General features: G+C 36.1%; 2 protein-coding genes and 2 long non-coding RNA genes across 14 annotated transcripts; all 4 read right to left on the reverse strand.

Moving 5' to 3' along the window:
* Window positions 1-3073: 3073 nt before the first annotated feature.
* On the reverse strand, window positions 3074-5619 carry LOC147836054 (uncharacterized). The gene is made up of 2 exons (XR_015495967.1): window positions 4244-5619; window positions 3074-4187 (listed from the first exon to the last, which is right to left on the reverse strand). It is a non-coding gene; the product is annotated as an uncharacterized LOC147836054 (long non-coding RNA).
* A 978-nt stretch (window positions 5620-6597) lies between these two features.
* cyld (cylindromatosis (turban tumor syndrome)) lies at window positions 6598-45449 on the reverse strand. 10 transcript variants are annotated; one of them, XR_015495963.1, is made up of 18 exons: window positions 45101-45449; window positions 37473-38103; window positions 33908-34213; window positions 31494-31599; window positions 29961-30053; window positions 28138-28254; window positions 22881-23269; window positions 20846-21011; window positions 18279-18420; window positions 17836-17958; window positions 17576-17667; window positions 12734-12800; window positions 12514-12646; window positions 12170-12218; window positions 10617-10725; window positions 10363-10481; window positions 8381-8597; window positions 6598-8107 (listed from the first exon to the last, which is right to left on the reverse strand). XR_015495963.1 is itself a non-coding variant. In XM_087261538.1 (17 exons), exons 2-17 carry the CDS (start codon window positions 37962-37964, stop codon window positions 7923-7925), a joined length of 2856 nt encoding a protein of 951 aa, XP_087117664.1. In that variant the 5' UTR covers window positions 37965-38103; window positions 45101-45449; the 3' UTR covers window positions 6598-7922. The 10 variants fall into 10 exon arrangements, 8 of the variants coding, with proteins under 8 accessions (XP_087117664.1, XP_087117665.1, XP_087117666.1 ...); XR_015495964.1 differs by lacking the exon at window positions 28138-28254; XM_087261538.1 differs by lacking the exon at window positions 12170-12218.
* Window positions 45450-45777: 328 nt separating this feature from the next.
* On the reverse strand, window positions 45778-54208 carry nod2 (nucleotide-binding oligomerization domain containing 2). 2 transcript variants are annotated; one of them, NM_001441638.1, is made up of 11 exons: window positions 53861-54208; window positions 53010-53534; window positions 50918-51044; window positions 49059-50817; window positions 47689-47772; window positions 47499-47582; window positions 47275-47358; window positions 47108-47191; window positions 46835-46918; window positions 46674-46757; window positions 45778-46406 (listed from the first exon to the last, which is right to left on the reverse strand). In NM_001441638.1, exons 2-11 carry the CDS (start codon window positions 53487-53489, stop codon window positions 46334-46336), a joined length of 2943 nt encoding a protein of 980 aa, NP_001428567.1. In that variant the 5' UTR covers window positions 53490-53534; window positions 53861-54208; the 3' UTR covers window positions 45778-46333. The 2 variants fall into 2 exon arrangements, with proteins under 2 accessions (NP_001428567.1, NP_001428568.1); NM_001441639.1 differs by lacking the exon at window positions 53010-53534.
* An 862-nt stretch (window positions 54209-55070) lies between these two features.
* Window positions 55071-58805, reverse strand: LOC148679676 (uncharacterized). Its single transcript, XR_015944708.1, has 4 exons — window positions 58506-58805; window positions 57034-57461; window positions 55307-55985; window positions 55071-55247 (listed from the first exon to the last, which is right to left on the reverse strand). It is a non-coding gene; the product is annotated as an uncharacterized LOC148679676 (long non-coding RNA).
* Window positions 58806-72089: the final 13284 nt, after the last annotated feature.

Consider the following 72089-nt stretch of genomic DNA (forward strand, 5'->3'; position numbering starts at 1 on the left):
CTCCACCGTGTCTATCATGGATCAGCTGTGATCGCCGCTGCCGTTTATCAGTGTCACTCATCTGTGAAAAGTGCAAGCGTGCAAGAGCCAATCGCAACCCTTTCTGTTGAGCGCGTGACCAATCAAAGAGGTGTAAGAACTTGGTAGACAAGGCTCAGAAAGCGAGCGGGATATTTATATTTGTTTATTTGCTATAAATGCTCGTGTTGTTTAAAGGTACACTTAATATATCTGACTGTTTGCACTAAAGGAAAAAATTATTACAAATAGTATATACATATATTTATACATTTTAATACATGAATTGCTGTGCTGTGAAGAAAATATATAATTGTGTATAGAAAGCATCGTCAATGCACCGTAATGCACAGAGATATCGAATTGAACCGAATCGTTGTCATGTAAATCGTAAATGAACCGAAACGTGAGACCAGTGTAAATTCACAGCTCTAATATATAGGGCTACATTTTCAGAATGAGCCAGTGTTGGTTTACCCAACAATGATGCACATAAAAATTTTAAAAAGTTAGTTATTAAATAGTTACTAAATAGTCCTCCACTGTTGTCAAGTCGTACATTACCACTAAACATGCACATTTATGCATCATCGTAAATCATCTCAATTTGTAAGTTTATACAAACAATACCAAAATTGTTTTTAAGTCTTAACGCCCCAATGCACAGTGGTCAAGTAAATGAATGACAAAATGCATAAAAAAGATTTCCATAATAAAGATTAGATTAAAATAACGTTTTTTAGACATTAGTCTTAATGATATCGATAAGTTAGTGTGCTACAAAACAGTGACATAATGCACATTTAGAAGGTATTAACATCCAAAGCTAGCAGTTTGCCACTTCCGACTAGAAGTATCAAGGATTATTTTGACCTCCCCACACTTCAGTTTCTCATCAAGTCTTCTGACCAATCAAATGCTCTATGACAGGCGTTCTTAAACTTTTCAGCTTGCAACCCCTAAAATAACAACTCCAGAGACTCGCGACCCCCACAATGCTCGGAGGTGGTTATAAACATACAAATGGTACACAAACAATACAATGGTGCACACACAGCAATAGGAACTATATAAATGAGCACATTGCATCAGTCAATCATATTATTTTTTTATAGTCATTATTCATTTGTGTATTTAAATATTAACCTCAATGGGCACAATGTTTACAGCACAAGACAACTCTTGGTATAATGGTATAATTTTGGAGACCATTCAAAATCTTGGAGATCATCTTGCATGTTCAGTCATAGGCTTTATTTTTTATGTATGTGAGTGCCATAAAGGTGTCAAAGTTCTGCAACTAACACTATTGATGTGATGTAAATCTAGCATAATAACCCCAGGGGTTGCAATCCAATAGAAAAAAAAAATCAAAAGCTGATTTTTTTTTATGTAACAAATAAATATTAAGTATATATTAAACATATTATAAGTTAAAAAATATTTTTATCTTATGTAGGTTATGGATAAAATATGATATTTCTTATAATTTATTAACATATGTGAGATTTTTGGAAATCACCAGGCGACCCCGGACCCTGCCACCTTGGGTCCAGATTTTCACTTTGGTAACCCCTGCTCTATGGTACCTGTCCCGTCCCCATCAAGATACTTTTTATTTGATAAACTTGAGCTCAACCACTCACACTGGCAGAGCTGTGCTGGAAACCAAATGATATAGGCTGTTCTGTTTTGTTTTTTAAAAAAGAGAGAAGCTAATATATGCCCCAGCCTGTTTTGATGTTTCATTTGAGATTAACTCAGACATCACATAAAAATGCACATTTCTAAGCACTTCACAGGTCCTTTAAACTAAACTTGTTGCTATGTAAATGCCCCCATTGCTGTTCATTTTGTTGTGATAAATCTGTGAAAAATGTTTCCAGGACGATAATTACTTTTTCATTTTTAATTTTAGTCTTTGTAAAGAAAGTTGTAGTTCAGTACCTTTTTAAATATTTTTTTAAAAAGAAAAAGAAAAAAAATACATATTTTTTGTTAAAAGTGATCAGTAAAGAAATAGGTTAATTCATCCCTTTCAAAATGTTAAGAGAAGAGTGTTTTAAGAACAAAAAGTCATCAAACATCTTGAAATAAAACACGAATTAAGCCAATTAAAATGTATATTTAATTATAGTGCCTTAGTGTCCCACCAATAATGATATGCAGCCATTTCGCACTACTACGAGTGTGATATTGCGTTTATGCAACAGTTTGACGGTATAATCATGTATATTAAAAAGAAAATCAAACATGGAGAGTCTAAAAATCCTTTTGTATGAGGAACTACTTTCTTCTGCCATTCCTTCACATCTGCAACTGATGTCAGAAAAGCAAAAACCATTGCTACTTCACCAACGTCACTTCACTTTAGAGCTAGTATTTAAATGATTCTCTTGCGTAATGTCTAAAGTGATGACAAAACAGGTAATCTTGCTGACATTTTTAGATTATAAGGCTGAACGGCATGAAATGTCATCAGTCTAGAGACATTCCATTTCTTTGTTGCAATCGGGAAACCACAATAATTAACCTCCGAAAAGGCCAAAGCAAAGCAAACACTACCAGAAACAGTACCAAACATGGTGGCCTATAAATACAGCACTACAACAAACAAAAAAAGAGAGATCAACAGAAAGTCACTTACCTTTTTTATCAGCTCTAGTTTGAAATTACGCTGAGTTTTTCTCCTCTAGGGGCTTATTATGCAGTCTCTGTCACCATTTTGTGGCGGAACGTCAACCGTCTTTGCTCTGCTCAGTATGACAAGCTGATGATGGATGCCGACATGCTGTATCTCAGAAATTATAAATATTTAAATTGGCAATATCTTTATGAATAAACTGCATAGTTACATCTAAACAACTGCATTCTCACCTAAAAAAAGCCTTAAAAGTACATTTTGTTGTCCAACAGCTGCAATATTTGTCAAATTGTAGTGAGTTTATTGGTCTGCTTTCACTCTATGTGGGCAGAGACAAGGGTGAGGAGGCTGTACGAGTGTTGTCATTGCAGAATTTTACACGGTTATTAGCCAGATCAGTCAGAATCGAAAAACAGACATATTATTGATTTTATTATTATTTAGAGGTAGGAATGCAGCAACAATATATTAACATATCAGAAGCTTATACCTTTAACATAAAGGCTGGTCATCTTGCTTTGTCTAGTTGTTTGTCACAGTTTCTATAGCTTTACACTACACTGAAAGTGTGATGGCCACTGAAGCTAAAGGAAGCTAGAAGGTGAAAACCCATTGACCAAAAGTAACAAAGTACTCAATACAACAGTGTCAACCTTTCTCATCTTGTTCAAAAAATGAAATAGCACTTCACTTCAACATGAACTATTTTAATCATCATGCTGGGAGCTAAAAATCCTTTTTTTATTCATTAATTCATTGTTTGTTGAATAAGTTTCCATGTAGTCCTGACACAAGCGGATTGAATAAATTTCCCTTATACAATTTTGTGGACTGCACACAACAAGATTAAGTTGATAAAATGGTCACGATCTATGTTCCATTAGCTAAGGTACAGTACATTGAACAAGCAGCAAAAATCCTTTTTTAAGAGTTGTCTGTCCACATAGCGAAAGCCCATACAAACCCAATCGTTACATTCCTGAAGTCTCATCGGGAGGCTCTGAGGTAAACCTCTGACAACAGCACATCGTCTGTTTATCAGAATCAAAGTCGACAGAGAAGGAATCCATATGCTTTGATTTTATTTGACATTCACCCCCTGAGGCTACAGTCTAATGGTGAGAATGGCAATACTGTTCTCCATCTGGTCAGGTAGCGCCAACGTAGGCTAAATTAGCACGTGGCACACAGCAGGCATATGCCACTGCATAAAGCTACAAGAGAGCATTGTGTGCCAGCTGTTGTGATGGTTAATACTAGCATGACGACTGTGCAGTTTGCTGCCTTAAAATGAAAAAAAATTACAGGACTAACAGAAGAGAGGCGTTACTTTGGGGGATGACTTTGTTATTTCTGTAAAAACATGATATTATTAAAGAGACTATATTATGAGTCTGTAAATACACTAAGTGTAAATTAAAAGGTTTATAAGTTATAGCTACAATCATTAAATCCAAATTCTAAAACCTAGATTAGAATGTTTGTTGTTGATTCATAATACTCAGTACATGTTTCTGTAATTACGCTACAAAAAACACAACAGAAATCAAAAAACACAACAGAAATTAAATTAAGTCCAACTTTGGACCTATTAGTAGTAAGTTGCATCAAAAATGCCATTGTTTGGTACACCATATAAATGGCACTTATTTTATGCAGCAAAATATTTGCTGGTATTGAGATTGCATACAGGTAAAGTTTGGGACAGGAGAATTAGATTTTTTTTTTTTTTTTGGAGTTTTTAATATGTCTGATTTTAAAATGCCTACATTGTTTAATTTTTTTATTTCTTTGTACTTTACATTTTGGTCCCACTTTGTATTATGTGGCATTAACTATTGTACTTATTTTTTACGTAATTAAGTACCATATACTTGTTGCACAACACGTACTGTATGGTGCTAGTTAAGTGGTAAATGAATATGGTTAGGGACAGATTGGGTGCTATGGGCAGGTTTAAGTGTGGTTAAGGTCTGAGGGATCAGCCTGATCTCACCAGAAAACTTACCTAGTTTACGTTTTGTGTGATATGATACAAACTAATATAAACAAAATTGTACAAGTTCAGTCATACAAAAATGTAGGATTTTAAAAAGGAGGCGAGACATCCAAACCTGCCTCTAAACCCAACTGTCATTGGGGGATGAGTAAATCGCACTAAAATTGAATGAATAAGATTGTATAAATTCAAACAAATTCAACAATTTACGAATTGCTGTGACATTGTGTTGGAGGGATCGGTCAACAATGTAGTTATACATGTTAGAAAAGTCAGTTCTGTGGGTGCAAATGTCTTGTTGATACCAGAGGTGAGAGACGAACGGCCAGACTGGTTCGAGCTGATAGAAAGGCAACAGTTACTCAAATTACCACTCATTACAACAGAGGTATTCAGAAGAGCATTTCTGAACACACAACACGTCCAACCTTGAGGCAGATGGGCTGCAGCAGCAGAAGACCACACCAGATGCCACTCCTGTAAGCTAAGAACAGGAAACTGAGGCTACAATTCGTACAGGCTCACCAAAATTGAACAATAGAAGATTGGAAAAATGTTGCCTGGTCTCGATTCTCGAGTCTCGATTTCTGCTGCAACATTCGGATGGTAGGGTCAGAATTTGGCATCAACAACATAAAAGCATGGATCCATCCCACCTTGTATCAATGGTTCAGGTGGTGGTGGTGTAAAACTGTTATTTTTTTTGGCACACCGTGTGAACGACACAGCCTACCTAAGTATTGTTGCTGACCATGTAAATCCCTTTATGACCAGAGTACCCATCTTCTGATGGCTACTTCCAGCAGGATAACGTTTCATGTCATACAGCGTAAATCATCTCAGACTGGTTTCTTGAACATGACAATGAGTTCACTGTACTCATATGGCCTTCACAGTCCCCAGACTCAATCCAATAGAGCACCTTTGGGATGTGGTGGAACAGGAGATTTGCATTATGAATGTGCAGCCGGCAAATCTGCAGCAACTGCGTGATGCTATCATGTCAATATGGACCAAAATCTCTGTGGAATATTTCCAGTATTTTGTTGAATCTATGCCAAGGATTTGAGCAGTTCTGAAGGCAAAAGGGGGTTCAACCCCGTACTAGTAAGAAGTACCTAATAAAGTGGCTGGTGGGCGTAAGTTTAGAAAACTACAATGGCAGTAGTTTAGTTAACTAATTGACATAGGTAGTTTTAAGGTTGGTAAAAGGGTAGTAACTTCTAAAATGTATCATAAAAAGTAATTGTGTAATTACATTTAAGTACGAGTATGACATAAAAACATGCATGTATTAAATAACCTTTTATCTAATATAATTATTTTAAAGGGTTAGTACATAGTAGGTAAAGTCACTTGATATGAAGTGGGAGCAAATGAAGTGTGGCTGGAAATGAATATCTCAACATCTTCTAGTATAACTCAACATGTAATAGCTTTGAGGTCAACAGGGGCTGAGACGCGTTGTGGCACATGCATGTGTGTGTGTCTCCAGCTGCTAAGCCTTCACCACAGATCAGCCCCATCTGTCCAGCGCTGGTGTGTTTGCCCCGGCCGTGACACCATGTTAATGAGACCCACACAGGTGACAGGTGAAAACAGGACAAATCCCAACACAAACACTCACACACTTATGACAACACTGAAGGCAATGCACATCCAAACAATACTAAAGACTGTCTACAAACACACATACACGGCAGACGAAAACACTGCTGGCATCAAAGCACAAACACCACACACATCTCGGTGACGTGACAAGACAGAGATTCTCACAACTCGGTGGCGCATCTGTCAACTTTTCAAGGTAAACATTCAATTCACACGCACACACAAAGTGCACTCTTCTTGCTTGTTGTCACTTCTTTCCTTAAAAAAAAACAACAACAACCCCAAAAGAGCAAATGAAAAGCAGTGCAGCCATTACCACAAAAGCTGTTTTCAAAATGGCGTTTTAATTTAGTTAACATTTAAGAGAACAGCACAGAGATAATAAAGTCCACCTGGCTTCGTTTTACACAAGTACACCAGTCGTCATCCTTTCTCCCATTACAGCCGCTCACGGAGAATCTCTCCCATAGTGTACGGTTACATCAGCAGAGATTAAAAAAACAACAGTCCCAATACATGTGGCATTTCATAACGCTTCGGTTTAAACCAGGCCGTGTGTGTAAACAATCTGGCAACTCGTAGCAAACGTGTGCATGGTTCATCAAACCGGTATCTCCATGAACAGTGTTACTGCAGATTAGCCAACAGCACTGTGGTTTAACGTGAGCGCGTTCAGACTGAAACCAGAGCATAACGTATGCTGGAAATCAGCTCTTTATAACATGACCTATTTCTTGACTGCAAACTCTTTAACTTTTGGAATATTATCATAATGTATCTGTAACAATTAATGAACTTATATTTTAGGAGCATAACCTGGGGAGCTGCTTTTTTTGCTTGTTTTTTTTTTTTTTTGCAATTTTTAAAATAACTATTATAATATTTATATTTATAAAAACCAAAATAAAAATGAAATAAGTCCTATTTCAGCAAAAGCTTATTTATATTATTCTTCATGTCCCAAAAAACTGTGCTTAATCTCATTGTTCAGACCAGTGCATGGCAGTCGAGGGCTCTGCTGCATGTGAACACACCGGACAAAAGACTTCACAGCAAAAGAGGAAGGCAAAAAACAGGGACTAACACACGATGTGCGTCTGAACTCTAATTAATGCTGGACGCTGCAGTGCATAAGATGGGACTTGTGACGACATTCAGACAGAAGGAAAACATCCCGTTTTGGTCATTCGTCCGAGGCTTGGTTTACAGGAGTGGAATGTTTTGCCGGTTTGGAGGGGTCAGTTCTGGCGGAACATGATGAATGTGAAGCCGTCAGATGAGCGAGTGCGGATCCTCTGTATTTAAATAGCAAAAACGCCACCCCAAAGAGTCTGAGCTCAGCCACAAATCAGAGAAAACAACAACAACACTTCAACAAACACACACACAAACACATACGCTCTCACACAGTGCAAATACGCTTTTTTTTCAATTTGTTCATTCTCTCGACGTCGTGTTCGATCTCTCGTGACTGTATTTATCCTTCGCCTAGAACTGAGAGAGATGTGGAAGAGAGGATGAGGCAGCTAGATGTTCCTCTTCTGTTTTTCTTCCTCATTCTCTCTTCAGCACAGCACTTATTCCTCCTTTCCCTCGGTCCACCATCCCGGTCATTCCCTACCTTTTCTGTCCGCCTTTATTTCTCCCTCTCTACTTATAGAGGCTCATGGTGGGACTCTGGTACATGCACATGTAAGCGTCACAGAGAAGTCTGCGTGCATAGCCCTGGATGTTTTTTGGGTCCAGCGCGTGGAGTTCTTCAGGAGTCATTTTCAGGTATTCCCCGACTTCTGGACACCGCGACACCTGTGGGATGTTAAATCCATTCTGACCACCTGCAAGAAAAAAAAAAAGTTAGAAATGTTTAGTAAAAAAGCGGTTAATCTGACTTCTTCTTTTAATACTAAAAGGGATAGTTCACGCAAAAAAAAATCAAGAATGTTTGTATTAGTAACACCTAAGGAGCACTGTATCTCTTCCTCATTAATAAGTCGCTTAGGATTTAAAAAAGCACCTGCAAAATGATTAAATCTAATGCTAACACAAATGCTATAAGGTGTTTTAAAACGATAACAGCACAAAAGCAAAGTTTTGGAAGTCCTTTGTACCGTCGCGGTCAGCCATGCTATCAAAGAACAGCCAGGCCGAGTCTGCGGATCCGTATTTGACAAAGGCGACATAGTGGCTGGTCTCAATGCAAAGCACAGCGAACAGCTCCATCTGCTGGTGAGGGTAAGAACCCTGCCTCCATACTGACTCGTGCAGCTCTTTAGGGACTGATAACTTCACATACCGATGAGTCTTACGCCGTGGGTGCAGATGTACCTAAGGTACACAGAAAATAATATTTACATTTATACACAAACTGATATGAAATCTATTGCAGTTTTCGCTACATTATGCTGAAGTAATCTTACAATGCAGTGCTATTAGGAACTTTGGTAACACTTTAGGTCACAATTTACAGAATTAACAAACCTAACTAACACTACTATCTTAATAAATGACTAATTAGCTGTTTATTAATAGTTAGTAAGGTTGAAGTTGGGTTTAGGTTTGGGATAGAATAAGGGATGCAGAGTAAGATCATACTTTTTAACTACTAATGAACAGTTAATCACTTAATAATAGGCAGGTAATAGACCAGTAGTTAAAAGCATAAATTGTGACCTAAACTAAAATGTTACCTAAACTTTAAACAGAGAGATAAAATACACAACATTCAAAAAGAGAAATTTGAATAGAAATATTTATTCTTCATTACTAAAAATACAGAATTGTGTCCGTGTAGGGTTTCATGGTTAACGGTAGGTAGATTGCTTACAAACTGTAGGCTGTTACTGATTACATGAAAACTGTAGTCAGTAATTTTATCTCGATTTACATATTGTGGGTAATGTATTGCACTACCTTCCACTCAGTGGAAAGATAAAAACAGAAATATACTAATACTATAATTATATAAATAATATTTTCCTAAATATAATAATAATATTAAATAAAAAGGAAAGAAAGGAATTGAAAATACCAAAATAAATATAATTTTAAGATAATCAATAAATGATGGATAAATTACTGACACTTTGTGAATAATTTTAAATCAGATAATATGATTAAAAGCAATTTAAAATGTAATTTTACGTAATAAAAAAAATAATTACATGTACATTCTGTTTCTGATCAGCTTATCCAGATGTACATGTAATTATTTACTTCCTTGCACTGAATATAAAGTAAAAATAAATTACTATATAAATTTGTTTTCTTCAATTAGCTGCCAAAACAAAAGTTTTTTTAGTTTGGTTTTTTATATTAAAATAACAAAATAATAGAAATAGTAATTGACAAAAAACTTTATACATAGATAAATAAAAATAATAATTGAACCTACATAAAGACACAACAAAAAGAACTTAAAGAAATCATAATAGTTTTTTTTTTCTTTTTTTCTCAGTGATACCAAAAAGGAAATAAACCATTATATAGATAATTTTTAGGGATGGAAACGAAAACAGTGGTCCCAACGTATTTCCTGTTTTACATTTTACTTTCTATAGATTCTGAGAATCCAAAAATGGTCCACATATTGATAAATAATTATATGATAGCTGTTTAAACATAAAGTTATGATTGAATTATCTCTTGTTACAGTTATGAAATAGTTTGATAACAAGCAGGAAATGTTCATGGGCCAATGACATGACAACATTGAAATGGTCTATATACAGTGGCACTAAACTCTTACACTTGTCTACCTGCTTATTTGAACGGCTATTCATAAGAAAAGGTCTCCACCTAGTGGATATGAAAGGTACAACTGCGAGATAATTCAGTTAAGTAGCCAGTAAAGCAGGGATGTCAAACTCAATTCCTGGAGGGCCACAGCCCTGCACAGTTTAGTTCCAACCCTGCACCAACACACTTACCTGTATTTTTGAAACAAGCCTAAAGGACTCAATTAGTTTGATCAGGTGTGTTTAATTGGGGTTGGGACTAAACTGTGCAGGGCTGCGGCCCTCCAGGAATTGAGTTTGACATCGCTGCAGTAGAGCATGTTCATGAGACGATTATGTGTGTGTGTTTGTAATACCTGCGTATTGCACTTTTCACAGAACTGCTTGATCTTTCCTGGTGTGATGTCATAATCTTCATAGCACTCTCTGCACTCATATAGAGCTAAACCTCCACAGATTCGACATTCTCTAGGGGCTAAAACAAACCTTCGTCAATTCCTTTAAATATAATGCACTTTTTTCTTATATTCTTCATCCCAACACAGATAAAATACATTATGTGTGTTTTTTTTTTTTTTTCAAAGCCTATTTAGTTACTGAAGTGACTCACTGTCGTCTAATAGATCTGTGATGTCAAGCTCCAGAGATGGGAAGATCTTATTAAACATTTTGAAGTCCTTCCCAAACCGAGGCATCTGAATGATAAGGCAAGAAGGGGCCTGGAGAGAAATAAACAGACCAGAACATGACATTTCCCCTTATTCACTCATTTATCACAGTGAACAACAATATTTAGATGCATCAATTCTCATTTGAATACATCTGTCTCTTATAAATATTAAGTGTTTAATGGGACTCATTCGTGAAACAGTAGTAAATATAGGAGTAGTCTGAGTGGTTTCTAGACCTTTTTAAAAAGTCCCTCCAGAATCTTAAAATACTTTCCCAAAACTAGATTTGATTGTTCATGTTCATGGATTGTAATGAATTCCCAACATTTATCAACAGCGAGAGTGCACTCTCATTCATAATCTCCTTCTAATTTAGAAATATGTAAATGATATGTCCAGGAACGCAGTGGAGTGTTCTGGACTCCCTTCTACGGTTTGACTCCAGCATATTTCATTAGTATTAGAAAGACTAATATGCCATAGGCCTAAAAATACAATTTCAAAACACTAAAGCGTTTTAGACAGTTTCAAAATGCCTGCTGCATTTCTACATATGGCCAGATGGCGGCGCTTGAGATTGCTCTGGTGGCACAGTGTTTTTCAGCTGAGATGCTTGGGTTGCTATGATTTGGAATCCACAGCAGTAAACTTTACTAATGTTTACTTTACAAACCATTTTGAAAAAAATTACTGCACAGGTCAAAAGATCAAATGAAATATAATGGAGTTGGGAAAAATAATAATGATAAAAAAGCAGCATGGGAGGAAGCACATGCATATTTCATTTGTAACAACTAACATTTAAAAATATTAACTTTCATGGATTTACACAAAAATTATTATGTTTCATGAATGAGGCCCATTGTGTTTATTTGGAGGAAATTCAACATTTAGGCCTATACTCTGGATGCTAATTCTACTACTACTACCATTATTATTCATTCAGGAATTGTACCTTAAAACGATTCAACAAACACATGAAACCTGACAAAAAGTAATACACAGTACAGTTTAAAAGTTTATTTTAAATAAATCCATATGCATTTATTTGATCAAAAAATATTATTTCAAAACATTAGTTTTACCGTATTTTTATAAATACATGCAAGTTTGATGTATGCCAATTTGTATTTAAAAAAAATATATATTTCTCCAACCCCAAACTACCAGTCTATATATGATTTTTTTAAATCTAAATGTTTCTATGTAACAACAAACTTGTATGGTTTGTAGACATGGGCCGGAATAAGATTCTGACAGTGATAACCTTGGATGAAAATATCACAGTTTTATAGTATTGTGATTACTGCTCTTAAATATATTCTTTTTAAATGTCTGGGTAAAAAAGTGAAACCTTTTCCCCCTTTGAAAGCAATATATTTTGTTTTGAGAAACATTCGAAATATTTTGTAGCAGTAAACAGGTCAGGCTGAATAAATTAACCATTGACTTCTGTTATCGTCATTGGTTTCAAAAACACTGATTTCTTTACAATTTAAAATGGCATCTTGGATCTCTTTTCTGATGGAGATACAGTTGTCCTAAAAAACAAAAAAAAAAAGTTTCAATAAGAAATCTTACACATACCTTAGGAACGGTATAGCAGAAAATGAAAACCTTGACTTTTTCAAACTGAGGTATACCTTGAAAACGGTTATAATCCCATGCCTAATGGTTTGTTCATGTTATCTTTTGTTTGTAAGGTTTGTAATGTTTAGTTTCAACATAAAAACAATAAAGATGACATTATTAAACAATAAAGCATGTAAAATGAAACCGGCCTCTCTGCTAATTGTATGGTTCACAAGGCTCCAGATGCACATGTACATATCATACCTCTGCAAATTTGAGATCACTGTTGATAAAAGACCACTCCAGAAGCTGCTGGCTGGTCGGCACCATCACTTTATCTTTCTTATCCATAAAGATTTGATAGAAGTAACAGTCCTGAACCTTCTGCCCTGCAGACCTGCAAAAGACACACAGCACTTTTCAATACCAACTTCATCATATCAGAAAAGGCAGATTTTTGCATGGATTTGAAGGACATGCCCACCGAAGTCTGAGAAGAGGATCAACTCTCAGGATGTGATGAAACAGGATGTTGAGGAACTCCTCTGGATCTAAAAAGAGAGTAAATGCCTCAGGTCAAACACATCACTCCACACAAAATATTGGATATAAAACATTCAGATAAATATTTGAACTCTGTCAATAAACCAAATCAAATAATCAATGCAAATCATGTCATAATAGACCACATAAATGATCACATTTACAAACAAAATGTTTGTTTCTCATTTTAATTTATAAGGTTGCAGGGGATCCATTAGTTTTCTTTAACTAGTACTTAATTAGTACTTGCATTCAAAGAAAGTAATTGATAGGAACAATGTACATTTTGTGATGAGTTCAGTAGGAGTAGGAGTAGCGTTAACAACATACACATTTTTTTACAGAAATTAACTGTCTGTAATTACATAGAGTATTTATTTAATAAGCACAAGGTAAAAAGACATAAATAATAATAAAAATGTATAATTATCATTTTATGGTGTACATGGTACTATTGTAACAACAAAAACCCTGTCAAGTACACTGTCACGATCCCGCATCCAGAGATCGCTGGTAAAAATTCACATGAACTACACACACCACATGAACTACAACGACCAGAATGCATTGCACCAATCAACACCTGCTCCAGCTGACCGTCATCCAGACACTCTCTCTCACACACACACACACACACACACACACATTCACACCTGCGGCTCATTTCCACTGATGAGCAGGACTATATATTTCAGTTTGTGTGCCCCTCTCATTGTCTGTTGTTTGAGTTACTTCCATGAGGTCTGTGTGTTCCTGCTTTGTTTTGCTTTGTTTTAGTTTGTCTTGTTTTGTCATAGGTTTTTCATTAAATGTTTAAATGCTGCTTTTGGATCAGCTCTTTGTTTTTTCCTCTGAACATTACAACGGATGGTCACATACACAAACATAAATAATATCACTCATTACCTGAATGTATAATTACACTGTAACAATGACACTGCAAAATAAAGGGTAAGCATTAAATGTATCACTCATTTAATTACTCATTTAAAGTCCTCAAGAAATCAAAACAAACCAGATGATTATGTTAGCTCACATTGCTAGTTTTTTATTTTTTATTTTTTGTTGAACAATTCATTTATGCATGTCATTAAGAAAAAAAATTGCCCTTCTAATCTATAATTGAAATGTAAAAATGCACTTCCTGTTTGTATTGTTAAATTGTCTGATTATGTATATCTTAGCAAATGGGCGTGGCTTAAATATTTAACCATGCCACTCCAACTCAGTTTTGACACCAAACAGAAATGGTGAGGAGTGGGAATCTGTTAGGTTGTAATAACTCTCCACAAACCCTTTTCCCCATCTTTCTAAAGGAAATGCCTACTATACAACATCCATTCAGCTTGCAGTAGAAAAAACAGGCCACGGCCACTGCTTGCTAATTTACTATTTTATTTCTTCAAAAACTGTGTCACAATATAAAAAAAAATAACGGTCACAGCTTCCAGTTCAAGGGGACTTCAAATGTTATTATAAAGTGATTTAGGATACACATCTAATATAAACTAGGTCTAAACTGAGAAAACCTGACTACCATAATTTATACGTCGAATAAAGTAAATGTTTTTGATCAACTTTAGCCTCAGCATCCTCTATAAAGTCTTTCATTTATGGCTTTATCTCTGACTTTGTGCTTGTGTACAGAAGGGAATGTTCTATGTCATAACAGTTTTATAAAAGCCCAGTGGACATCAAAGATTCCACCCATGTTTCAGTATGGCTGCACAATGTTCTCTAAAACAGCAGGATGCACACAAGATAAAAGATCATTAAAAGCTTTTATCAAGTACACAGAAAACACTTCACTCCCCAAAACGATTTGGCATCATCGTAAGAGTTTCTGAAAGAATAGCATGTTCTACAACATCAGTACGTGTCACAAGTCATCACATAACAACATTATGATAGGTCCGCTATTATTATTATTATTTATTTATTATTATTATTATTTATTCATTTTCTTTTCGGCTTAGTCCCTTAATTAATCTGGGGTCGCTACAGCGGAATGAACCACTACATTGTTATGTAAATATGTTTTACATATTACAGTATATATATATATATATAATTCAAGTCAAAATTATTATCCCCCTTTTGATTTTTTTCTTTTTTTTTAAATATTTCCCAAATTATGTTTAACAGAGCAATGAAATTTTCACAGTATGTCTGATGATATTTTTTCTTTTAGAGAAAGTCTTAATTGTTTTATTTCGGCTAGAATTATTAATTAAAAAAAAAAACATTTTTGGGACAAAATTATTAGCCCCTTTAAGCTAATTTTTTTTCCGATAATCTACAGAACAAACCATCGTTATACAATAACTGGCCTAATTACCCTAACCTGCCTAGTTCACCTTATTAACCTAGTTAAGCCTTTTAATGTCACTTTAACCTGTATAGAAGTGTCTTGAAAAATATCTAGTAAAACATTATTTACTGTCACAATGGAAAAGATAAAATAAATCAGTTATTAGAAATAAGGTTTTAAAACTATTAAGCTTAGAAATGTGCTGAAACAATCTTCCAAGAACAGAACAGAAATTGGGGGAAAAAATAAACAGGGGCGCTAATAATTCAGGGGGGCTAATAATTATGACTTCAACTATAGTGATGTTTGTCCAATTTATAAATTGTAACATCAAGTATCATATAATGTCTTGCTGCACCTCTAATAATTAAAGAACTTTTACCCAATTGCGTTGATTCTCATTATTATGAAGACCAAAGAATAAATAAAATAAAATAAAATAAAATAAAATAAAATAAAATAAAATGTACTACGTGAATCTAAAAATTAGGTATCACTTTATTTTAAAGTGACAGAGTAACAGATTTCCCATGCACTTACTATAGTAATTACTAGGTTAGAATCGAGTCTTTACACTTTACATTGTGTAAATGACAGATGTTCCTCTTAAAAGCATAAAAACCCAAATATATTGAAATTGTAAAGCAGGTGGCACTCAAATTACAATGAAGAGAGTTGTCATGTCTTTTTTTTTTTTTTTTGATGATAAAGTTCACAGTATGAACTAAAAAATGTAGCAGACTAATTACTATTACTACTAGAAATAATAATGTTAACAACAACAACAGAAAGTTTTGTATTTCTCTGTTATTATTTTTCCTAAAGCGTTGTGGCTGTAACAAAATCTAATGTTTTTGATTAAACAGCCTACGTGCTTATTTATATATTTTTTTCTTATTAATAAAAAGTATGAAGACATTCTCTGATGCACCAAAGCCCCAGTTCTGCCTAAAGTTTTCTAGAGCTACATTTTCTATATCATTATATATATATTTTGATTAAACAGCCTACGTAAAAAGGTTTGGTCACCCAAGATTTAGAGTTTGACATTTACAGCTCTCCAGAAGAGAGAGAGAGAGAGAGAGAGAGAGAGAGAGAGAGAGAGAGAAGAGAGAGAGAGAGAGAGAGAGAGAGAGAGAGAGAGAGAGAGAGAGAGAGAGAGAGAGAGAGAGAGAGAGAGAGAGAGAGAGAGAGAGAGAGAGAGAGAGAGAGAAAAAAAATTTTTTGCCATGAGCCCATGACAGCCATATTACAAAGTTACCATTAATAATTTCCTCATTTATTTCAATAACATTTTAAGATAAAAATTATTAGCCCCTTTAAGCTATATATTTTTTTCGATAGTCAACAGAACAAACCATTAAAATACAATAACTTGCCTAATTACTCTTACCTACCTAATTAACCTATTAACCTAGTTAAGCCTTTAAATGTCACTTTAAGCTGTATAGAAGTATCTTGAAAAATAACTAGTAAAATGTTATTTACTGTCATCATGGCAAAGATAAAATAAATCAATTATTAAAGATGAGTTATTAAAACTATTATGTTTAGAAATGTGTTGAAAAAATCTTCTCTCCGTAAAAAAAGAAATTGGGGGAAAAAATGTACAGGGGTTTATATATATATATATATATATATATATATATATATATATAATAAAAACACAAGAATTCAATTCATAACACAATGGAGTTTAATGTTAAGCTGCACCTGCCTTTTCCTTGATTTGTATGTTTATTATTTTAACAAAATCTGTTTTATTCACAACATTTATTGAAACATTTAATTGAAATATGTTTTTTTTTGTAGCTTTACAATAAATCAAACAAATTAAAGGTTATGTTAAAATTAGAAATGACAATGTGTATTAAAGGCATTACCCCCATCATTCTGCCTCTCTTCTCAGAGGGGATGGCCAAATCAAAGGTTATCATGGGCCAACTTTTTCCTGTAGGCCCTAGTTTGGGCATCTCTTTCCCTGAACTGTTCTTATTAGTTAACCGAGCACAGGCTGCTATGTTTTAGGATGGTAGGCCTATGTTGCTTGTCAATAAATGCAACTGTCAAATGATATTTGTAATATACATTTATAAAAACATGATTAACAAATAGCTTTAATTAGACTGTGTGATCAGTAATCAGTATTGGCCGATATGGCTTCAAGTAAGCGGTCATTGGCCCCAAAAATCCTGATCGGAGCACCTCTAATTATTACAATCAATTATGCATAATTACATATAACTAAACCTAACTCACATTCTAGCCGCAACAATATAGTAAGTACATGTAATTGATTAATATTACAATAGTTAAATGAATAGTTGCACTGCAACTACATGACCTTAAAATAAAGTGTAAACAAAACCATTCACATAGCGCCTATCAGTTTCTGTTTGCACCAACAGAGGGCAGCATTTCTTCATCAATACATTTATTCGACAGTGGCATGAAACGCAAAACTCATCTCACCCTTTTCCTCTGAAGTGAATCCAGACGCCGCCTCCACTTTCTCCAGTATCCTCCGAAGTTTCATGATTTTGGTGGCACACACGTAACCATGTCTAACAAACACACACTTAGAGATTAATAAAAAATTACAACCAGCTTGCTCTCATAGAAAGAATAATAGTATATATCAATGTTTAAGTGTTTACAAGTTAAATTGAATTGGCTAAGAGAAATTACATTGTAAAATACACTGCTAAAAATATTAGTAAAATATTACTCACATTCGTAGTGGATTGACTATTTCTGTGCGCAATAACTCTTGGGTCTCTTTGTAATATTCTACATCAGTCTTGGATCTGGGCCTCAGGAGAACCGTATCCAACACAGAACTAAAGGAGAAAAGACTGACATACATAGACAGAGAGATTAATTCTTTACAAATTTAGAATTAAAGGGGCAGTCACAGTACATCTAAAATTTACTCGCCCTCCTCTTGTGCCAAACACAAACCCGGAAGCAATCAATTTCCACTGACAGTAGGGAAAATATACGACAATGACGCGTTCTGACATTTGAAAAAATATCTTCTTTTGTGTTCAACAGACAAACAACTCATGATTTGGAATTTGTAGGGTAAATTTAAATTTTTAAGTCAATTATTTCTTTAAGAGTTAGGTTATAATTTTCAAAGCTTTTGATAAGTAATGTGTATGGCAATGTTCACCAGAACAATGTAGAGTCCAGATAGCAGGAGTTATAATGTCCTTGAATTCCTTTCTTCTTCCCCACCATCACCTCCAAACCATCATTCTCTGTCCGCGGAGGAGTGTTTTCATTCACCACTTCACTCAGGTAACCCCCAAAAGCTGCAGAAAAAAAATCACTGATAAATCAGTTGAGTATAACATGAGCTTTAGAGCTAATAAAACAGGCTATGTTCAAATAAGCTCAACAGACAGCACGTCTGGCCTAAAGTTAAATCCAAAAAGAGAACATACAGATCATTGAATGTTTTGACCAAAACGATATAATTCGAAAACGAAATATTAAAACATGCAGCTATTCCAAAGTACAGTCATGAGACATTGTGTATTTCAACATAATACTATTGTGACAGAATCACTTCCTAGTCTTTTCTGTCCAGTTGAAACTGTTGTCATTGTGACACAAGATTATACATGATTTACAAAATGTTAGTTAAAAAAAGACAAGACACTATTAATGCAATTTATATGGTATCACGTACATTCACTACATTAATGCATACCGTGCATACACTGAAAAAAATATTAATTGACACTTGGCTAAGTCACACCTGAAGACAGACACACACCAATCGTGGTTTAGCAACCGTAGCTACACGCAGAAGGTCTGTCAAGCTTTCGAGTGAGGGAAACAAACAAATCTTTGAAAATAAGATACCCGATATCCTTAAAGTTTGGACAGGGTGGTGGAATGTTTTTCTTGTCCCAAAACCTAATTCCCAAGGGGAGAAATGCCAGTTTGGATCAAGCTGTGTGAGGGGCTGTTTCAGCTATAAATATTTAGATTACAAATCAACAGAACAAAACAGAGATATGATCACAAACTGAGCTCTTGCGATCAATTAATATACTTTACCTGCAGCTGTTTTTCAGTCATTTATAACCCCTATGTCCATGTTTTAACTACAATTTACTGATGTTTTTGTCTGTTAGAGATTTAGTCATTGGTGACCACATTATAGCGGGTTAGTGTCTGCTTTTATATCTGGTGTCAGATTAATATTTGCTGGTAGGGAAAATCTATTTGTTCACTTCTGCTATTTATACTTTGATTTGCATTTCATTTTTATTTTTTTCACTTAACAGCAAATTAGAAACTGTATAAAAACACACACACAAACATTCTGACAGATATAGGTACTGTACTGTATATTGTTATGGGTCAATGATGCTAATATTTGGCTCAAATCCATCAATTTCCCATGCGTGTTTCCTCGTAGGTTAGTAACGCCATATTTCATTGCACAACAATTAATCTATCAGGCTTTTTGGCAACAACAAAAAAAGTGAATTCACTGTTTAATTTGTTATTATTTATTATTTGCTTAATTTGTTATTATTTTTTTATTTCATCTCTCCTGCTGTGCATGAAGTGAGCTGTTGAATGGTCAACGTATGAGGTGGCTAGGCTTTAGATTCAGTTTTGATTAACTTATTTTCTAATCGGTTGCGTATTATGTCGTGAATATACCCTGAGTAATGCATACTACAGTGCCTTTTTTGTCTGGCTTTCTCAGATATTTCACCTGTTTGCCAAAAATGACTAATTTTATCCCTGGGAATGTCTGACACCGGCACATACGTACTGTAATAGATGTGCCCGGCACGGCAGCTTAATCCGCTTGTTAAGTGGTGACGTGTTTGTGACGCATGTATACTGTTTCCGGGTCCAAGCCGCCACTCATTTGAGTGGAGAAATCATTCGTTTATGATCACGTTTTATTCCTATCACACATTAAAGTAAATTTTATATAAAATCATAGTGTACACAACAATCTCTGGGCTTGCTGCATAACAAATACCAAAATTTTAACAATTTATAAAAAATGTATCACTTTCTGGCCATCGGATATTAGGCATGGACATATAAACTGCGATCGTGATTTTCGAAAGTATTAAATCGCTTTGTAAACGTTTATTATTACCATTTTATGAGTGTCCCCATTCAGTTGAATAGAGCGCTTGGACCCTGAAGCCGCTTCGCGTGACGTCACACTTAACAAGCGGATAGGCGTAACAACAGTAACTAAAGAGGATGGGCCTCAGCGAAGGGTCAATTGTCTTTACTAAATTTATTTAAGGTCAATCTGGGCTAAAATTAAGTTAAGCATTTGTTTAACTTCAGCCCATATAAATTGTTTGAAACAATTTTGCAAAAATATTTTTTTTAGTGTAGCAATTACGTGCAGTACTTATGAAAAATATTATGTATTATGTTAATATTTACTTCATTCTCTCAAAAGGTGAACTAATAATTTTTCCTTTAGAAATTATGTAATTTATAGGGTTGTTTAATAAAAGAAAATTACTATTGGTTTGAATAACATTCTCATTTGTTGTGTTTGAAAACCAGGGTTATTTCACTAAACTCTTGTGAAGGTTTCTGAAAGAAAACAGTTTGGACTGTCAGCAAAGGTCACCTAATTACTCTTCAGTAGAAAATAGGAAGTTAAAATAAATATAGATGATGTGGGGAGTGTGGGAAGTTCTAATTTTTAACTACCCCTTTATGAAGCGTGTTTCTTACCTATAGAGTTGCATCGCTCTATGGGGTTAGGTGAATGATGTAAGGAAGGAAACCGTGAGTCAGGCCTGCAGCACTTCAGTTTGACAAACAGAGCTTTCTTTGGTGGACACGTGAAATAACGAATCCCTTTAAATGTACCATCAGTGCAGCCCACACACTCCTCCTCCTAAACACAACAAGAAACAGTTTTTAAAAACTTACAAAACACACTATTGTTCAGCTGTTTGGGGTTGGTACCAAGGCAGGTTCACTGAATGTAAATACAGTAAAAGGGTAATAATGGTGAATACTATTACAATTTAACATTTCAGTTTTCACTCTCAAAACTATTTTTATTGAACATGTTAGATATGAAACATGTAGTACAATAGCTTTTTTTAAAAACAACAAACAAAAAAAAACCCGTTGCACATACTGTACTTTAGTAGGTTTATTTTATCTTTGCCATGATGACAGTAAATAATATTTGACTAGATATTTTTCAAGACACTTCTATACAGTTTAAAGTGACATTTAAAGGCTTAACTAGGTTAATTAGGCAGGTTGAGATATATAGGAAAGCTACAGTATAATGATGGTTTGTTCTGTAGATCGGAAAGAACTATATATAGATTAAGGGGCTAATAATTTTGACCTTAGAATGGTGTTTAAAAAATTTAAAACTGCTTTTATTTTAGCCGAAGTAAAACAAATAAGACTTTCTAAGGAAGAAAAAATATAATCAGACATACTGTGAAAATTTCCTTGCTCTGTCAAACATATTTTGGGAAATATAAAAAAAAAAACGAAGAGGGGCTAATAATTCTAATTTCAATTGTATGTATGTATATAACTGAAGGGTCCATCATTTTTATATGATCTAAAACAGGTTGCCAAGTGAGAAAAAACCTATCAGTACAACCTCTTACAGTGTATCATATTTTTTCTACTGTCAAGTTCCATAAGCCATTTCTCAAAGGTTGAAGGATATTTTTCTTCCATTTGAGCAATATTAACCTTCTAGCTAAAAGCATAGCTAAGCCAATCATATTTATCCAACTTTTATTAAAACATAAGGACTGTGATGTGATACCAAATATTGAAGTTATGGCCTCAGGTTCTATATAGGTATTTAAAGCATCAGAGAAAAATGTAAGTATTACAGTAGCTGGCAGAAATCCTTTAATTTTGAACAAGCCCAAAACATATGAGATGCATATGAGTGTAGCTGGCTCAATTTTACATCTGTCACGATTAGGCTCTATATTCAGTTTAAATTTGGCTAGTTTCACTTTGGACCAATGTAATCTGTGTACTACTTTAAATTGTTTAACTGTATGTTTTAAACGAATTGAAGAGGAGTAAATATTATCTAAATGGATTGTCACATGTCTTCTGATAATTCTATCTCCAGTTCTGCCTCCCATTTTCTTTTTAATTGCACTACTAGACGTTCTAGATTATAGGAATTATTTATGGAATATATTTTGCCAAATAGGTCCCCTTAGTATATTTAGTATAGAAGACACAAATTTCATTTTTCTGATGTAAAATTGGCAGTTTGTTCCACTGTGGCGACCCCTGATGAATAAAGGGACTAAGTTGAAGGTAAATGAATCAATGAATGAATAATGTAAAATCATTTAAAATATAATTTATTCCTGTGATGGCAAAACTAAATTTTCAGCATCATTATGGCATGGTCATTCAGAAACCATTCTAATAGGCTGCATTGGTTCATTTAAGAATGCTAAAAATAATTGTTCAAAATTATGTTTGGCATTTTACATGAAAACCGAAAGTTTTAATTGTTCTTCCATCTTTTTTGTGGAAATCGAGAAGCATTCAGGATTCTTTGATGAATAGACAGTAGAAAACAAAAAGGGTCATTTGAAACAGAAAATAAACAAATGTAACACACAATTTCTTGACAAATAGTATTAGTTATTAATTATTAAGCAAAATGCCCTTCTGATCCCAAATTCTTGATTAGTAACGTATTAACCTTCCTTAATAATATAGTTACAGTTTATCAAACACACACGAATGTACTAACCAGCTCTAGTCCAGCTAGTGACTCTTGTAGTCCTGGAGGGAGACCAACCCACCGGATGACCCCACACAGCGGTGGGTTCTCTTTGACCTCCACCATTGACCCGACCTCTAAACCTGGCTGGCCTTGTGGTGGTGATGAAGCCCTCTGCAGAGGTGTAGCAGCAGGCAGGAGCTCCGGCTGCTCCCCCATCACTGAGCCGGCGGATAGGGAAAGGGGCCCATGGCTCATGCTGCCATTGGGGCCAACTTTTCGGCTCAAGCTGAACGGCAGCGAGTGGAACTTGTTGTCATTGGACAGCGAGGTGGTGGTAGGCGGAGCTCGAGATGGAGATGAGCTTGGGTTGAAGTCTGGCGGCATGTCGGTCAGGGATTTGGCTGGGTCTTCGCCGACTGTTAAGAAATAAGGTCATAGAAATGAGAGGCTGCACTGAAAATGTCATGATGAGCAGATGATGCATCAGTGTGGAGGACCAGGAACTGATCATTCAATCTGAATTCATCTGTGATAATCACAGCTAATGCTATGAATTGATAATGAAAAGCGTGAATTGTGTTTGTTCTTAAAGGAATAGTTCACTCAAAAAACATTTCTGGGCTCATTTACATACATACCCTCCACTTTTCTGTAAGATAAAAAATAAGATATTTTGAAGACGGTTGGAAACAGGTAGACATTGACCATAATATATATATATATATATATATATATATATATATATATATATATATATATATATATATATATATATATATATATATATATATATATATACAGGGCTGATAGTGGAAAAAATTCCTGAGCCTGAACTTTTTTTCCTTGCCCCTGAGGTGAGTAGGGGTGGGGGTACTATGTATGCAACGCACTTTTAACACATAACTTGTGGGCCCCTGGGCCCAAATATATTAACAGCCTATGTGTAACCCTGATCATCATTATTGTCAAGTGGCTCTTTTTAGACACATGCCAGTGTCAGTGATCTTGTGACATGTGCCAGTAGGTGTCAGTATAAGCACGTTATAAGCACCTTAATCTTATAAGTCTCTTTGCTTTAATATTTAAAAATCATTAGACAAATGACACCTGTTATCTTACATGCATATATGTTATGAGTTTTCAACATGCATTTTATTAAAACTTTTTAAAGGATATTATTTAAAATACCTTAAAATGAAAATAAGTTAAATAATAAAATAAATGAATGAATTAAAAACATAGAGAAGTCCATATTGTAGGGAACAAAGGAACTGCCAGGATGCAATAATATACAGTACAACAGATAAGTGTAACCCCTCCCATACATAAGCATGCCACAATAAATTTGACTGACATGTACTGTCAAATGACTATATTACGTACGGAAGTATGACTACGAAAACATAAAATAAATGCGTTTAAATTAAAAGAGTAGCTCAGCAAATAAACTAACTTGCGACGCGATAAATTAGGTTAAAAGTCGCGTAATGATTAAATATGGTTTTGCCACCGGAAGTGTCACTACACTCAGTGGCATGTGCCAGTGTCATCTGTACGTCAGATGTCGTGTCACTCCATGTTAAAACTGCTACTGTGAAACCGCGTTCAAGCGCACACAATAAGCTAAAACTCGCCCCAAGCACCGGCAAAAACAAATAACCATGAATGTGTCGAGGAAAGAGTAAGGATCATATCATAATTATTTATTAATAAACTTATTCTGAGTCGCAAAGATCCTGACTGGCAATCTCCTCTTGGACTCGCCTTTAGAGAGAAGTTCATCTTTACGGATTACATGAAGGAGTTTTTTCGTTTTCGATTTGTTTTATTTCGTTAAGTAATAATTTAAAGCTTTCTATAAATATATTTATTATGTCTGTGAGGCATATACATTTTGCTTCATTTTGTTAAGCGCTCCTGTTCAAAAACCTGACGACAGAAAGCGCATAATTTTGGTTTTCTTTATTTTATAAAAACGCTGTAACGTTTTTTGATGTATTACTCGTACTTTGTGAGCTAAAATGACGGATAACTTTAAATTGCTCCCACTGAAAAAATGCAAGTGATTGCTCTGGCGCCGCGATGTCCTGCAAGCTTTTTATAAGCAAACTATGCGCCCAGGGCCGTGCAGAGACCATCCAAAGGGCATGTGCAGGAGAAATTTTTTGAAGAGCGGGGGGGGGGTAGTTGTTGCGCGCGTTTTGAAGAGCTGGGGGGGGGGGGGGGGGGTTGTTGTTGTTGCGCGCGTTCTGAAGAGCGGGGTGGGGGGGGTGGGGGGGGGGGGGGTTGTTGTTGCGCGCGTTCTGAAGAGCGGTGTTGTCGCGCGCCTACTGAAGGGCGGGACCGAGGGTGTGCCGCGTCGCGGGGGCACTTTTGATCATTTTGGAAGGGCACTTTCTATCCAAGACTTAAAAGGGCATGTGCACTGCACAGGTTGAGCCCTATGTGTGCACGTGCCTGTATGCGCCTAATAGCACACATTCTTTAACGTTTAAGCTACCATTGTTTTATACTTGAACTGTTTTATATCTTTTATTTTAGGCAAGTCGTGATGATCTGAGAAGGCAAACTGATCAAACAGACAATGATGGTCTTCCGCTGGGCGCTGTTCGTTAAAAAAAAAAACTTATTTTTAACGAATAAAAAATGCTCCAAACGTTTTTCTAAATAAGCTGAATAAAAAACGAAACTAAATATAAACACTTTGCCATTAGGCTACATACAAAACAGAACTATTTCATAGCTGAAAGTTGTTTAAGGAGAAGGGGGAAATATATTTTTGTCCCGTCTATTGCTTCACCGTTATTTCGAGAATAAACCCAGCGTAAATATGCAGATGTCATTCCCAAAACATATCAGCGTATATGTGCCGAAAACGAAAGTTTCATACAAATTCTGAATGGATTATAGCCTGGAAAGTGCAAAGCACGCTCCTCTTATTATCACTAAAAATCGTCACTAATTTTAGTTCAAAGAGATCTCACAAAGATCCGTTATAATTTATAAAGCTCTCTAAATTACACAATTAATCTTTTATTTACATGGCGTCTACACTCAAAAGATGATTCACGAGCACACAAAATGGCACTTAATAAAAACCAATCTGGCGCTTTCAGCAGTGAGTGAATTCTGTGAATCTAGAGAAATGACAGATCAATATCCGTGAACCTGATTTTTTTTTTCCCCGCAGCCACAGTACGCCGGAAATCCGGCGTGGTGCCGGAACGCTATCACCCCTGTATATATATATATATATATATATATATATATATATATATATATATATATATATGGAAGTCAATACATAAATCTTTAATGTCGTTTTGTTGGTGCTCCACAAAAGAAAAAAAACTGTAAGTTGCTTTAGATTGATTTGAGGATAAGTAAATTTTCATTTTTGAGTAAACTATTTCTTTAATCTTAATGCAATTCAAAAGTTTGGAGGTTTAGGTTGTCTTAAATTTCTGATTGCTAAACAAAACAAATTTATTTAATTATACAAATTAGTAAATGGGAACATTAGGAAAGAATTGATTAGTATTATTCAGTATAATAGAATATATAATTTCTTGATGGTGAAGATCGTCATTACTTTACTCTATTTGAATGATTTGCTGATCAAGGGAGAGTTCTTTATACCCACCTTTGACCAATTTAACAATCTTTCAAATCCAAACTTTTGTACAGTAGTGTATGCAAAACCACAAATTAGCCTACATATTATGCCCTTTCATACTGATCAGTTCTGGTAAATTTCTCCTCACTGAAGCACACATCAACACATGAAATATGAAGTTTGCTGGGAAACATGGTGATGGGCCAGAGGGAAAAGTTTCCAAGGGATTCGAGCATGAGAATTGTGGTGAACAGACACCCCGGTGAATGAAAATGACTTCAGCACAGGTCACATACACAATATGAACCCCTCAACCACTCACAGAGTGCCCTGCTATGTCCTCAAATGGTACACATTAGTAAAGAGTGATATGAAGAGGAAATGATTACACAGACAAAAGCAATCCACCTTATTTTTCAAAGCAGAAGTAAACATTTTTCTCAAAATGTTTTTATAAATGAGAATGAGAAGTAAATTAAAGTGCGGTAAACTAGAAAACTGTCTCTTTACAATATAGGTCAGCGGTTCCCAAAGTGGGGATCGAGTGGGGGGGTGTCGCTGGTGATTTCCAAAAATTTAATTGATTTAATTAAACTATTAGAATTACCATATTTTATCCATAACCTACTGAAGAAGAAAAAATTGTGTAATAGTTAAAATAGTTAAAATTGTCTAATATTAAAAAACAACATGCAAATAAAAAGCCATGATTTTTTTCTCAGTTATTTTTGTGACTCCTGGAGTGATTTTATTATTCTAAAGACTAAACAATAGCATCAGATGCAGCAGATTGATTTTATGGCACCATGTTAAACTTTCGGACACCTTCAGGGCACTCACGAAAAATAGACTTGGGCCTTTTGTGTGCGCTGTTGTGTTGTTCATATTTGTTATATTTTATATTTCTTATTTATATTTCTTTGATTGCCTTATTGTGTATGGTTTATAGATTTATAACCACCTCAGAGGATATTGGGGGTCACAAGTCACAGTGTTATTCTGGAGGTCGTGGGCTGAAAAGTTTGGGAACCCCTGATATAGGCAATACATAAGTAAAATAATATGTTTTGTACATCTAAAAATAGCCAGACACATTACATTCACAAAAGGCTTTGCTAGTGAAAAATAAGGCAGAAAAGGAATACAGTGTCCCGATGTCAACTCTAAATACAGAAACTAACACAATGGAAGAGTGGCGATATGAGTGGTCCAGCAGTTTCCATTTATGCATTTAGCAGACACATTTATCAAAAAAACTAAATATAGAAGGCTTTTACAACAAAAAACAACATCACTAATATATAACACACCAAGTCTGCTTCGGTTATCAATTATACGCAGCTCTGTTACATAAATAAAAATTTTTGATTAACACCTGAGATGTTTGATTTCTGAAAACTGATATCATGCTATGAATCACGTGCCATCCACTTCACAGTGAACCAGACTCCCAATAAACCATCTAAACAGCAAGTTGCCTTTAAAAATCACATCTAAAGCATTCAAAGGCATTGATTAACATGTGATGACTTATTCATGCTGAGATTATTAAAGGAAACTAAAGTGTGGTCTAATTTTAAGCAGGGTATTTGCAGCACGGCACCTTGCTGTTAAGATGTTTATCATTAGAGTTTTCCCAGACTTCCATCTATATTGATTATTGATTACCTTCATCTATGTACCATGTGCTTTTGGCTTTGGACTGGGCAGGGTGATCGACCGAGCTGCCATTTAGTGTATAATAAAACTCAGACTTGCTCCTGCTGCCAGGCTGCAGGCCTAACCCTGAATAGTCATGATAAGAAGATAGCAAAACAGCATCGGGGTATGCAGGAGAGAAAAAGAAATTAAGAAAGACAGGGAATATGCGTTTCTACATAAAGCAAAATCTCAAATGTGCACATTTCCTGCAGAATACATGTCCGGTGAACATTTCACTTAAGGTGCTTTCACACCTGCCTCATTTAGTTTGGTCAAATCTAACAATTTCCCTTTTGGTGCAGTTCATTTGGGCAAGCGTGTGAATGCACTCATGAAACTCATGAAGAAAAATGAAACCAATGTGGTCATGTGACAACATGCATATCACTGGCCAGATGTGTCACTGAAAGCTCTACATTAAATGCTTTTAGATTGGTCAGAATTCCTTTCATTGTTTGTATAAGCGTGCTGAGACCAGTTTGCAGAGGTGGTCTTGGTATGCTTTCATAAAAACATGGCCAGTGAGTGATATGCATGCTGTCACATGACCGCATTTTGGTTAGTTACAACTGCATTGGACTAGAGCAATCAGTATGGTGTGAAAAAGAACCAAAATGACTGAAAAACTCTACAATGTATAATTTGTTGCCCTTTGTCCAGAATAAATCAAACCACATGTGTGAAAGCACACTCAATCCATCATGGCGAGAAGAGAAGAGAAGACAATTGAATAGAATAGAAGAGAAGAGAAGAGAAGAGAAAGAAAGAAAGAAAGAAAGAAAGAAAGAAAGAAAGAAAGAAAGAAAGAAAGAAAGAAAGAAAGAAAGAAAGAAAGAAAGAAAGAAAAAACGAAAAAACAAAGAAACAAAACAAACAAAACAAGCAAAGAAAAGTAGCTCATTCAAAGAAAGAAATGCTCATAAAAAAGAAAAGCTGATATGATATTTGGGTCATGAATGCTTAATAACACTGTCAGTAAGTGATACCAACGAAGTAAAATTAAATGTGACCCTGGTCCACAATTATGTTACAAGGATGTATTTTTGACAATATCTCAATATTTTGAGGTTTTGGAATCCTTAGATGGCTTTGATAAAAATGTTGTATCCTAAAAAATTTACAGAAAGCTTATTTAGTTAGCCTTCAGATTATGTATAAATCCAAACTTTCAAAAATGGACCCCTACGACAGATTTTGTGGTCCAGGGTCATAAATAGAAATATATTTGTTAAATTGGACAGGACAGTGTTAAATGCAGCATATGACTGGACATACAGCTATGAAGAAAACAAATCTAGGTCTCTACAATGGTCTGATAGCTTTTTTCTTTTTTTTTTCAGAAAATGACAGTTGGTCAGAATGACACTTTTTCATTTGTTGTTATTGTAAATCAGCGTTACTCCACTGAATAGTGATTTCTCTGAGGTTGAAGTGTTGTTCAAAAACAAAAATCTCAGAAAACATGCCACATTTTTTATTCTATGCACTAACAATGCTCTAAAAAGGTCATATATTTTACAGAATTCATGTAAACATGGTTGCATCTTAAAACAAAAAAAAACAGCCAATAATACATGTTGCTGTTTATGCTGTTAATGATAATTAGACAACAATTATCATTCCGATTGTAAGAACTGAATTCGTGCTAGTGATTTGATAGTTATTAGATGTTTTCATTGACATGATTATGCTAGTATTAGACTGTATGTCAGAAATTCACTGACATCTAAAATGTACAGTAGGTGTTGTAACTAAATATATATTATATATAGATATAACATGATTAATACCTTTGCTCTTTGGTTTGCTCTGGCTGACAGGTTTGTCATTGCCACCCCTGCAGGCAAAGACTTTGGGCAGCCTCTGATCCTGCATGGAGTATTCTGCATAAAAAAGACATGTTTCAACAATATAAGTTTTTAATCAAGCATGCAAAAAATTCAATTTTATTAAATTACTCAATTTAAAATATCGAGTTTTCTCTTTTCGACTTAAATGTAGATTTTCTAAGGTTATTGTATGAATTTGTCAAATAACAATACTAATATAATGAACCTAAATTTCAGTTTAAGACTAAAAAGTTCCAAATAAAACAAATAAAATGAACATATACACTACCTGACATAAGTCTTGTCACGTTTTAGAAGCAACAAATAAAATGATCATTAGGTATTAGAAGTGGCTTATAAGAACGGCTAAAGCCTCTAGATTACGCTTATTTTACCTAAATAAAATATGATCATGCCTTTTTTTTAAATTATTTAATTAGGACAGTAAGGTCTGACTTTGCTTAGACAAAAGTCTTGTCACTTAACAAAAATAATGTCCAGTATAGAATATAAAGTCATGGTGCAGCGTTATAAGAATTAATTGTGTATGACCCCCATGATCTTGAAGGACTGCATCCATACATCTCATCAATGACTCAAATCTTGGGTCCATGCAGGTTCCAATAGGTCTCCTGCAGTGTTTGTGTTGATTGTGATGCAGTTCAACAGATGATTCGTCAGAAAAATCTACCTTCTGCCAGATGATCAACTAGAAGTCAAGTTATTATGTGTTGCTCTTACAACTGAGATCAAGACTTTTGTCAGCTAGTGTAGACGTTTGACAGTAAAACTGACAGTACGTCTTACTCAAAACTGAAAATGACAAATCAAGAATTTTCAAGAGTTCTCTTAACATTGTCTGTTTATTGAATCTGTTCAACTGAAGGAATCTGAAAAGAAAAGCTACAGCTTTAAGACATTAGCAACCAAGACGAGACATCTTGCCCACACACATACACGCAAACAAACAAATCAATAAATAGAGGGAACAAAGAGAGCTCCACACACGCCACTCACAAAAACAAGGCCTTCAGACAAAAGAGCCTCTGTTTCCTGCGTGTTAACATGACTCACACACACACACACACACACACACACACACACACACACACACACACACACACACACACACACACACACACTAGAGTTCTTTTCTTTCTCACAACAAATATTTAGCCTACACCCTGACTTTAAGTCTAAAACACACAAAAAATAATCTAATTTAAAAATAGTCTGAACAAACATTTTTAAACGAGTGTAGTGAATGTTTCTTGAAAGTTTTCAAATGAATCATACGTTTTTTTAAACTAACTTTTCCTATGTTTTTGTATAAGCTTTTGTAACAATAACCAAGGTACTTGTTGTAGAATAGAGCTCAAACTCAATCTAGAAGCAAACAGTACAAATAACAGGTCTTCCAGCAGTAACCACACTCAGAATAAAATCCAATACCCAAGTCTGACAAACACAGAAGTAAGAAATGAGAGCCCTTACCTGGCATCACATCACAGATGGGGACGAGACGGGTGTGTTCGAGACTAGCAAAATTACAGAGCTGTTTGCCGTCGATGATCCCATCCCAGTCTCCAATGGGATTGTCCTGAGGGCGAGAGGTACAGCACCCTATTACTGCACCTGACCTAGATCATCCCACAAAGCCTCACATCCACAACACTGTCATTTCCACCTCAGAATAAACAATTCCAAACAAAGCTTGGCCTGTCTCTATCGGCTAATGGAAATCTTCATTTGCGTTTCTGCTGTGACCCAGACAAGACCCATCTTTCTAACTGAAAGCTATCATTCTCTAATGGCTACACGACACAACATACACTATCATCTGAAAAAAACGATGTCTCTAAACCCACACCCTTTACATGCCAGAACTCTACGACGTCAATTTAATGTATATGCCTATTTTGTGTATCTTTTTAACCAAAAAAATCTAAAATAAAAACTAATCTTCTTAGTGTACATTTAAATATTAAAATCTCTATGTTCTAATAAGAATACATGCATTTACAAAGTAAACCTCTTCAAAGATAAAGTTCTGTCCTGTTAAACATGTTAAAACTCTATTCTCAGCTATACTATTTAGACCTCGGAGACGGCGAGTCCAGCTAAGCTGTGCTCGGAGAGCAGTGAGAGCTTTAAAGAGGAGACAGAAACAAAGGCTGAAAAGAGGAGAACAGTGGAATGGCGTGTGTTGGTTGTGTCTTGTGTGAGCATTTGGCAGAACGCCATTATGGTGGTCACACAGAGCAAACTGAGCCGTCTCTACACCTCTTCAATTATTTTCTTCTTACTGCGATTCTAAATCGAGGTGAACGAACATCCAAACTATTTTCGTATTAGGTGGGTACGATGTTAAAAATCTTTTAATCTTTTTATATGTTGTCTTGCTGACATAGGTTACACATTAATCACATTAATGCAGTGAAAGGCTAGCGTAAAGTTTATGTTATTTAACAGTTTTGCAGTGTAATATATTTAAAAATATTTTTTTTTTATGATTGCAGAGCTGAATTATTCAGTCTTCAGTGACATGCTATAATCTGATGCTCAAAAAATCCTTTTTTTCCAAAGGTTTTTTGATAATTTCAAAACTAAACTATTTATTTCAATTAGAAATGTTTTGTCACATTTTAAAAAGAATTACTGGACATTTTGGTCTATTTAATATGTACTAGCTAAAAAAATATCTTAACATCTTAACAACCCTAATGTTTTTAGGATGCACAATACAATAATAGCATATTCTGCTGGCTGACATTACAGTGTTTTTGTTGTTGTGCATCTGTCGCTAAAAATACAGCTTAAAGTGACATTTAAAGGCTTAACTAGGTTAATTAGGTTTAATAGGCAGGTTAGGGTAAGTTATTGTATAACGATGGTTTGTTCTGTTGACTATCCAAAAAATAGCTAAAAAGGGGCTAGTAATTTTGACCTTAAAATGTTTTTGAAAAATTAAAAACTGATTTTATGCCAGCCAATATAAAACAAATAAGACTTTCTCCAGAAGAAAAATTTTTTATCAGACATACTGTTGAAATTTCCTTGCTCTGTTAATCCACATTTGGGTAATATTAAAAAAAGAAAAAAAATCTAAGAGGGACTAATAATTCTGAGTGTATGTGTGTAGCTCACAGCAATTATAATAGCCAGCTTTACAATAGCCAAGAGATTTAAGTGTTATATATTCATGTTAAAAACTAATAGCAAATAATGTATCAGTTATCAGTTTATATATGAATCCAATACATGCACCCTTAGTAATTAAATAAAAAAACTTCACTTGTAAAATATTTGACCATTCTGAAAATATTACTGAACAAAAACTAAATATCAAAGGGGACCTATTATGCAAAATATCACTTTTATATGGGGTTTAAACACAATTGTATGGCAACAGTGTGTGAATATAGCAAGCCACTATTGGTAAAAAATAATTAATTAAATTTTTTAATAATAAATATGTCAGACTGTTTTATATGTCATAAAAACAGTATGCAGAAAAGCCCCGCCCATTAGACAACCTCTCCCTTATTAGCTTTGAATTAGCATAGACAGTCCTGAGTGAAAAAAAAGCCGTCTGCAATTAGAGTTTTGAATCTGCCACTATGCTGACACAGGCATTTATAGCTCCACCAATTTTGAAAAAAGGACTGGCAACAAAATCTCATTTGAATTTAAACCGTCAGTCAAGAAAACGGCACAATTTGGATCAAAGACTAAAAGGGGCAGTTTCAAAGAGTTAAAAAATATTATTTGTTTGGTATTTTAAGCTGAAAGTTTGCATACACACTCTAGGGACTTCAAATACTTATTTTACATGTTGTAAAGCAGGGCATAATAGGTCACCTTTAAAACATGCAATGACAGCATTATTAATGAACAGATGAATTTACCATATCAACGCCAACGTAGTATCCCAGACTTTCATTGCCAGGCAGTAGGTCACAGAAAATTACAGTGCCCCTTTCTGGTCCTTCCCGAGTCTGTACCAAGACTCGTGAGTTGATCTCCAGTGGCGGTGCTTCACCTTCCTCTTCCGGGTCATTATCCTCCAGCGTCACACGATCCACTTCCAACTCCTCATCTTCCCAGAGCTCAAGTTTATCCAGTGCAACAAAGACCCCACATTCATCTTCACAACGAAACAGCTGCTGACCCTGATAAGAGCCCTCCGTGAAACCTTGACCCCGACCCTCCTCCTGCAAGAGGTTCGCAGAGGAAAAAAAGACATTACACACACCAGCACAGGCATCAGATCTCACATAAATATGTCACACATTTGGCATTTGAACAAAAGACACTGTGACTTGTGATGGTAAATCTGAGACTGGCCTTCACCCACACAACCAACCCACTGGCTTAAGTTATGCCCATTCAAAACTCTCAGCTAAGCCCTCGAGTAAAACACGGGCATGTAGAATGGAAAACTTGAATAACGCAATACATTTGTGGAAGCCTATAGTCTTCAAACATTTTAGTAACCAAACATATTTTTTAAAGTTAGTAGAACCTATTTTTTTTTACATATACAATATATAAAAAATTTGTATCAGGATGATTTAGTGTATAGCCGCCAATAGTGTAGTGGTTTGTGTGTCGACACTCCGGTGTTCACGGTGACCTGAGTTCGATTCCCGCCTCAAGGTCTTATGCCAGTCCTTCCCCTTTCTCTTCTCACCACACTTTCCTGTCTATACTCTATACTAGACATTCCCTGTTAGATAAAGACATTTATGATATTTCTTTTAGATGTTAATTTACAATATTCATAAAACAAACCTTTTTAAAAGTGTTTATCAAAGCTTTATACACAGTAGTTGTTTTCCACCCCAAACTATAGTTAAAAACATCATGCATCTATAGGTGTGGTACAAGGCTGGGAGGAGTGTCTCATTTCCCACAGCCCTTCGGTCCAACTAACTTAAAATCTGCTCCTATGCTGTTTAAAGAATATCTGCTAACATTTGTCTGTGAAATTCTGGGATTTACAAATACATGATATGATGAATTACAAGAGTTTTCTGGGAGAAATAACAAAACAGGAGGGTGCTTCCGTTACCTCCGTTTCTGTTCACATCATGCATGACCTGTCAAGATCTTGTCACATCAACACCGTGTTGAAAAAAGCCCAGCAGCGTCTCTACATCTCAGATTAGGGCTACACAATATATCGTTTCAGCATTTATATCGCAATGTGATCATTCGCAATAGTCACATTGCACACGGGTATGTGCAATGTAGAGTCTGAATTATGATTGATCATTTACGTGTGTTTTTTCGGAGCCTGTGACTGTATGAGGATTTTAATTTTTTAGCATTCAGGCATAATAAATTATACTGCTTGTAACTTTAATACCAATCAATATTTTAAATTATTTATTTATACAACGAAAACTACACAGTGTTATTTTAAATTTGATTAATCAGTGACTGTATACTGTACCTAAATATTGTTTGAGTACTCGGAAACAATAAAATACTGCTAATTTCAGCTGTATCTCTTTCTTTATTGTATTTATGAAAGCTTGCGGATTGTTTATTATATGTTATGCTCTACAGAATCTCCCAATCCAAGGCCACGTTTACACTGTCAGGTCTTGATGCCAAATTCTAATTTGTTGTCTATATCTGATTTTTTTGCCTGTCCATTTACACATTCTTTAAATTGTGACCCATATCTGATTCATGCAGTGGCGTAGCGGACGGGCCCGCAGGAGGGCCCCGCGTGATTAGGAGGCCCCACGTCGTTGCGATTTTCAATAATTGAAAATCCAGGAACCACAATAATCAAACTCTTGGGAACAACTGTGGTGGGAACCAAAGTTCACAGGTCTGTGTTCTCTGAACTCCTCTCAAGCGTTGGAATACTTCATTCTGATTGCTTGCCGCCGAACCGCGTCATAGCCAATGAAGACGCGCTGATGTTTCTCGGCGCCGGTTCTCATTAAAAAATAAATGACTTCTGACTACTTTGACACTCTCGCTGCTTTCGGTTTGTGATTGCTCCTCAGTTTGTGAAGGATTCCCCGTGTTGTCGCTCCACCCCGCCTCCTTTCCCCGCTCCTCAATTTGTGACATAGATATATACACTAGATATCGCATAGGGACCCTGAGCATGCGTCTATAGCGCCGCCACATTGGTACAGTGCTCCCAGGACAAGTGTCATTCAACCGCACTAGACAAGACAGTATTATTACGTGAAGATGCGGGACTTTAGCGCTGTCTACGAGTGTAGTAAAGAGCAAACAAAGAAAACAAAGCACAAAGCCAGAACATTTCACAGTCACTTATTGCATTCATCATAAGGCAAAGTAGCTCCAATTCGCACTAAATACTCGGCTTATGCTAGCTTTGTTGAATAAAATCAGCAAACAATGCAAAAGAAATATGACAACAAGATGCTGCGATGCCAGAAACTTGTATTATTGTCGGCTAGTAAACGAGTCGTTCATAACAGAGATTCATTCACAAACAAATCGTTCCCTCCGTCAGTATGAGAAGTGAAAGCTGGAGAGGAGGTGTGTTTCAGGACACGGATTAGATCAAATTTAACAGGGAGAGAGACATTTTCCAGGTACACCTAATTGAAAAACATCTGAACTTTTCAGAATGCCGTGAGCGCACCGCGATTAGAACTAACCATTCTGCTTCACACTTTGGATGAAATATACACATTTTAGTAAAAGCAGACTAATTACCTGAGACAAACACACCGCACCCAAACACTGCAGTGCTGTTTATTTTTCTTAACTTGTATTGGAGTGGCAGCAATGTTCTTTGTTTGTCATTCTCTGAGAAAATGGTCACCTTGTTATGAGAGACGCCGTAGAAAATAGTGAAGCATCCTCTCAGGCTTGTCACTTCAGGTCAGAATAACAACACATGCGAAAATGAGTGCTGTATAGCAGCAGTGAGGAGATTGAAATAAAAAAGAAAATTAAAATATATCCAAAGTGGCTTTTTTTTTTCTTGTGCATCCCAGCCACTAGCTCCCCATCTGAAAGATTTTTTTTAGCATAGTGGGTATTGTGATCATTCAACTTCACAATGTGAAATGTTGCAATATGTATTTGAATAATGATGGTTAGTTTCTTTACTTGAAAGCTCGGATTTGATTTTCATAATTTGTTTTGTTTACAGAGTTTGAGGTTTACCCTATCATTATTATTCACAACTTACAGATGTTGATCTACCTTTACCATTGAACACACTTTGCTTAAAACTATTTGCCTTGGTAATGTTGGTAAATTATAATAAAGTGGTTAAATAAAAAAATAGAATATTCCTGAATGTATTGTTGAAAAATATTCAATAATTATCGATATCGAATGATATGAAACATGATATTATGATTTTTTTTTTGCAATATCACCCAGCCCTAGATCACACACTTTAAGATCAAAGGTGAGCCCAATCCCAAATATTTACCATCAAACATGACAAACAGTTTCACTCACCAGCAGTTCGACACCAAACCAGATCCCACTCAGTGCTCGATCAGGCAGCAAAGCTCCTTTAAAGCGGACAACGCCTGGGAGAGGTTCATCGCCTGACCTAAGCTGCACTCGAACTTTTGACCCACAGTTGATGTCGCGGGCCCTGTCCAGACGCGACCTGTTACACAGCAGGCTGTAACGCTCTTCACAGTTGGTGATAGGGAACAGTAGCTCCGCCAGCTTCTCCTCGAGCTCCATCACATCCCGTTCATCCACGCTCACCACTACATTGGTCTGGTCCAGGATGCGTAGGCTACGTTTACCTTTGCTGGCTGGGATTGTGCGTCCGAGGCTGTTGCGCTCCTGGCAGGCCTGACCTAGGCTGCCCCGTGGGATGCGCAGAGTCTTCTGGCCTGGCCTTTCCACCGTGCATTCCTTCACCACAATGTAGAAACGCCAATCGTCCCGGAAACTGCCCCCTGGCTTCTCCTGGCTCCATAGCGTAGAGCTCATGGCTGCATAGCAGGAGTGGGTTGAAGATGACAGGAACACACGATAAACCTCAGAGGGTCGTCTGTGGTCAGTTTGACCAGGAAGTGGAAGATTTCATGATCTTTTTAATAGGATGGATGGACTGAAAAGACATAAAGTACTGGAAGAAAAAAGAAGCATTTAGAATGAGGTTAGTCTTGCTTTGTTTGAGATGGGTCTGTTTTTTAGATCAGAATTTCTAATAAAATGTTTATGTCTGTCACGCTGAAACCCCACTTTAACACATTCAATTTGGCATGGATAAAAATGAGGCTGTAAGGCATAGATTTACAGTCATAGATTTTATAGGTTCAAAGAAATTCCTTTTTTATAGAAAGACGCTTCATCAGCTGAACAACTTTGTTTCCATTACTGTCAAAAAATAAAGGTCTATATGAAAAAAACATCTACAATAATGGAAATCATCAGCGTCACTACATACTAGGGCTGCACAATATATCGTTTCTGCTTTGATATCGCAACTTGCGATTCTTCAATGGTCCAATCGCAGGATCTGCACTGTCAAGTTGGGATCATAATTAACCAGAAACCACAATTCAGAAGACATGATTTGTGGAGTCATTGTTAAGTTTAACCATAATCTAACAGTGTGAAAGATTGACTTACTTGGATGTGTTTTTAGGCCTGTGACTAAGATTTAAAGCCAATTTAAACCCTTAGGTCACAATAAATTATAAAGTTTGCCACTTGAACAAAATTAGGTAACACTATATTTTAATGGTCCGTTTGTTGAATTTAAGTTACATTGCAACTAATTCTCATTAGATTATAAGTAGACTGTTGGGTTGGGGTTAGGGTTAGTGTAAGTTGACATGTACTTGCAAAGTTTCTTATAGTCAATTAAATGTCTGTTAAAGGAGCAGTATCAACAGACAATAAGCAAACAGTCTACTAATACTCAAATGGACCATCAAAATAAAGTGTTACCCAAAATTGATTGTTTAATTATTTGTATGATGATATGGTACTTTTGATTATTAAATTTATGTACCTGAATATTCACTGTAAAAATACTGGTTTCCACACAATTGACTAATGTCAGGATGACATAAAGGAATGAAGTTCAATTAGTCTTTACGAATTTAAGTAAATTGAACTTAAAAAAATTAGGATATCCAAAAAAGACTCAAGAATTGTGTTTCAGTTCATTTTAAATAAGTAGTTTGTACAAACAGCAAACGCCATTTTGAGTGCTGCTAGACAACACCAAAAACCCTTAAACTGCTCTTAATTTCTTTGTTATATTGTTTTCATCCTTGCTTTACTTCATTTTTATTTTGTATGTTAAGGGATAATTTTTATCTTTTATGCAGATAAACTTCCCTGCAAAATCATCCCAATGGATGTGAAACTATGAATTCTTTAAAAACAGTTACTTAAGTCACATTGTGAAATTATATTCATATCACAATATATATCACTGAAAAACTTAATATCGCAAATACAATAGTAAATACAACAAAATGTTAACTTTGGGTGAACTATCCCCTAAAATAATGACAAATACTGATATCTTGTTAATTATATAGTTATAAACTCTCTCTACACCTGGATTTTGGGCATACACTGGGAAAGCAAAGTTTAGGTTGATGGTTACCAGCATAAAAGCATTTTCATGAATTATTTTGATAATAAGTGTTAATACAATTCTCAGATTCTGACAGTTTCAGGGTTAGTCATGAAAGTTATAAAAGAAACCCTCCTTAATGATTTACAGGTCTTCACTTTTTTGTACTGATCAGACCGCTATTCAATTTATTAAAATTGTTTCATTAGTATCACACACAGATGTGTAAAATAAAAAACATAAAACGTAATCTACCATTAATTAAATTGAGATTAAACCACAGACAATATGAGACAGATAGAGCGAACAACAATTTAACATTTACTTGTTGATTCAATGCCAAAAAACTAAAATTCAACAACCAAGTTACACATGGTTTTATATATATATATATATATATATATATATATATATATATATATATATATATATATATATATATATATATATATATATATTCTAACATTAAGGTAAAGAAGCACAATTTATGATAACATCAGTCAGATTGTACTTTTCCTTTCACATGGGACCCACATTATCAAGATGCTGACAAGCGTTTATTTTGTCTTTTTTCCATCAAGGAGATAAATAGGAGCTGTACTTGCATGACTGAAATAGCTGTCTGGGGGCGTTACAATTGTGGGCCACCAACTGAGCTGACTTGCCTTAAAGGGACTTCGGTACCCTTCAAGACACCGCCTAAATTTACCAGCTCTGACCAATCTTTCCTGCTGTCCTCAAGGGAACTAGCAGTCAGCCGCTAGGATTTCTATAATATTACCATAATTATCAACTTAAGATGCAAATTCATCTGAAATTTGTTTAGAAGCTTGCAAATATTGACTGGCTGAGATGCCCTTAACCTAAAAGCCAAGACCAAAACAACTTAGCATGTAAGATCTGCAATAAACATAGATTTACTTGCATCAAGGATAAACATGGGTTTGTGGTGATCATTGCACATTTTGGGTGATTTATTACTGGCTGTAAAGAATAAAAAACAATTTGTATTCCAACAGAAAACCAATTTCTGTTGTGATTTTCAACACAATTTATTTTGCTTACTTTGTAGCATAGAAAGTTCTAGCGCTTGAACATGATCTTGATTAGGGTTTGGTCGATAGACGATGCTACTGTCCATTGCCGATGGCCGACAGACATCACAATGCTGAGCCAGCATGGTAATCCTCCGCCCCGCCCCCCTTGCAGCAGCAACCCGCTCACGAAAAATACACACTCAAGCCCCGTTTACACTATACCTCTTAGTTTAAACATTTTATTTTAGAACGAAAACGATCCACGTCCACACTGGCATTTCATCTAGCATTTCTGAACAGATCTTCACTGAAAACGCACACGTGACTACACACATGCGCACATCTGAGTTCCAGACAGTCAGCAGGTGCACAAAAACCGCAGAGAGCAGTGCACGTCGAACAGTTTATCAAGGATGTACTGCTGGCTTACATCTCACCATAGTTACTAAAGGTGATATTCAATTAATCTCGTCTCCATCTAACGACTCTTCAGTCTTTTGAATCTATCAGGTAACATGTTACAGCGTCAATACACTGCTTTAATCTTTCACTTTCACGCTTGTACTTAGTAATTCTAGGAAAAACCTCAGATACTGTTAGTTGGTTGCTGTTGGTTGTGCACCTTTTTTACCAACCAAGTTTGTGGACGCCATTATACCGACACAGATCACTCTGCCTATTCTAGCCAGAGTCCCGCGGGAAAAGTGATTGCATGTGGTAATTTGTGAATAACTTATCTTTATTTTTTTTACAATTTGATTATGAGTAAAACAAAGACCATGCGGCTCAGGTAGTTGAAAAGGTAGGCTAAAAATAATTAATTTGTTATGAATTAATGAATTATTCATAAATAATTAATTACAAAAACAAATAAAAACAAATGCTATGAATGTTAGGTAACCTAAAAATGAAAACACAGTCATCATTCACATATTTCTAAACCTGTTTCAATTTTTGTTTCATATTTGCAACACACACACACACACACACACACAAAGATTCTGTGTTATTTAAATATCTTCTTTTGTGCTCTATAATTACATGAGGCTGAGCAAACGATGACAGAATCTTCATTCATTGGGTAAACTATAACTTGAAGCAACATCACATGATGACAACCAGTGACTTGACTAACTGGCATGCTTCATCAATGACCACGATATTACAATAACCAGCTGTAGACACACTTGTATCAGCACAGACTGTGTGACTGTTTGGATTTTCCCCAGCAGCAGGGGAATTCACACAGCAAATTAGATCTCACTCTGAGCTTCCTGTATGCACAAAATAATGCTGCAAAATACCACTACTGCACAATGACTAAAATCAAGAAAATACGACGAGACAGGGGACGCTCTGCTGCATGACAGTTTACTGATACTGCACATATCATCAGCTTCTGTCTCAAATGTGAGATATAGCAGTGATGAAAGATCTACTGTATCAGGAAGTAATTCTGAAAATGCCAACACAGTTTTGACAAATGTACATCTTCGTCTACGATGTTTTATTTGACTAAGCTTACTTGATTCCGATCATTTAATCAATGAGGTCTATAAACCTTTAACAAATACACCTCATCTCATCTTACTATTGGCCTTGTTCTTTAATGCAGAAGTGCACTCGTTTTTGCGATGGTTTTAGAACTTCCGATTCAGTTGCCTATGGGAGAAGTGACTAGGAATGATAAACTGCAGAGAACGGTCAAACTACTTTCTCTACAAACGAGTGTTTACATGTCTATACAGATAAAGCAGAATAATATAAGAAGAAAATATAAGTTTGCAACATCAAGCCGCATAAAGCGCTGTTCTTAACGTCTAAAAATAAATAGAAGTGAACGAGACCGGAAGTCTCCAGCCAAAAAGATTCAAATGTCTGCGCCCGCTCGTACGCGAAGAATAAGGTGAATTTGTGGTATCCACATTTTCAGCAGTGTTATGTTTTTCATTTACTTCACCCATTACAAAGTATTTTCTTTCAAAAAGATTCCAGGCTATAAACCAAACCAGTGAGCTATGATGTGAAACAAAACGTTACAAAATTAGATGTGAAGCCAAGAAGACAAAAACAAAAAGTACAATGTTGTACTAATAATTTAAATTAGGAAAAAACTACAATTCCAAGTATTAGGTATTATGACTGACATTAAAACAATGGAGAAAGACAACTTACAATTTAACTACTGTTATTTGTTATATACACAACAAACACATTTAAGTTTTGCTTGAGAGCACAAGGAGGTCAACTTGACTGCATCATTCGCAGTGCTTCATGGAGATCCATAGAGCTAAAGATCTCTTTTGACCTGATTTGCTCACTGCAGCACTTTGGTGAAAATGTTCTGTACTGCTTCATGGGTAATGCAGTTTTTCTGCATAAATATGCTCATACATTTGATTGCTTAAAAAAATGAATTCAATAAATGCAAAAGGTTAAGCAGTTAAAAATAACTTTCCCTATGGAAAACCTGAATGCACTTCTGGAAACCGATTTGTTGCGCTCTATGCAGGGTTCACATAGGTCATGGAATTTCTTGAATGAATGTCAGGGATTTTTAAAAGTTCCATTCCACACATTCAAAGTCCAGGAATTTTTAAAGTTTTTAAGTCATGGAATATTTTTGTTTGATGCTTCAAATTATTGCTTCTTTTACTGCACTGTTTCAAGCCTATTGTTATGTTTAGGTAGGCATAAGACGATATCCAATTTCAAGGCTTAGACAATTTGGAAAAGTCAAGATTTTAAAAACGCTGGAATTTTTTGTTATACTGATCCTAAGGTATATGTATATATTTTATGTGTTGTAAAGAAATCTGTGTTTTTGAAACTCCTGAATAGAGCAGAAGTCAATGATTTGTTTTAACTATCAAGCCTGACATGTTTACATGTTTATACTCTGTTCAATGGGGGAAAAGTTTTATTTATTTATTTTTTTTTACCTAGACATTTAAAAATAACTTATTTTAGAGCAGTAATTACAATAGACCCTTTCCACAAGCCTGTTATAATGCGTTAAACAATCATCAGTATCTTAAATCATTGAAATTTTTTAATATTTACATTTTTAAAAAATGTGTGAACATTTATAAGTATTTAGGTATGTATGTATTATATCATCTTTGCTTCAAATGACATAAACAAATTACTGCTTGAGCAAGGCGTTCTTAATGCAGGGTCTATGGGACAGGATAGTGAATTTGACATTATTCTCTCCTCTGGCTGCCGTCATCAGTGTCACACTTTTTTTCACCTTTTCTGAAAGTCTTTAAAACATCATCTTGGAGATTTTCTTTTATTTTTGAGCAAATAAGATATTTGTAAATAAGATATTTGTATAAATAAAAATATTTGTTGTATTCTACCATTCACTGCACCCAACTATGACGACTTCCGCTACTGAGAAACCCAAGAATGTGAAAAGGGTCTATCCCTTGATACCATAAAAGCATGGTATTTTTATCAAAAAGAATTATTGGAGAATTACTACTTCAAAGACTAAGTGTTAAATGTAGACAACAAAAAAGCTAAATTTACTGTCCCATCGAGTTATCAAATATGGAAGAGGGAGCACTTTACAGCCACACAAACAGTAATCATTACATCATTAATAATAAATAATCCATTGCTGTTCTCATAGTGACTATTAAAGTCATGGAAAAACTATACATTCAAGCTAAAACCATTTTAATACTGTTTTTTATTTTTATTTTACCATATTAATTTAATATTGTATAATCGTATACAAACACAACAGCAACCAATCTTTTCGTTCATTGTCATGAAACTCAGCTTAGTGGGTGAACGTCAGGAAATTTAAAGATTAGCTTAAAGTGGGAACCCTGTCTATAGCACTTATTTGGATTGTTGTTTTGTGTTGAGACAACCACCTGATCCATGAGGCACATGACATGTAAAACAGGGCCCTCTAAAATAAAAAAGGTATCGCATCTCTAAACATTACTGATAGCCACTGCAAGGGGCTCTCCAGAGACAACGTTAATGCTGACTGTCTTTGCCTGCACATCCATTAATATTAAACAGAAAGTCGTCTATAAACATGAAGCTTTGTCAACACAGGAGAGCTGGCAAAGTCCAGTTGTAATACCAACTTATAAGCAACATGAACATACTTTCTTTGGAGCAATCACTGTGTTCATGATGTAACACATCCAATGTAAACACCAGCTCAGCGTTATGCACTTCATCAATACTGCTGGATGAAAACGATGCAGCAGAGATAGACAGGCCTTACAGTAAAACACAATGATCAGGTACAAGACGCAAACTGTCAGCTTCTCTGTTAGCTGTTACTCCTAGAGCTAACGAATATTAGATATAATGTCATCGTCGGATAACGCTGTGTTGTCATGCACTATCAGTGGACATGGTTACAATCAAACCTCCACAGCTGATCATGTATCAGAGTCGGACTGTAACATTGTAGGTAAACAGGTGACATCAGCACGAGCTCATCGTCAAACTCCTCTTACCTGACGTTTAAATATCCCGGTTTCAGCCGTCCGCCTTCGATGGCATTTGGAGAGAGATTATTCCAGTCAAGCTCTCGTGGCGCTGTTAGTGATGATGGTGTTTATTTGACATTGTCGGATGGGCTCAGCTCAAGCCAGCTCTCACTCCGCATTACTACCGGTTAATGGAGGGACAGCCGCCTCCTCTTCGCACTTCAAACAGGCTAGGATTAATCTCGATCGAGACGAAGACGAAAACACGGGGGGAAGAATCCGATAATACTAGTTAAAGCCGAGGTCGTTGCTAAATTTCTAATAAGTGTGGGTATTATTTACAGTGTGTGTGATTGTGTTAAACCAAACATGCTATGCAACAGGAGAGAAACGTGCTCTCCTACTGGCCAAGGAGTGACAGCTACAGCTTTTCATTGGTCTTTTTAGTTGTCTTTTACATAACCCCGCCTCCTGGCGTGGGGTTTTCCAATAGTTTGGTTGAGAAAATTGAGGAACTGGCTGTGTGACAGGTTGTACATGAAGGCTTTTTCCTTTTCTGTTCTTTCAAGGATATACATTTGAATTCCTGCAACTAATGTTATATAATGTAATTAATGTATTTTGTTTATACACCATGTTCTACATGGGTCTCACGAGTAAACAAGGGTTTTTAATAGTTTCTAAGAAAGAAAAAATAAACAAATGAATAGGAAATCTGCAGTTTAATAAGTCATAGAATATGTACTTAAAGCCATTCAAAAACCAGCACAACAAAACCTGAAATTATATGACGCAATTAACAGACCCTTAAATAAACTGATTATAGCCTACAATACAAAAAACAACCACCAACATATCAAAATAATACACATGCTAACTGTAAACTGAGGATGAGTACAAGTATCAACCCAAACAAACATGTTTTCATGTACAGTACAGTTTTGTTGGTTGACATGTTACTCATTTATAATGCTATGAGACTACACACAAAAGGAATTTTTTTTTTTAAATAAACTACATATATGAAATCTGGAAGAAACAAGACACATCTCGAAGACACATTCAAGGCAAAACAACCCAGTCAATCTCCCCAGCTGACATTCGAATCAGTATTCTGGATCGGGAATGCTAACTTTGACTAGCTAAACCATGACTTCCTGCTTGTGTGTTTATGGTTGCCAGTTTATTTGTTTTTTAAAGGAAAATGATGACCGTTGGATTTGGGAGTTTGATGGCAGGCAATACAGAGCCTTCATGCCCTCAGAAGGTCAATCTGCATTCTTGCTGGCTCAGCTGCTCTTCTTCCTGTGGGCTCAGATTATTTCCTCTCAGCCTTTAAGAGCACAAAGCAAAGAGTCTTTGTAGTAAGGATATTAATATTATTCAAAACACAAACCATAGACATGGATAATATGATATTTACTACACACACACACACACACACACACACACACACACACACACTAAAAAGTCCAAATTAAAACTGTACATGTTTTAATGTGAAATTCTAATTGAAAGTCTAACTTCACATTTCAATCAATGACTTTTTTAAAGTAAAAACCAGTGTATGGTTAGTTAAAATGCTGGGAAATATCCTTACCAGACTTTCTTAACACTAGTGTTCATTTTCAGTGCCTCTATCAGACAATCAACCCCCTCCTTGCAGATGGAGTTTTTGTTTAACCTGGTTAGGAGAGATAGAGTTAGATCATCCAAGTCTGACTCAGAAAATGAAAACTAAAAAAAGCTGAAGGCACTCACCACAATTCTTCCAGACTTTTGTTCTGTCGGATAAATTTAGCCAGAGCACATGCACCGGCACTGCCCACACCATTATCCACCAGACTGAAACAAACCAACGCAACACCACCACAAAAAATAAAACATGCTGCACTGAGTGACTCACGGCTCTGCAAATTTTATATGATCTAGTTAACCTTTTTTCTTTGCTTATCATCTTTTTGCATGTTGTAAAATATGTTAAAACATATGCATTACAGAATACAGATTTATGATCAATATATACAATATTACCTTAACCATATTAGTGTTTTGCTATTCGTCAGCGCATCCGCCAATACCTCAGCTCCCCTGTCCCCAACTTTATTACCCCATAATCTAGAAGTAAAAAGAAAATGTGATTTAATATAGGTATTAAATAAAAATACCATACAATATTTCATTCCTTTCATAGACCTCACCCCAGAAACTGTAAAGATTGGTTGTAGCTTAGGCCTTCTGCCAGCAGCTCTGCTCCAACTGATGTGATGTTATTATTTCCAAGCCTGCAGTACAAAAACATTGTTTATTTATTGGTTTTCTAACATTCCTACATGTGCAGTACAACCTGAAAAAGTATATTATTAGAATGATCAGCACATCATGAGCCAGAGCTAGCACATATATTAATGAAAGAACCACTAACCTCAAAGCCAGGAAGTTCTGCTTTGATTTTAGCAGGCAAGAAAAGTATTGGGTGCAAGTGTCAGTGAGCTTGTTGTTGAAAAGCCTGGGGAAATATTGAAGCAGTAATCAAACTTGGCTGTTCTAAGTATAACAATACAACATGGTTCATTATTATTCATAAATTGCAGAGCTAGTGTTTGTGTTCTCACGCTATTTTCTGGAAGTTTTCACACTCTATTCCCTTTTCCAGAAGTTTTCGTATTCCTTCATCTGATATGTTGTTGTTCCTTAAGCTGCCAAATTTAGAAGATGCTTAAAAATCATTTTGCTAATCATTTAAACAGTTTTCAGAAAAAAAGGAAAATGAACAATTTGTTAAGACACTACTTTTTTCATTCTTAACCTGTAGTTCTTCTGTGGAGCACAAGGGCAGACAACTTTGCTGACTTTACTTGCATTGAGAAAATAAAAGCAGAGAGTCTTTTCGTGTTCCACAGAAGACATACACACATACACTGTAAACCCTGCTGTTGTCATTACTAAAGATATAATTTATTATAACTTGTCATCAAAACTTAAACAGGTGTGTTTAACTTCCTCATTAGGCAGTAAAAAGCTTTTAATTAATGTTTTAAGTTCTCTAAACTTAGAATTTAAATTTCTTTAAATGATTCACCATATTTCTGTTTAAAATGATTGATTACGCTTGAAATTCTGCCTTGACAGCCATGCTGATTGGTTGATATATGTTATATGACACAAGGTGGTCATTTTGCTTGTGATGCTGAATTTTGCTAAAGCGCAGCAAGACAGAGGCACTACCTGAACCCATCTGACGAAAGATTAGTAAATTAGTAAGTAGATATTTAAATGCTTATATACATTTTTCTCAATTGATATACATCCAGGGCCGACAAAGTGGCACAGTGGGTAGCGCAGTCGACTCACAGCAAGTTGTGGTTCAAGTCCCGGCTGGATCAGTTGGCATTTCTGTGTGGAGTTTGCATGTTCTCGTGTTCGCGTGGGATTCCTTCCCCACAAGTCCAAAGACAGGCACTTATAGGTGAATTGGTAAAGCTAAATTGTCCGTAGTGTATGTGTGTATGTCTTGGTCCTCCAGATTAGTTGCTGAGCGTTGGGCTAACGACCCACCTTGTAAAAATTAGATGTAAAGAAACACCAACATGGTGCGGCTAAACATTAACTTCGATATAAATGGCTTGGGAGTAAGTAAAGAATATAAAGGCTGAAAAATGTGGAAGCTTAGTCTTAGCCATTTTAAGTTATCTGTACTTAAACATTTAAGTTAATTCAATGAAGAGACTATATATGATCAACTCAATTATTTGAGTTGTCGATTTCCCATTACTCAAACAAACTGAGAGAATCACTTTCCTCAAATCATTTGAATAGTCTCAACTTATTAGGGTTTACAGTGTACAGGTTTGAAATGATGAGGTTGTTTACATAATAGAATAGGTACAGTAGATGACATCATAATTTTCCCCTCTGAGTGAACTATGCCTTTAAGTGATGAAAAAAGCAAGCATGTGCAAGTTAAGTCAAAATGTCATCTTACTAAAGGGAGTGGCACATAGGCAGACACGGCAGAAGCTGCTCCACACCCACATCTCCCACTGAATTGTTGTCCAACTGTAGTCCAACTGGTTTACGCAAGTTCTTGAGCACATATGCCAGCGCAGTGCATTCAACAGGCCCAATGTTACAGTAGGTGAGCTTCAGGTGCTCAACATCCAACTTAGCCATGGCATCTTGGGCAATACTGTTGTCTTGCAATTCATAGATGCACTTGATAAGCCAAACAAAACTTGGCATGGCATGCATGCTCTTCTTTTCACCCTCTACAGGACGAGGAATGGACTTGAAATGTCTCTGCATTCTTTTGGACAATGACTTGACTACCTGCTTAACATTGCGTTCACGCACAACAGCAGGACAGCACTCCAGGAAGAGATTATTGTGCCGCTGGGATAAAAGTCCTGACACAAACTGAGCTGTAATCTGAAGGTTTGCTGTCTCTGCCTCATGGGACTCCTCTACTGAGTGATCCATACATTGTCCCAGACAGCTTTGAGACAAGCCTGACACCTGCCTGTTGCGAGGCTGAAAGAGTCTGGAGATAGCAGAACGATCATTGTTGCGATTCAGAATAACATACAGAGCAGCAAAAAAACACTGTAAGGTAATGTGCAGAAATTCATAACGTTTACAATCATTCACAGATATGTCACTGCAGTAAATGAGGAAGCCTATGCCGACATCTTGCTCTGTGATACTGTTTCTCTGTAGCTCATAACCTGAGAACACATAGCAGGAGGTTTGCAGACCTTCTAGTGCCAACTCTCCGAGCTTTAACACTGTGTCCAAATGTTCAGCCAACCAGGCCTTTCCCAGACCACTTTGGGGCTGAGATGACTTTCGCTGAAAGAAATGCTGTAAGACGAGGAGGTAGACATCGGTGATGGTCTGAGGAATACCATCTTGACCAGCCAGGAGTTCCTGGTAGCACTTGATCACAATCCAGCAGAAGACAGGAATGTGGCAAAGACCTAGTAATGCAGTGTTACCCTGGACAGACTCTATGACTCTTGTAGCCATTGCAGGGTCACTATAATGTTTCTTAACAAAGCAGTCGATACCTCCAGGAGAAAACCCCTTGAGGAGCACTTCTTTGCGGAGATAGCGCTTCAGTGATGGGCCCACAGCATGTGGCCTGCTGGTGACCACCTTCATAACGCCCTTCATTAGGGTACCCTGCAACAGATTGAAAAGCAATACAGGTATAGGCACTTGCTTTGTAGGGCAACAGTGACGTTCTTCATCTGTGAAGCCCAGTTTAAACTCATCGAGTCCGTCAAAGGTAAAGAGCACCAAATGAGGGTGGTCTAGGATGAATTGGAAGACCTCATCCTGGTTTCGATCAGGCCAGCAGCAGTGCAGGAAGAGGAGCTCTTTCAAAGAAAGCTCTCTGTGCTCTGCATTTAGCTTGCGGCAACTGAAGGGGAACAGCAGAAAAGTGTTTAACAGCAAAGCTTCTCTTGCCCAGAGCAAGTGCAGTCGCTGAACTAATGTGCTTTTGCCACTTCCTGCCTCCCCAGACACAAGAACGGTGTCAGCGTCTTCATTAAGAGTCCCCATGGGACCCACTACATCCTCCAGCCCTAATGTTGTAGTTTCACCAGAGCTATTCATCACTTCAAGATGTCCATCAGTGTAAATGTCATCCAATGAGAAACGCCCTGTCCCGCCATAGGTGCTAAGGAAGAGGGACTGGGATGCAACAGAGCTTCGCAGCTTCTTCTGGTAGACCAGACAATCTGGAGAAAGAATGCAAAGTAAAAGACTACATGTATTGACAAACACATATTCTTTGTATCGTACATTTAAGAGATTGTAATTATAACTATAAGAAAATACCAGCGGAAGGTGTATTTTCTTTCTCTGCTGAGATTGGTGAGGTTGGCTCAGGTTGCTCTAGATATTGCAGTAAGGTTTGTGCAGCAGTTTCCCCTTTAAACTTTACTTGGTCTAACAGTCTTCGAACCTGCCATAAATCCAACATGGTTACTGTATACATGCATTGATTTTATAAGTAAAATAAATTTAGTATGAACAGGCATAGATTTTATGACATAGGCAAAGAACATTTTTGGATCACATTCCCTTATTTTTGGGCCCTGTTAAATGCAGTGAATTACATATTTTACAATATTCTAATAATTTCACTGCAAAAAAGGCTTTTCTTACTTAGATTTTTTTGTCTTGTTTCTAGTCCAAATATCTAAAAATTCCAAAATCAAGAAGAATTTTCTAGACAAGCAAAACATATTGTCTTGTTTTGAGAAATATTATGCCAATATTAAGTGAGCTTTTCCTAAAACAAGCAAAAGAATATGCCAATGGTGTAAGCAAAATAATCTTACGTCAAAAGAAAAAACAAGATTAATTTGCTTACCCCATTGGCAGATTATTTTGCTTTTTTAAGGAAAAACTCACTCCATATTGGCATATTATTTCTCAAAACAAGACAATATGTTTTGCTTGTCTAGAAAATGCTTCTTGATATAGGCATATATATTGATTATGCACTTAACACATAAGTATAAATCAGCCTTAAGGCAATTACTATGTTACAAAACAACACTGCAAAAAATGCTTTTCTTGCTTTGATTTTTTGTCTTGTTTCTAGTCCAAATGCGGTGCAGCCTGCACATGGACGCATAGCCCTTACCAACGCTGATGATCACCTCTCAAAAAATCTAACTACACATTGCAATGACGCGTATCGGAAGCTCTGTGATTGGGCGGCTTGATATCAATGACGAGTGTGGGTGGGACCGAGAGCGGCACGAGCTGGATGGAGCGAGTGTTTCTAAGTGTGGAGTCCCGTGAAGGAGCTCAAGCTGGAGACTTGTTGTTTTGTGTTTACCTTATGATTAAAGTTGTTGCACGTCTCTAAATAAGCGAGTTTAAGCCACTTATACATTAAGCAACCCAAGCTCATTCTGAAAACGTAGTCCCGTGGACGTTTCTGGAAACAGCGGAATACGTCCCGGGAGGTACGTACGGCTGCATTTATTTTTTTCAAGCAAACGCTGCAGGGCGGTGTGACGCTGTTCCCTTTCGTGCTTGCCGGCTGACCGCTTACCTTCTTGTGGAGGGCTTTCCCGCTGCAACCCGTTTGTCCACACAGCTCACCGTGTAATGTCGGCAGGCTCGAGATGCAATAAAATTGGTTGGGTTCAGGGAAAGAGGAGGGCGGTCAGCCGATTGGCCGGTCGTGCAGTCAATCATCCGGTCAGTCGGACAGCGGCCTCTGGTGGGTTGACGCGAGAACAGCGCGGGCGCGAACCGCACTCGCGAGAGACGTTCAAGATGAGAAAAATCGCACAACAGCGGCCTCTCGCAGATTCGCAAAAACAAAAACTGCAGCCGTACGTACCCGCCGGGACGTATTCCGCGGTCTCCAGAAACGTCCGCGGGACTACGTTTCCACAATGAGCCTGGGTTGACATTAAGGTAGCGGTCAGAAAAACAAAACACCAGCGAAGAAACTCAACACAGAAGAACTTGAACATTTCACTGCCAACTAGCATTTCGGAAGTGTTATTACAGAGCATCAGAAACAGCGTGCAGAAGTTTAAATGCACGGCAGCGTGCAAGCCGTGTGGCGCGGGTTACGCCCGTCACTCAATGCAGAAGTATAAACCAGTCTTTACATATATATATATATATATATATATATATATATATATATATATATATATATATATATATATATATATATATATAATATTTATTTATTTCTCCACATTGTAACAGGGCCCCCTTGATCATACAAACTGATTGTCCATTCATAAATCTGGCCCGATGAACATGCTACATAGGCCAAAATGATTTCAGTACAATAGGAAAAGATACACTGCAAATTATATTGAGATAGTCATGTGGCACATGAAATTTCATTATTTGTGTATTAAAACAAACTCATAGTTTAAGGTGGTATTACCTGTTGTGAGGGTGTGTATACAGGTAGCTGCACACTATCACAATCTTTGATGGAGAAACAACCAGTCGTCAGTAAAATATTTAGTGCTCCATCAATATTATCTCTGAGCCGTCTCACTAACATTGGCCTGTCAGCCAGTAATGTTGAAGTTGCAGTGGCTGGTCTGTCCTTGCCCACCATAACGCATCCATTACCAAAACATAGTCCAGCCTTTTGCTCCTCAGCTAATTCTTGCTCAATCGCAGCCAAAAAATAACTGCATGCATCTTCTCCTTTGTCATACACCAAATCTAAAAGTTGCCTGATGTTAGCACACAAGGGTTTCTCTGCCACTCGTACCCTAAGGTAATCCTCCCAGACAAGAACTTCCTGAGCAAGTAGCAGGTCCAAAACACTCTCTAGAGGTTCATCGCTACCTCCACCACATAGAACTGCCAGAAGCTCTGCTCGCTGTTTGAGGATCAACTGTTGAGCGTTCATAGTGAACTGAATCTCGCCTCATAGCCCAGTCACAACAGAACTCAACTAAAAAGATGAGACAGAAAACATTACAACCTCTCACTGAAGAATCATATTGTGGCATAAATTAGATGTCAGACTCAGATGTTACAGTATGTTGTGATATTATTACATTTCTTAAACATCAGCACAAACAGGTAGCCTATCGTGTAAATGTGGGCGTATGTTCCTCATTCTAACATTTATTGTGATGCCAAATGATGTTTATGATTTACAATTAGGCTAAATTTCTATAAAATGGCAGTTCCATAGGGAATATTATTGTAATGGCTTTGTAAAACTATGCATTGCAGACAGAAAAATCGCGATTGAGCAAAAACAAATATACTTACCCTAAGGGACAACTATTTCTGGACGTCACCGCTAAAGGAAGTGTTTCATTCATTATCGTACGTGAATTAAGAACAATTTAGCTCTCTGTTGAAACTTTCGAAATGACTAATCGCAAAAACGATTACATACGACGTCTGACTGCTGGATATTTATAAATGTTGTTCTTCACATGCGCTCTATATTGTCTGTAATGTAAAACACCTCGAACGCATGCTTATCTGTCTTGGCTAAAGTCTGTTTGGCCACAAGACCGTCCGAAGCTCCGAACTGAAAGTGAAAGAGGAGGGGCTGCTGTCCACAGTTTACTTTTCAGGAAGTTGTTGTTTCACATAACTGAGGTGTTCTGTGTTGGCAGGCACTTTTTTCCAGGGGTTTCAGTACAGCGTAACCGCTATTACGTCATCGGGTGGGCGTGGCCTATATGTGAATTTGCATAGGTCACGGATCATGCGCAGATTGTGAAAACAGCCGTTTGATTCAAATACCTGTACGTATTCGCAGGGGTTTTGTGTCCAATGCCTTTTATATGCAGTACTTTAAAATAGCTGTCCTGATCAGGTGTTTCATGTGAAATCAGTGTATGTTATATTAAACAAATTAACTTAAGTTACCTCTCAGATTACATTAATACTGTTATAACTTAAGATACCTGTCCCGATCCCAGGGCTTTTGTGTCAAATACTTTATATATCATAAACAGTAACATCAGATACCTGTCCTGATCTCAGGTGTTTCATGTATGATCACTTTTATATTATATACATTAACATCAGATACCTGTCCTGATCTCAGGTGTTTCATGCATGATCACTTATATACAGTAACATCAGATACCTGTCCTGATCCCAGGTGTTTCATGTATGATCACTTTTATATACAGTAACATCAGATACCTGTCCTAATTCCAGGTGTTTCATGTATGATCACTTTTATATTATATACAGTAACATCAGATACCTGTCCTGATCTCAGGTGTTTCATGTATGATCACTTTTATATTATATACATTAACATCAGATACCTGTCCTGATCTCAGGTGTTTCATGCATGATCACTTATATACAGTAACATCAGATACCTGTCCTGATCCCAGGTGTTTCATGTATGATCACTTTTATATACAGTAACATCAGATACCTGTCCTAATTCCAGGTGTTTCATGTATGATCACTTTTATATTATATACAGTAACATCAGATACCTGTCCTGATCTCAGGTGTTTCATGCATGATCACTTATATACAGTAACATCAGATACCTGTCCTGATCTCAGGGGTTTCATGTATGATCACTTTTATATTATATACAGTAACATCAGATACCTGTCCTGATCTCAGGTGTTTCATGTATGATCACTTTTATATTATATACATTAACATCAGATACCTGTCCTGATCCCAGGTGTTTCATGTATGATCACTTTTATATACAGTAACATCAGATACCTGTCCTAATTCCAGGTGTTTCATGTATGATCACTTTTATATTATATACATTAACATCAGATACCTGTCCTGATCCCAGGGGTTTCATGTATGATCACTTTTATATACAGTAACATCAGATACCTGTCCTGATCCCAGGTGTTTCATGTATGATCACTTTTATATTATATACAGTAACATCAGATACCTGTCCTGATCTCAGGTGTTTCATGTATGATCACTTTTATATTATATACAGTAACATCAGATACCTGTCCTAATCTCAGGGGTTTCATGTATGATCACTTTTAAATACAGTAACATCAGATACCTGTCCTGATCCCAGGTGTTTCATGTATGATCACTTTTATATTATATACAGTAACATCAGATACCTGTCCTGATCCCAGGGGTTACATGTATGATCACTTTTATATTAGTTAACATCAGATACCTGTCCTGATCTCAGGGGTTTCATGTATGATTACTTTTATATTATATACAGTAACATCAGATACCTGTCCTGATCCCAGGGGTTACATGTATGATCACTTTTATATTAGTTAACATCAGATACCTGTCCTGATCCCAGGGGTTTCATGTATGATCACTTTTATATTATATACATTAACATCAGATACCTGTCCTGATCCCAGGGGTTTCATGTATGATCACTTTTATATACAGTAACATCAGATACCTGTCCTGATCCCAGGTGTTTCATGTATGATTACTTTTATATTATATACAGTAACATCAGATACCTGTCCTGATCCCAGGTGTTTCATGTATGATCACTTTTATATACATTAACCTCAGATACCTGTCCTGATCCCAGGGGTTTCATGTATGATCACTTTTATATACAGTAACATCAGATACCTGTCCTGATCTCAGGTGTTTCATGTATGATCACTTTTATATACATTAACATCAGATACCTGTCCTGATCCCAGGGGTTTCATGTATGATCACTTTTATATACATTAACATCAGATACCTGTCCTGATCCCAGGTGTTTCATGTATGATCACTTTTATATTAAATACAGTAACATCAGATACCTGTCCTGATCCCAGTGGTTTCATGTATGATCACTTTTATATTAGTTAACATCAGATACCTGTCCTGATCCCAGGTGTTTCATGTATGATCACTTTTATATTAAATACAGTAACATCAGATACCTGTCCTGATCCCAGGTGTTTCATGTATGATCAGTTTTATATTATATACAGTAACATCAGATACCTGTCCTGATCCCAGGGGTTTCATGTATGATCACTTTTATATTAAATACAGTAACATCAGATACCTGTCCTGATCCCAGTGGTTTCATGTATGATCACTTTTATATTAGTTAACATCAGATACCTGTCCTGATCCCAGGTGTTTCATGTATGATCACTTTTATATTAAATACAGTAACATCAGATACCTGTCCTGATCCCAGGTGTTTCATGTATGATCAGTTTTATATTATATACAGTAACATCAGATACCTGTCCTGATCCCAGGGGTTTCATGTATGATCACTTTTATATTAAATACAGTAACATCAGATACCTGTCCTGATCCCAGGGGTTTCATGTATGATCACTTTTATATACATTAACCTCAGATACCTGTCCTGATCTCAGGTGTTTCATGTATGATCACTTTTATATACATTAACATCAGATACCTGTCCTGATCCCAGGGGTTTCATGTATGATCACTTTTATATTAAATACAGTAACATCAGATACCTGTCCTGATCTCAGGTGTTTCATGTATGATCACTTTTATATACAGTAACATCAGATACCTGTCCTGATCTCAGGTGTTTCATGTATGATCACTTTTATATACATTAACATCAGATACCTGTCCTGATCCCAGGGGTTTCATGTATGATCACTTTTATATACATTAACATCAGATACCTGTCCTGATCCCAGGTGTTTCATGTATGATCACTTTTATATTAAATACAGTAACATCAGATACCTGTCCTGATCCCAGGTGTTTCATGTATGATCAGTTTTATATTATATACAGTAACATCAGATACCTGTCCTGATCCCAGGGGTTTCATGTATGATCACTTTTATATTAAATACAGTAACATCAGATACCTGTCCTGATCCCAGTGGTTTCATGTATGATCACTTTTATATTAGTTAACATCAGATACCTGTCCTGATCCCAGGTGTTTCATGTATGATCAATTTTATATTATATACAGTAACATCAGATACCTGTCCTGATCCCAGGGGTTTCATGTATGATCACTTTTATATTATATACAGTAACATCAGATACCTGTCCTGATCCCAGGGGTTTCATGTATGATCACTTTTATATACATTAACATCAGATACCTGTCCTGATCCCAGGGGTTTCATGTATGATCACTTTTATATACATTAACATCAGATACCTGTCCTGATCTCAGGTGTTTCATGTATGATCACTTTTATTTATATATTAACATCAGATACCTGTCCTGATCCCAGGTGTTTCATGTATGATCACTTTTATATTATATACATTAACATCAGATACCTGTCCTGATCCCAGGGGTTTCATGTATGATCACTTTTATACACATTAACATCAGATACCTGTCCTGATCCCAGGGGTTTCATGTATGATCACTTTTATATACATTAACATCAGATACCTGTCCTGATCCCAGGGGTTTCATGTATGATCACTTTTATATACATTAACATCAGATACCTGTCCTGATCCCAGGTGTTTCATGTATGATCACTTTTATTTATATATTAACATCAGATACCTGTCCTGATCCCAGGTGTTTCATGTATGATCACTTTTATATTATATACATTAACATCAGATACCTGTCCTGATCCCAGGGGTTTCATGTATGATCACTTTTATTTATATATTAACATCAGATACCTGTCCTGATCCCAGGTGTTTCATGTATGATCACTTTTATATTATATACATTAACATCAGATACCTGTCCTGATCCCAGGCGTTTCATGTATGATCATCTTTATATTATATACATTAACATCAGATACCTGTCCTGATCCCAGGTGTTTCATGTATGATCACTTTTATATACATTAACATCAGATACCTGTCCTGATCCCAAGGGTTTCATGTATGATCACTTTTATATACAGTAACATCAGATACCTGTCCTGATCCCAGGTGTTTCATGTATGATCACTTTTATATTATATACAGTAACATCAGATACCTGTCCTGATCTCAGTTGTTTTGTGTATGATGACTTTAAATGAAAAATAGAAAATAAATATGAGTTATGTTAATTAACTAAGATCGAGAAAGAAAAATTAACCACGATTTATTACAGAAAATGTGGTATTTATTTGTTTAAACATGACTGAATACCATATTTTAAACTACAAAAACACGGTTAATCTTACCACAACCATTATTATTTGGTTTAAAATGGAAGTACAAAAGCCCAGAGACAGTAAAACGGAGTAAAACGAGGTCAGCCGTTTTTGCTAATGAAATCTTTAAAATATAACATTATAAAAACAAAAAAATAACCTGTATGATTGTTTTTTTTCCCTCGTTATCCACCGCGGTAGGTTCTTTATCCATAATCATCCTGTTTGAAATGACCGCGCTAAAAAAGAACCTGTACTGCGCATGATCGGTGACCTCTCATTATTGTTTTTTTTTTTAAGGGGGCGTTTCCCAAACACCGACCGAGCCACGCCCATTTTACGTCGTGGTAATGAAACCCCTGGAATTTAGTGCATGCCGTTCTGTGTTCTGCGTACGTGTTCTGCGTTCGCGTGTGTTTACTTTCTCGCGATATGTGTCAAAACTTTTCTTTAATCTGCTTCGGTTTAAAAAAAACGGGATGTTTAAAGTGATAAGTAGTCAACGAAGTGTGCTGTTTGGTTTTTATGCTCTAAAACATTCTTTGAGGCGTTATACAGTCGTAATAAACTGTAATGTCCCGTCACTTCGAGAGGTAGTATCTCTCCTAAACTGCCCAGGTACAGACTGTAGATCGTTTCGACAGATGGTTATGATCGTTTCATGAACTCTCTGTACAAGACTGAAAGAAGAAATGATAGTAGGAGAGTCTCTAGTCTTTGCTGTGAACAAGAAAAACGTAAGCCGCTTTCACAATAGTAAAGTAGCCTAGATGCAGAACCACATTTCAAACACTAGAGGGAACTCTAGTATCATCCAAGGCTTATAGGAATCTGACTTTTTAATAATGTGCATTTTCTTTGAAGTAGTATCTTATTTAAACCCGTAAAGGGCAGGATGATGATGCATCTGCCAGATAACTATTAACAGAAACTGAAAACCTGACGAATTTAAATAACATTTTATAGTTTAAATAATTGAGACTGACTCATCCAATCACTGATGGCATCCTACACCAAAAGTTTTATTTAAAAAATCCCAAACACTAATTTAGCCTATTTGTTTTTATGTAACACTTTTATTCAATTTTAATATTTCATATGCATCCAAGATTAATATAATTTTTACATAACTAAGAAATGGACTGTATTAAAGTCAAGTTCATCTAAAATTTACAAGATAAAAGAAGACTTAAACTCTGAGGTAGCACATCAAGTCGTCTTCCAGTTTCTGAATAACAGTTTTAAAAATGTTAGATTGAAGATGATTCCAGATGTAGCAGTTAACACAAAAGCCAATTTACCTACTTCAATTCAGGACAGAAAGAGTATTTCAGTTTTGAGAAGGAGGGGAATATATTTCTCAAAATCATTTTTTTTTTTTGTTGAATAAGAAAATTAAAACTAGACAATAATCTTAAAATGGTTTCATGAATAAATAGTATTAGTGCATTTGTGAAGTTTATAGGTTTTCAGTCTGCTATGAATCCAAAAACATCATGATATACTGTACATCATCCAGAGGGGAAAAAAAAAAGATAAAATGGACCGAATTTATACACCATATTTTGATCCAGTACAGAAAAAAGTCTTGCAATTTTTAAATGAGAAATCCACAAATTTCTCATTGATAATAAAAAAAACAATGAAATTACAAAATATATAAGAGCATAGCAATTCATCAAATGTATATAGATAAAAAATATGCCATCTATGTTATTAACAGTTATAAAAATGTGAAAAACAAAATGTGTCATGTCACCATAGGGGAGTGGAGTCTTACTCTTTTGATCAAAGCCAGCAAACTGTGTCAGTTTTTACACTCAATCTCAGTAAGTTCAAATAAACATTTAATATTTATGTATAGCTTATGGTGTTCAGCTCATTTATTTTTTAGGGTAATATTTGTTTGAGATCTGTCAATTTCTATTAATAATTTTAATATGATTTACACAATATTTAATTGTTTAGTGAGCTACTTCTGTCTTAAACTGTCCAGAAAATAATTATGATCCACATAGAGCCAGTTCTGTGAAGTTAATATACTGAGCAATTTATTGTTTTCGTTCCGATGTTTTAACTGCCCAAGTTAAGCAATAGTCTTCTGATAATGATAGCCAGTAGTCAGCTGATATATATATGACATGTATGGCGGTCTGAGGGAAGGTGCTGTGACGGATTGGTGTTGATCTTTTGTGGGGGTGTTGAGCTTTGATGAGACCAGAGCTGATCAGCATGATGTCTCCATCCATTAGCAGATCTGTCATCCACTGCTTTAAAAACAGGGCCACTTTTGCTCCTTGCTAGTTGTAGAAAAGTTACACTTTGATTTTTACTCCCATACATTTGAATTGCATCTTGTTTGATTCTGAATTCCAATTCCTAAACTAAAATTTAGAGGCACAACATGTACAATTATTTTCATTAATATAATAATTAAAAAAAACATTAGAACAGTGTTATATATTTTGCTGGCTTAAGCTGACATTATCTCAAATGTTTTGAAGTATGTTCACATTCAGAGAAATAAGCAATTTCATGCTAATGATGTCACGCAGCCTTTTTTTCTCTGGTTTGGTTTCAATGAAAACAGAGAAACGCCCTTTTAATATGTTGTTCATTTTATTAGACAGCACAGAGCAGCGTTATAACAGAACCCTAAGGGGCAATGAAATCAAAATATTTTTTTTTTAGATGTTACAATCAGTATTGTTAGTTTTTAAGATATCTATTAGCTAGTGTGCTCCAAAACAGTGACAAAATTCACATTTAGAAGATATAGAACTGATATAAACATGTGCAGCTTGTAGTTTGTCATCTTCCGCCTAAATAAATCAATGGTTTTATTCACATCACCTCACACTACAGTTTCTCATCAAATCTTAACCAATCAAATGCTTTGTAGTATCTGACATGTCCCACCGTCTTCAAGGCGCTTCACATTTGCATTTCATTTGATGCACTTGAGCTCAACCACTCTCACTAGCAGAGTAATGATAAAACAAAGTTTTTTAAGGGGAGGAGCTACACTATGTCCCACCCTGTCTTCGTGTTTCAGTTGAGTTTACATGAAACATCAAGTAAAATACATATTTCAAAGCATAGGACCTTTAAAAATTATTTAAAGTGATCATACTGGGCTGAATTTGCCCCCACACGTTCAGAAGTGGAAGAATCGTAAGCGGTTGAGAGTAGCACAATAAAATCTCAGTGGTTTTCATGTCGTGTCTCTCCTCAGCAATAGCTTCAGCTGTCTCATTTTTCAGCTTTATTCTGATTCACACTATTATAATTAACAAGCAAGGATATAACAAGATCTCGGGCTACGAGATCTCGCGAGAATAAATGGCGCCAAGTTTTATTGTCTAGATGAAAAGTTGTCTCGTGAGTTGTGATGTTATGATGGAGCTTGAGGGTGAATTTAGCAGTGAAGATTGGAGGCAGGATTGGATTATAACAGCACATCAAGTGCTTTGCATTCACCTGACAGGCTGGCCTCGGAGTTGTGTGTCACTCGTTTGGGGCGGGTGAGTGTGACCTAACTGATTTTTTCTTCACCGGAGTTCAAGGGTTGCCGCCAAAAAAAAACAAAAATGACATGACTACATAAAAAATATAAATATAAATATATTTATATGTGGAAAGGAGAGATTCTCAAGCCGGTAGAATTTATAACTAAATATTTAGCAGTGTTTGCATGTCCTTTATGGCTTAATTCATTCATTACAAGTTGATTTAAAAAACACCTGAACTGTTTTACAGTTTGTGATTTTTCTTTAGTTTAATAAGATATATATTTTCCATTTGTATATTTTGCTAATATTTAAAATTATAACTAAACACTATTTGCAGTGTTTGCATAAAATTAATTAAAATTGAAGTAAAATAACATTCATTACAAGTTGATTTTAAAAAAAGCACCTAAATAATTTTATAATTTGAGATTTTTTTCAGTTAAATTAAATATTTTCCATTCATGTATTTCATTATTAAAAATTTCTTTAAAATAGTGTAAAAATCACGTCTTGTCTCGTTCTTGTGACCCCAATGTCATCTCTCATCTCGTCTCATAGTGTAAGCATTTCGTCACACCCCTATTAACAAGTTTTGAATACTTTAGCTCATTCATTAACATGGTTTTTGCATGAGTCCTGTAGGATGTAATGAAGACCACAACTCCAATGATTCCAAACTCAGTCACAGAGTCATCAAACTACATCCTTGTTTGTATTGAATGTGATCTCCAGCTGCAAAAATTACATAATGTGCCTTAAATATTCATTCATTCATTTTCTTTTCGGCTTAATCCCTTTATTAATATAGGGCCGCCACAGTGAAATGAACCGCCAACTCATCTAGCAAAAGTTTTACGCAGCCCATCACTGGTAAACATCCAAACACACATAATCACATACATACACTATAGACAATTTAGCCTACCTAATTCACCTGTACCGCATGTCTTTAGACTGTGGGGGAAACCGGAACACCCAGAGGAAACCCACGCCAACACAGGGAGAACATGCAAACTCCACACAGAAATGCAAACTGACCTAGCCAAGGTTCGAACCAGCGACCTTGCTGTGAGGCAAACATGCTACCCACTGCGCCACTGTGCAGCCCACTATTAAAATTCTATAATGCTAATGGTTTACAGTAACTCCAGTCCTGCACCACAGCAATGGGCATTATCATCTATTAGGAGAGACAACCATTTACTCTCTGTAGTATCTCTCAATGAACTTGTCTATCACTGGGAATGTGGTGCATTTCTAGCATAGCGTTGGACACAGAAGAACAGTCGTACAGTGGCCAGCTGACAAGTGCTGACAGTGACAACACAATTAGGCAGTGATTCAGCTGAGGAACAGCGCAATAGTGGGCCGACAGATGCTGTAAACAGATTACATTCGGTGCGCTACAGCTTTATTACTCTCCTGTTTCATCTCACATTTTTATACGCTTTTCATCTGCATGCATGCTTAAAACTCTTGTCAGGAAAAAAAAAGAAATTCAAAAAGCTTCTGAACTAGGAAAGAAATTCAGGATTTTTAGCTGTGAAGAAAATAAAATTAGATTTCCTGGTCAAATCAGACAGATTGGCATAATACCCAGCTGATGAAAGCAGCGCTAAAAAACATTCTTTATACCAAAAGCGTGTGAGAAAGAGATATGTGTCTCTCCAATGTGCCTTTGTCATTGATCTACATCATAAAAATACGGGGAAGAGAGTTGTTTTGTTCTTTTATTGCTGGTTGTTTATCCCATGATTGCTTTATCTCATATTTCCTCATGTGCCGTGATTCGTTTGTCATCTTCCTTATCGGTGTGGAAAATAAAGCTCAGACGAGTCCGACAGTGACAGATGTAATGACAAACAGTGAGGTTGTCTTGTTGATTTTCCTCAAAGACTGTAGGGGGACAGAGAGATGGGATCTGACAGAAATGCTATTATTCTAATCAGAGAAGAGCCATGAATTGAACTCCCTTAGCAAGGATGTTCTTGTCAATTCTGATTTAGTAAAACTGTGGCTTACTCACTAATCACAAACAGTGAAAGATGAAGGTTTTTTACTCTCCCTTCAACATGGCGATAAAGGTTTGTATACACTGTTAAAAAAAAAATCTGTTAATTATTAATTAACAGTTTCCGTATTTTGGGCGACGCAGTGGCGTGTTAGGTAGTGCTGTTGCCTCACAGCAAAAAGGTTGCTGGTTCGAGCCTCGGCTGGGTCACTTGGTGTTTCTGTGTGGAGTTTGCATGTTCTCCGTGCGTTCGCGTGGGTTTTCTCCGGGTGCTCCGGTTTCCCCCACAGTCCAAAGACATGCAGTACAGGTGAATTGGTATAGGCTAAATTGTCTGTAGTGTATGAGTGTGAATGGGTGTGTATGGACATTTCCCAGAGATGGGTTGCGGTTGGAAGGGCATCCGCAGCGTGAAACATGTGCTGGATAAGTTGGCGGGTCATTCCGCTGTGGTGACCCCTGATTAATAAAGAGACTAAGCCGAAAAGAAAATGAATGAATGAATGAATGAGTTTCCATATTTTGTGATTCAGTGTGTTCATTTATGGTTGTGAATTCATTATTGGGCCTTGTAGACTTTTGATGTTGAAAATTCAACTTCACAGTTAAACAAAGTGACTTTTATTGGCATTTTAGTAGTTTGAAATAATATAATGCATAAAAAATAATATATAAAGTCTGTAAAATAAAAGAAAATTTCAGTTCATTACAAGGTTTTTGTATTGTAATATACAACACCAACCCCAATATAAAATTTTTAAACTATTAAAAATATTTATAAAAGTCACATTTTTTTTACTTTTCAATGTAGAAAGTTGTTGAAGGAAAGATCAAGGTCTCATATTGAAATCCAAAGCATAACATACGTAAAACTATCGGCGCAATAGCCTAGTGGTTAGTGCACGGACATGCGGTGCAGTAGCACGTCAGGGCGTCCCGAGTTAAAATCCTGGCTTGAGGACATTTCCCAGCCTTAACCCCGCCTCTCTCTCTCCCACTTCATTTCCTGTCTCACTACTGACCTATCTAAAAAAGGCCTAAAATAAATTTAAAAAAAAACGTAAAACTGCTAATTTCTGGATATTTTTTACAGTGTATGTGTGTTTTGTCCAGAAAATAGATTATTATAATTTCCTTCATTTATTTTATATAGAGTAAAAGGTTGCACCAGATCTTTAAAATGCAAAAAGAAAGTTTAGGAGGTATATATCAAATAAATCAGAACAAAATGGCTTTTTTAGCAAAGGCTCAGTGTTTTTAACTTTCTAAAATATTTTTTTATAAGATTCATTTGATTGGGAATCAAAATAAACAAATGAGTTTGCCAGTGCTAATAAGTTTGAAAAGTAGCCCTATATACATTTCTGGAGATCGTGAATTTTGTAGCCTGAATGAATGAAATGTATGGCTGCATTTCATTTTATTAAAAGGCACCCGCAAGAGAAATCTGAGATCTCAAAAAGCCTACATCGGCCTCTCATGCATTCGCGAAAACAAAAACTGCAAAAAAATGTACCTCCTGGGGCGTATTTGACGTTTTCAGAATGAGCCTGGGTTGTTAATAGTTTGATATTAGAAAAATTATCTAGCTATGCAGTACAATTGAATATATATCTTTCATTTGGTCCATATAAACAAACTTGATGTATTTAGTTTGTTGGAGAATTAAAGCACAGTATAGCAAGAAGGTCACTGGTTCAAGTACCGGCTGGGTCAGTTTGCAAATCTGTGTGGAGTTTGCATGTTCGCCCGATGTTCATGTTGGTTTCCTCCGGGTGCTCCAGTTTCCCCCACAGTCCAAAGACAGGCAGTATAAGTGAATTGGATAAACTTAATTGTATAATATGAATGTGTGTGTGAATGCAAGAGTTTATGGGTTTTCCCAATACTGGGTTGCACCTGGAAGGGCACTGTGTAAAACTTATGTCGGAATAGTTGGCAGTTCATTCTGCTGTGGAGACCCCTGATGAATAAGGAGCTAAGCCAAAGGAAAATGAATGAATGAGTGTTCCAAAAAGGATGTTAAGTATATGCAATATAGTTCAGGAAACATTTCCGAGTAGTCAGTTTCTCCAACATTGCTCTGTAATATGTTAGTTAAGCGGTTGTTCACCACATTGTTTGGGAAACCCCTGCTTTTGCTTTTAAATTTACTAAAATGAACCGGTTCATAATAATAATTCATTTGGGAATCAGACTACACCGGTCCTGCTCAGTGTTTTAGATTCATTCAAATATTTGTTCATTTTGGGGGGGAATCAGATTGTGCTTTAGGTTTTTAACTGAAAAAAAAAAAACTGATTCATGATGGTAATTTCTTCAAGAATCAGTCAATAATGGTCATGCTCGTTGTTTTAGATTCTGTAAAACCCCATGTTCATTTGTTCAAAAAACAACACTAGACTTCTGCAATGCTTCCTGTTTGGGATTAACAAAAAATTCACTGTAGTCAAGAATCAAAATACACCGGCCATGTATGTTTTGCATTCACAAAAGCAGTGATTTATCAAAATGATTTATTCAGGAGTCTGAATACACAGGTTGCGCACAATGTTTTTGCTTAACTAATAAAAGTACAAGAGATTTGTTTGTGAATGGGACTGCAGTGTTGTGTTGTTTATTTGTCTGTACTCAGTAAGGCAACTTAAGGCAGTACACAAAAAAATTGTAGGTAAAGCATTGATTCAATACTAAGAATTCACATTAATAATTTCTTTTACCAAGGCACCGAAGACTGCATGATGTCTCTGCTCCAATTGCTTAATAAGTAATCTTTTGAAGCTTCTTTATTCGTTCTTGATTTTCATTAAAGATCTCGTTTGACCTCAGACAGGCAGTGTGTTTATGGATGATTGGAATGGCAGCACACCAGGGAATTTTAGGCCGAGCAGGAGGTTCATACCACACTTACCCAAGAGAACATGAAATGTATATCTACTTTTCACTTCTCCAAAATAGCCCACATAGCTTTAAAGTTCAAGCCTCTTCTGCACTCAAAGTGTTGGACCTGTTCTCTCGCTTGAAACCCTTGCATTATTAAAGAAGTCTGCTTCACTCACGCCTCTTTTTTCCACACGAAAACTACGTATCAACCATATTTCTGTCCAGCACACCTTCATTACAACAAAGTTTATATAACGTCTGATTTAATAAAAACGTCAATTAAGATCCATTGTCTGGTTTTATGTTTGTTCTCGCGTTTGATCAGCCCAACAACACTTCATCACACATGCATTGCAGGACATCCTTTTCTGAGAAACAGCACATCAAAGAAGCAGGTGAGTTGACACTGTTCGAGAGTCTGATGTAAAACTCTGTCAGCGCAGCGGTGGACAATGGCTTCAAACAGACCAGGGAGGCAAGCTGGTAAGCGATGTCCTAATTGAGTCGAGTCTTGGAGAAATTGCAAGCCAATTAGTGCGGGGCTCAGAGAGACATGCGCTGTCAAAAAAGAAAGAGATCAAATGTCTTTGAGAGAGGCAGAGAATGGAACAGAAGAAGTGCCAGCGCGTGTTGCAGCGCATCTGCGACCGCAGTCACAGGCACGCGCGCCTTTATCTGTGTGTTTGCGCGCTTGCTTTTGTATTGAGTTTTAATTGACAAGAAGATTAAAGCTCACTTCTCGGGGAATTTGGAGCGGACGGCTAAAAAGAGAGAGCGAGGGAGTGAGCGAAAGTAGTTAGAGGAGGAGTGCGGGGCGTTGTGTGCGTCGTTGAAGGTTAGCTCTGGCTCCCGCTGCGCGAGCACTGCCTGAGATGGGCTACTTGTTGGACATTCATTATCAAACCCTGTTTGGTCCTTTCATCTGCTGCTCTGCAGAGCCCTCCTCGCAAACTACAGAGGCACCTTGCAGCTTGACATCTTTCCATTCACTCTGTACCTTAAACAGCATGCTGCCACATCAAAGCAGACACGAGCCCTTTGATGTTGCAAAAATAAAGAGCCCCAATGATCTACTCAAAACCAATGGAACTTTTCGGTGCCTCTCTCTCTCATACTCCCTCTCTCTCTCTCTCTTTCTCATTTTATTGGCCTCTGATAGACTTCATCAGAGTTTGAGGAAGATAACCAGGGCTAACTATGATAACAAACGGCCCGTCCACACCTTTGAAGAAATGCGAACAGCGTGTAAGCGTGGAATTAACATATCAAGGGCTATATGTAACGTTAGATGCAGATAAGCAGAATAATTACAGTGTAATTCAATTAGAGATACTGTGAAAATGCCTGTCAAACGCTTATCCTGCTCATGAACTGTATCAATGTAAAGTGAAAAGTAGGAATTTGACATTTATATGGCATAAATGACAGCCGTGTGTTGCAGTTAGTCTGCATATCAACAGCTGCTGTAGGTGTAACTTTAAAAAATTATCCTTTTTAATGATAATATTTTGTGCTGCAAACTATTGTCAATAATTAGATGAACATTAAGAGATGAAAATAATATGATAATTAATAAAACACAATAGAATGAAAATTGCAATTGCAAACTCATATAAATTATTATCTTATTCATTCATTTTGCCCCAGAGATGATCATGTTTAAGGATTTAAACTCCTTTTCTAAAACCATATAAAAAATCGTAAGAAATTGCCAACTTGTCAAACAATTATGGTGGATAGTCTCTGTGCAATTCTGAGCCAGATTTGGACATTTGCAAATTTGTTGTAAAACAAAATCCTACAAAAGCACAGATCGGAAAATGCTGCTGAATTCTGCACAAAATAGGTCACAAACAAACAGAGCTGGTGATAATCAGGTGCCACAAAAAAAACTTTGTTCATGCCTTTTCATAGCAATTTTTTACTGCAGTTCTTAAACAACTCTTCTTTAATACCAAAAGATGGGAAAACAACTATTGTTTTTTTTTTACAAATCACCACAACATCCTACTTTGAACAGACTGAGCTAATATCAGGCTGACATCAACAGCTTGTACCCCAAAGTGGTTTCTCATTCAATCTGTCTGGTTTGCAACATGATAGCCATAACTGCAACATGAACAAACTGCTTTGCACTGCTAAAATAAGTGGACACAATAGACACCAGATGCCTCATAAATTGGCCTCATCCAGTATAACATTATAATTTCCTCATGTGGTTCTTGAAATATACATAAAACATAGTAATATTTTTGGACATTATGCTTGAGGAAAGACTCCCAATGCTGTGTAAGCATGCTGGTAACATGTTAACACTCTAAAGAGGAAATCTACTGAACCGCAGCAGATTTAATTAAATGCACCATCAGTTTACTGTGGAGAATCAGGTTTATTCAAGACATTCAGTATTTCTCACGTTAGCATTCGCATTGGTTATATCTACACATGCATTTAGCCTATTATTCTTATTTTCTGTCCAACCCCAAATCAGAAAAAAATTGGGACAGTATGCGAAACAAAAATACATAAAAAAGTAGTGATTTAGAAATTTACTCTGGAATGGACCATCATACAGTGGAGATATGTACTGTGGTCAGATGAATCAGTATTTCAGGTATTTTTGGGAGAAATGGACACCGTCTGCTCCAGAAAAAAAGAAAAAAAGGATCACCTAGACTGTTCCCAGCAACAAGTCTAAAAGCAAGGGTCTGTCATGGTATGGGTTTTTTAGTGGCAAAAGTAACTTGCACTTCTGTGATGGCACCATTAATGCTGAAAAGTACATAGAGATTTTCCAGCATAATATGCTGCCTACTTATTCAGGGACGCCCATGCATATTTCAACAAGACAATGCAAAACCACATTCTGTACACATTACAAAGTCCTGGCTGCAAAGGAAGAGGATACAGGTACTTGACTGGTCTGCCTGCAATCCTGAACCTGTCTTTAATATAGAATGTGTGGTGCATTTTAAAGGGCAAAGTGTGACAATGAAGACCACATACTGTTGCCCACCTTAAGTCTTGTTTCCAGGAAGAATGGGACAAAATTACACACAAAACACGTCATCACTTGGTGCTTTCAATCCCTGAAAGTATTTTAAGTGTTGTGAAAAGGAATGGCAACATTACAAAGTGTTAAATGCTTTACTGCTTCAACTTTCAAACCAAAATCGGAATACATGTTTATTTGAAAAGCAATAAAAATAATGAGGAACTCATAAAATAATGTTTGTTGTATTGTCAGCAACGGAATTCAAGTCAAAGTAAATTTGTAAATCATACTTTCTATTTTTGCTTGCATTTTTCATACTGTCCCAACTTTTTCTGAATTGATGTTGTATATTTCTTTAATAAAAAATTCTCAATTTTATTGATCTCAATACAACAGCAAAAAGCCTACAATTTTAAAGGTAAAAAAGTGTCATTTTGGTCTGTTACTTTTTACTGCATAGATAAAACAGATGAATGAATGAATGAATGAATGAATGAATGAATGAATGAATGAATGAATGAATCAATGAATCAATCAACCAATCAATCAATCAGTCAGTCAATCAATCAATTAATCAATCAATCATTTAATCAATGAAAAAAAACTTGTAAATATGTCTTATAAATTATATATACTATCTAGGACCACTAGCTAAAGGGATGGTTCAAACAAAACTGAAAATCCTTTCATCATTTTAGTAATTTACTAAAATTTACTATTTACTATTTACTAAAAAAAAAACAAATACCATAGAAGTCAATTAGTTTGAAACAAGTAAAGGGTGAGTTAACTGAATGTTGGGTTTTGGGTGAACTATCCCTTTAATGTGAACTCGTGAAGCTGATGGATCACTATGTAAAGGTTTTCTTGAAGGAGTTCAGCATGATCTCAACATATCTCACACTGATTCACCATGAGAAGTCTGTCACAAGTGCAGCGTGTGGCTCTAGAAGGATCACAGGAGAAAAACTCGAGACTAAAGACTATAGGATATGCAGGTGACTCATGAAAGGTCCCTGCAGAATCGAGAATCACGTAAGAGGCTTGAGAAGAACAGAGGAAGCAAAAGAGGAGATAAAACCCAAGTCAGAGGCAGGGGTGCATCTGAATAAACGGAGGAGAGCGAAGATCGTACATTAGTCGGGATTTGTTGGCGCACTTGATCTTGTCTGTTATCTGTGGCTCATTGGTTCAAGCCAAATGAAGACAAGCTTTAATGTCCGTTAAGACTCGGTTATGCTGTGACTGTGGGATTTACTATTTTCTCATCAAAGCAACTAATCTCTTCACAATGATGCACTGTCAAACACCTCATATTTTCTCTTATCGCTGTTAATTTACCATCTAAAATGCTGTAATTACTGGGGTCTTGATGAAAAAAAAATAACCCTCAAGCATTCCCCCCTCTTTCCCCCCCTCTCTCCTTCTGAATAATTGAGTACAGTTCATCAGCCCTTGAGCTCCTGATTTCAGAAATGTCTCCATGTTTCCACACACACACCAATCTCACTTCCACACCCTGGGCTGATGCAGCGATCGTGATGATGGAGCAATCAATCGAAAAATATTATCACAAATGGAGCGTTCTCTGATGTATTTCTTCAGAGTTAGCAATCAACATAAAATATGTATGATTCAGTAAAATTTACTTCTTGATGTATGTAGGATTTATCTAAATAATAATAGAGGAAATTCCCTAATTCTTTAGCCATATTAAAGATTTTCCTCAGCATCACAAATGGCGAATGAAGTCAGAGCTGGTGTTATTTAATACTGCACATGTTCTTCTTAACATTTTTGTTTAAAAATTTTATTTTTTACCTTTTGACACAGCATTTTTATTTAGTATGTTTAGTATTGTTGTTCTGTGATTGTTTTTAAGTGTCTATGTATGTTTTAGATTTAATAGTTTAGTATTTCATATCATAGCTGTTTTATTTTTTCATTTAAATGAGTTTTTTGGTCACATTTTACAAACAGGTTTCATTAGCTAATGTTTGTTTATGTATTTACTAAAATGAAT

Source organism: Danio rerio, chromosome 7 (genome assembly GCF_052040795.2).
Source record: "Danio rerio strain M-AB ecotype USA chromosome 7, GRCz13ab, whole genome shotgun sequence".
Classification (NCBI taxonomy): Eukaryota; Metazoa; Chordata; class Actinopteri; order Cypriniformes; family Danionidae; genus Danio; species Danio rerio.

Bases quoted from the DNA above. Each gene is read 5' to 3' on its own strand.
- cyld (XM_087261538.1), bottom strand. From the start codon at position 37,964: ATGAGCTCTACGCTATGGAGCCAGGAGAAGCCAGGGGGCAGTTTCCGG. The intron at 12,801-17,575 runs GTGAGATGAGTT...CTCTCTTTTTAG, and splicing joins ATTCACTTCAGAGGAAAAGG to ATCCAGAGGAGTTCCTCAAC. The intron at 8,598-10,362 runs GTATTACAAACA...TGTGTACCTTAG, and splicing joins GTGAAAAGTGCAATACGCAG to GTACATCTGCACCCACGGCG.
- nod2 (NM_001441638.1), bottom strand. From the start codon at position 53,489: ATGAACGCTCAACAGTTGATCCTCAAACAGCGAGCAGAGCTTCTGGCA. The intron at 47,359-47,498 runs GTTAGTGGTTCT...TTTGTACTGCAG, and splicing joins CAGAACTTCCTGGCTTTGAG to GCTTGGAAATAATAACATCA. The intron at 47,192-47,274 runs GTGAGGTCTATG...TTTTACTTCTAG, and splicing joins CAATCTTTACAGTTTCTGGG to ATTATGGGGTAATAAAGTTG.